We start from the raw sequence: 60948 nt of genomic DNA, 5'->3' as shown, positions 1-60948 counted from the left end.
ATGGCCTGCTGCTGCTGAAGGCATGGGGCAAATATAAGTCCTTTGTCTAATTTATAAAGTAAACCTTAGTATCTCACTAGCAGTGGTAACTGCAATCAGTTACAGCCGCCCTAAGTCTGTAGACAAGTCTAATAACACCAGTGTACACGTTGCTGTGTCAATACAGATATTTATTTGTCTTTACTAGTCATAGGCTACGCAGTGGAAACTCACCTCAAGAAGCGACAATTGCCAAGGGCGTTGCAACCCTCACTTGCCAATATTTAATCATAAATATAGCACGTTTGTTTATTTTAGCAAACCATGCTCCAAGTAAAATTGAATAGAAATGATAATGTATAATCTTTTTGAAAAACAGAGATCGCACATCAGTCCTGTGTACAGATCAGTTCGATAAAGTCATGCCTAAACAGCGACATTTTACACGATAAATACGGGTTTAAATAGCAGCGTTTGCCACGGAAGGCGAGTGGCAGCTACAGTAAACCTTCTCTTACTCTGGCATCTTGTGGCAACTCCCGTTGAGCAGCGGCAGATGCCTCGGCAAGTTGTGGCATCTGTGGCATATGCCGGAAGGACTTGCCACAGCTACCACAGAGTAGCGGCCTCTGTGGCATATGCCGGAAGTACTTGCCACTGCCTGATGCCACGAAATGCGCTTGCTGTCTTTCGTTGACTGTTGAGTTGCTCCGTTTTTTTAGATTGTCAATACTATTATTGTATAACTAATATCTCAGGTTAAGAGGCACCTTCAAATAAAGATTGGTCTTTAAATACATGTTGTCTTTTGAATTGTCAAGACCGCAGATTAGTCGATTTATACTGCCACAGAGCAGATTCGTCAAGTTGTAATGACTGATTTGAGAGGTTGTAATAAATAAAGTTGCAGTTGTAATGGAAAATATATTTAAAAAATATGTATTTTTCTGCAAGTGAACATTTCATCTCTAAGTTCATTTTTTTTTTCTACAAGCTACAAAACTTATTTTTTTCTTCTGTGACTTCAAATTTGGTTCACAGTTACGTGGATATTTTTTACAAGTGTAAATTTGATTCACAGTTACGTGGATATTTTATACAAGTGTAAATTTGATTCACAGTTACGTGGATATTTTATACAAGTGTACATTTGGTTCACAGTTACGTGGATATTTTATACAAGTGTAAATGTATGCACACAAGCTCAGATTTTTTTTCTGCAAGTGCTCACATCAGGTTTTCACACTCTCGCATTTTGCACCATATCTACCTTCATACCAGGTGTCCTTTTCTCTTTGGTTTGTCTTTGGTGCGATGACAGGGTTTGAGTGAAGGAAATCAATAAAGTATGCTCTCAAATTTAAATACCACGCTCTTGAATAAAGATAGGGAATAACCCCCATACACACCGAGTTGAAATCTGACACCGTGGTCGCTCTTTTTCTCTTGGACAGGTAATTATCTGTTTTGTATGGTTTACAATTCCCCTGAACTATATAGCCAACCTAAGTCATGTGCGAGTTCATGTGTGTTGGAGGAGGTGCTCTGTAAGGAAGTCTGAAGGAAGGGGCGGATTCTTTTCGGCTGTGTACTTTCAAATTTTAGTGCACTCGAGCCGGTTTCTGAAACTTACCTACCCCACCTTTAATACTCAGGCTATGAAGGATTACGATGAGTCCACTGCTTTTCTGGGTCAGTGGGGACGTTTCCAGCAGGTTGTCTTCTTCCTGCTCAGTGCCAGCATCGTGCCCAATGGATTGGGCGCTTTCTCTGTTGTCTTCCTGACAGACATTCCCAGACACCACTGCCTGATTCCTGAGGAAAACCTGACTCAAGATTGGCACGATGCAATCATCCCGATAGAGGTAATACAAATATGAAGAATGTAGCAGTTTTATTCCCTCATTATGAATTCTTACACTAGCCAAACCAGAAACAAAATGTTAATTTGTTTGTTTGTTTGTCTTTTGTTCAGATGTGCAGCATGTAAAAAGTTAAAGGAATCAAGTGATCAGTTAGTCTCTATACTTTGGACTGTGGTGGAAAAGGTCATGCAAGGACACGGTTGTCAATGCCATAATGTTGAATCCAGGGGTGGAAAAATAAATCGGATGATTTACTGAAGTAAACAAATACAAATACTCTGCAGGGCTGCATTCAGTGAAGCTACAGAAGAATTAGCATCAAAATATACTCTTAGTACCAAAAGTAAAAGTACTCCTCCATACAGAATGACACAAATAAGCACCATATAGTTTATATAATTGTATTATCATTATTCATGTTTTGATATGTTCATAACTTCAATGTTGGACTTGGTAAAGGTGGGGTTTATTTGAATTGTCTTATACACACACTGGCTAACTTAACCTATAATAACATATTAATTTAAAACTAAATCTGCAAAGTGACCAGTAACTAAGTCTGTAAAATAAATGTAGTGAGTAAAAAGTATAAATATGCTACTCTTTTATTACACGGTATGGCACCACACTTGACATGGGTAGGTTCGTTTTGATTACATGTTTGCTTATAACAGTAATAACGTTAATGTGACTGTTAGGTGGTGAATGGGAAACGGGAGCAGAGCAGATGCAGCAGGTACAGGCTGGATGTGGTCAGAAACCTCTCTGCTCAGGGCTTCATTCCTGGCAGGGACGTCAACCTCACCGACCTGGAGCAGGAGGGCTGTGTGGACGGGTGGAGCTACAGCAAAGACATCTACCAGTCTACTCTGGTCTCTGAGGTGTGTGTCCCTATAGTTTCAGCTGTAGAGAGCAGACTCTATTCTTAACATTTCTAGAATTTTAGATCTATGGACTAAATAGGTGACAAGTTACAAGGTGATCTCTGTACACATATGAAGGGCTAGTCATGTTCTCATAAGACTATATGCTAATTTAAAAAAAGATGGCCTGAACTCACCAAGGGAAGCTGGAAAGGCCATTCAAAATGTAAAATAATAACCTGTTTAAACTGATTAATGGGTGATAAGAAGAACATGTTCCCAGTTAATCCTGTTTAAAGGATGTTTGAGCTGTTGTTTTTCTTCATGTCCTATGCTATGATAGAGAATTCCTTTGATAAAAGGATACAATTCTACAAATACCATGTGTTGGGGAAATAACTGTTGGGGAAATATTTTCCAAAGCCCATAACTTTGACCCAGTTCATCAGTTCGAACTGTCCTGACTGAGCACACGCACCTGTAACCTTGGCTGCTGTGCTCTCAGGGTTCTGTCTCCCTGCTCCTGCCTGTTGGCGTCAGCTGATAGAGGTGTTATGATTCTATGTTGATTATTCTCTCTGAACTAGCTAAACACATGGGTCTGGGGTAGTTCTGGTGAGTTCTTCAGATTTGACGTGGCAACTCTACCGTGAAGTCAGAACCTCTGGCTCTTGGACTTGTTTTGTGAATTCTCCGGCCGAAGCTCCTAAATAAAGCCATCAGTGTTTGACGTCAAAGCTCCAGCTCTCCCCGTGTCTCCTTTTGAGTCGGTGACTCCTCCTGCATTGCTACACAGCAGTTTCCCCCACACCATGCACATTCACATACTACCATTTGCAGCTTTGACAAAATGGTTATACATTCAAACAGATAACCATTCTATCACGGAGCTGTTAAGTATAGCATCCTAGTCAGCTACTGAATATTGTACTTGTATTCATCAGGTTGTTTTTGACATGGATTCCTTTGGTCATTGTATTCATTGATACATTTTTCATGTATGGATATTCCAGTTTGACCTGGTGTGCAGTGATCAGTGGAAGCAACCGTTCACCTCCACAGCTTGCTTCCTGGGATTTCTTGTTGGATCCTTCATCTCAGGACAGCTGTCAGACAGGTACAGAAATCTACAAATCCAACAGGCGTTTTCCTCAGTATTACGTCACTTATTGTAAAGTTTTATGTTGGTACATAATGCATCCAGTTGATGAAACATTTCTTGTTTATATTTAGTATGTTATTTTGTATAATTTGTATTCTATCATCTGGATTTCTCCCTCTAGGTTTGGAAGAAAGCCTGTTTTCTTCACCACCATGGCAGTTCAGACAACTTTTTCCTTCTGTCAAGCTTTTTCACCTTCTTGGACGGTTTTCACCATCCTCATTTTCTTCAATGGTTTGGGACAGATATCCAACTATGTATCTGGTTTTGTTTTGGGTAAATGCTCTTGTAACAAAGAAAAGTACTATTTAAAGACATGTCTGATTCTGAATGATATGCATATATTTGCCGTGTACATCTTGCTTCCATCATACATTTCTCTTTGTCTACAGGCACTGAGATCTTGACTGGCGATGTTCGGGTCATATTCTCATCTATGGGTGTGTGTCTGGGCTATGCCATTGGCTACATGATTCTGCCTCTCGTAGCTTTTTTTTTAAGGGACTGGAAATCTCTCTTGTTAGCTATCTCTCTACCTGGCGTGCTCTACATCCCTTTCTGGTGGTAAGTTGTACTTATAACGGCAAAATGTCACAACAATTTGGTTATTTCCCCAAAATATTCTAACTTAATCTTCCTTTTTGTTTTATATGTTAAACCCACTGGTTAACTTTTTTTTCTGTCTTTAATGCTGAGGAAGGTTTATCCCGGAGTCTCCTCGCTGGCTGCTCTCTCAGGGAAGAGTGGAGGAGGCCGAGGCCATAGTGAGAAAGGCGGCTAAGACAAACAGAGTTGAGGCTCCAACGGTCATCTTTAAAGATTACAGTGCACATGTGAGTCTGACTTGAATAGGATTGTGAACAGGGTTCGAGATATAAACTGAGCTCTATGGGGGTCTTTAAAACTAACGCACGCAGTCACAGGCACAGATTGCGCAATAATGTATTGCGCACCTTGGGGGTGCAGACTCCAACTGAGGGTATATATTGCACACCCTTGCGAGTATACAATTAGTGTCTGATGTGTTAGGGCTTCAAAGATAATTAAAACTGCGGTCACAGACGTGCACGCAGTTGTGGGCGGGCCTTCGCGTCCGAGCGCCTGTAGGGGAGGGTCGCCGGTCGTCCCGGCGTCAAGCAGATGCGCGCGTGTCCTCTGAAATGAGCCGTTCATAATTTCGCGTCCCGGAGTCCCAGGTCTTCCGGCAGCGACCGGGAAACGTATGTGGGCTCGCCACCTCGAAGGAAAACACATTTCTGTAAAGGCTCGTCGACGATCGATTATCGCGGAGGCTGTCTGGAGGAGCCTTAACCTGTTAAACCCTGAGCCTGTTTTTCAGGTTTCAGGCTCGAAAATGACATTCCCAGAACAAATGACCATAACTTCACTTCTAAAAGGTTTATATGAATTTTATCAAATCAAGGTTACATCTGTGAGTTGGATGTGGAAGTGTCAGAATCAATATAGATTGTTCTGTGTCAGAGTAAATTCAGATGGAACATAGCAAAAAAATGTAAATTCCTGTCTCCGCCTAAAGAAAACCTTACTTATAGTGAAGACCAACCTTGAATGATGGGTTAGTAGCCTAAAAGCTTTAGGAATCCAAACTATAACATAATAAGTACCCTGTATCAAGATTTAGGCAAAACAAGTGACATTTGACCTTTTTAGAGAGGTTTATGAAAATAAAGTCCAGGCGGAATAAGCTTTGGGCACATTTGACCTTTTTCAGGTACCAGACTATAAAAATCATTGTATTACATTGAATCATCACTATAGGTATTCATTCCACCCAAAATAACAACAACAAATATTTAAAAAATATATATATATTTCCTTTTTTTTTTTAAATAATTTGTTTATATATATTTTTGTATGTGTGAGTGTGTGTACTAGGTGTCTGTAAGTGTAGGTGTGTGTATGTGTGTAGGTGTGTATGTGTAGGTGTAGCTGTGTGGGTATGTGTAGGTGTGTGTAGCTGTGTGGGGATGTGTGTGTATGTACCAACGCACTATACAATAAACTACACTGTAGGTCATTGTGTGTAAGTGTACTTGCACAATAAAAAATACGGAAACATAAGTGACATTTGACTCCAACTGGGGCAGATTTATTTCAAACATTTTACCAACACACTATAGGCATGTAAAAACAATTTCTTTTACCAATGTACTATACAATAAAATCACACTAGGTATATAAAAACAACAAGTAATTGTTTTTAAATAAACACTCGCAAAACGTTATACCTACCTGAACTTTATACCTACCTGAATGTTCCAGTATTTAGGTCGTGCCACTCCCTGAAACAGTTCTTGTTGACAGTGAAGCACAGAGGGACCTGGCACTTCCTGCAGTACACCGGTGTCTTCACCCTTTTGAGTCCAGCATCTAGGCACCTCCTGCAGTTCTTCCTGACCTTGGTGGCATCTTCCCATAATACTCGGGCATGCATGCGAGTGGTGGAGGAGGGGGTGGTGGAGGTGCAGGGCCTTCAGCAGGGCCTTCAGCAAACTCCAACAATCCTGCAGCAAGCTGCTCCCTGAAAGTCTTCTGGGTGTGAGGCTTTGTCCTGCTGGGGTCACACCCCATCTAACAAATGTGGAAAAACAAAGAGATTAGATTAATTCACTGGCTTATACTTATAGGATAATATTGGACTATAAATGAATAATATGACACCAAATAAATAAGTAAACACATGTATATATTCATTCACTGGCCATTCATTTAGAAAATGTAACTCCAAAAAGACAAGTAACACTATTTAGCATTTTGGCTAATCATTCCTGTTGGCTAAGCTAACACTAGGCGCATTCACACTGCGGTACTTTTCCCACAAAGGTTCATGCGAACTTAGTTCATGCGAACTCTTTAGTTCGCATGAACCAGAGATGGGGACTCGAGTCTGCGACTCGGACTCGAGTCGCACACACAGAGACTTCAGACTTGACTTGGACTCGTGACCAAAAGACTTCAGACTCGACTTGGACTTGTGTGTTGGGACTCGTGAACAATCATTGTGTTTTCTATTTTTGGCGTATTAAAGGTGGGGTAGGTACATTTGAGAGAAACCGGCTCGAGATCGCTAGAATTTGAAAATACACAACCGGAGATAATCTGCTAGAGGCTGCTACTTCCTTACAGAGCCCCTCCTCCAACACACTAGGGCTGCAACAAACGACTAATTTGATAGTCGATTAATCTATCGATTAATGAAACGATTAATCGACTATTCGGACTATTATGCCTTGCACAATTTCTCAAACGCTTTTATTTAGCCATCAACTTTTAGATTTAGCTTGAGGTTGTTTTAGGCATGTGGAAACTAACAATGAAGACAATAAAGATGAATACTTGATTAAAAAATACATATTATTAAATTAACTAAACAAATTGTTTACAAAATGAACATTGCTTTTCATTTAAATTAAATAAATAATATTTCACATCAAAAGAAACAACAGTGTTTTAGCAAATAATAAATAATGGGATAACAGAATTGTAAACAGAATAGCTGAAACTTTAACAAACTAACTAATTCAGTTACCTCAAATCATTACCCCATGTTTATATAATTGAGTTAACTCCGTGTGTTGCTGCTAGCATACATAACACCTGACGTGAAAACGTTACTCGTGGACGGGGCTACAGAGCTGCTAGAAAGACAGTCGAACCCGGTGCATTCCTCCGTCTGAATGTGGAGCACTTTTGCTAAATGTTTAGACAAATTGCTCGTGTTACCGCCCTTACATGATAAACACTTATTGCACTTTGCAACGAGCATCGAGATGGGTAAAGTTTAACCACACCTCGGAGCGGCGTTCTCTCCGCAGTGTGTTGCTGCATGTAGCAGCCGCGTGTCTGTAAACATGCCCCGCCCACACAGACCAGGGACAGAGATCTCGTCTGATCGAAAATACACCATAGACGCATTTGTTTGTCTTTTTACATATTAAAAACGAGCTGGCCACACTAAGACTGCGATATAATGTTTTTGTATCAATAATACATGACATATATTTTTTAAATGTCTCCAGTACCGATAACGTTGTAGCTTAACGGCGCGTAAAACGCACGTGATGACGTCACCAACGAATCGACGACTGAATTAGTTGGCAACTAATTTGGTAATCGATTTTAATCAATTAAGTCGATTAGTTGTTGCACCCCTACAACACACACGAACGCGCACATGACCAATGAGGGCACGAGATAAGTTTGTGCCCAGATGGAAGGCTGACAGGCAGGTAAGCCATCCAGTTATTTTAGCCGGGCTCATTACGCAGACGTGCGCGCCTCTGTTACTACCTCGTAGTAACACAATAGCGTCCGGCAGCACACCTGCGGCTGTACCGCTTGTAATTAGGTTCAACTAAGACAATAGAAGGCTTATTACAACCAGAAGAGACATGAGGCTTTTATTTTTTTTAGAGACTTGAGACTTGACTTGGACTCGTGACCAAAGACTTGAGACTTGATCAAGTCTCACCCCACAAAGACTTGAGACTTGGACTTGCAAAAAAATACTTGTGAACATCTCTGGCATGAACCAAGTAGAGATCGCGTTCACACCGGAAAAAGTCCTACTGAAGCCTTCCGAGTAAATCGCCAGAACGCCGACACCTCCTCATCTCCACCGCTCCCATGTTTTATTTTGTGTTGCCATAAGTTAGTCTCTCTGCGTTTCTGCGCTGGGCTAATGCTAATAATGCTAATGCTAATGCGAGGATAATAAAATGGCGGCTTCACAAAACTTTTTGGGAGTTTTACGGGGCGTGGTTTGCAATCCGCCCAGCCAATCAGACATATAGCTCTTTTCTCACAAAAGAGCCGCTCGAAAGTCCCTGCTCTCTAGCAGTCCCTGCTCTCTAGCAGGGACTTTCGAGGGGGTAAAAAGGTTCGCATTAACTAATTTTAGTACCGGCTCTTTTTGGTGTGAACGCGATCATGAACTAAGTTCGCATGAACCTTTGTGGGAAAAGTACCTCAGTGTGAATGTGCCTACTGTGATGCAGTTCCACCAAACACAAAAGTAATATATAAAAAGGATAATATTGGACTATAAATGAATAATATTACACCAAATAAATAAGTAAACGCATGTATATATTAATTCACTGGCCATTCATTTAGAAAATGTAACTCCAAAAAGACAAGTAAAACTATTTAGCATTTTGCCTAATAATTCCTGGAGCTTCTTGGCTAAGCTAGCACTGTGACGCAGTTCCACCAAACACATAAGTAATATATAAAAACAGAGAGATTACATACCTTTCCCGTGGTGGAAGTTCAACATCCGAGTCACTACTGTCCGGATCCAGGTCTGGCTGGAGGAGATCTTCATCATCCGACGAAGAGTCATCTGGTAGGATCATAGCCCCGCTATCGTCAGCTAGCATCTCTAGCACCTGCTCGCCTCGGTGGTGAAGCTCTCCCTTCTGGCTGCGTAATGGAGCCGGAGCAGGCGTAGTTTATACTACGCAGGATCATATCTTTGGAACCCATTGGTCGATTGACACCTTTTATGAACCGTTAGAGCCAATAGAATCGAGTGACAGTTAGTAAGCCCCACTAAACACTTACGTCAAGTAGAGAGAGGTTTGCGTAAACAGCATGTGAGACAGCATTAGCTCGGGACTGCGAAACTTTATACCTACTCTGCTGCCATGAAAGTAATGATAGATTATCAGGAACAATTCTAAAGTGACTAAGAGACATTGGATTAACCTTAAACAGCGTTTTTATTCCCTTGAACAAGAGCTTTGATCACAAAACAGCAACAGTAAGACATAATTATTGTTATGGTTTTGAAAACTGTTGTTTTTTTTCTTCTCTGTTCTGGCTGATAGCTCAGTGAGTTTGTGTCCTACAGTGATGATACTTATAAAAAAAATAATCTGTGGAGTATCAGCTTTCAGATATGTAGTTTGTGCAGAAAATATTAAGTTTTAAAGATCGTTTTTGCTAGTTAGCACCGGAAGTAGCATCTGCCCGTTTTAGCTAAGGGCTAATGCTAACGCTTCTTGTGACACTTTTGTTTTGTTTCGGTAAAAATGGTTCTTATCGTCAGTTAGCTGAGATTCTTCTCGTTAATCTGGTATAACACATTGATAGGTTTTTAAATATTAAGATGCCCTGAGACAGTGTCGAGAAAAAAAAACAGGGTCTCCGCCGGCGGGGACCTTCGGGCTTAACAGGTGAACCGTGGCGTGCGGTGTGCAGACGTTCTGCCCTTGACTGTTTGTTTACTCAATAAACGCATCTCCTCTGGATATTAGGCCATGTATGTTCCATACCAGTAGAGTTTGCTTTTTGTTGTTGTGTTTATTGATCAAAAAGCAAACCTTCAATACAGCTGTTATGTGGTCAAGGTAAGTAAAGTAATAATTGAAGCTGTGTATTGGTTATTATTAGCATATGACTTAAAATGAAAACACAACAGCATTTCACAAAACGCCACAGCATTTCACAATACGCTACAGCATTTCAGAAAACACCACAGCATTTCACATTGGACGGAAAGGGTATTCCTTTAGGGAGAACACTTCTTGTTTATGATTGGACAGAGCCAGCCAGACAGCACTTCTGTTGTTTTTGCTGCCAGTGAAGAAATGACACTTCGTGATTGGTCAACGTCTGACAGCGCAATATGTCCAAACCGGTCCCTCCCAACACATCAGCCGTTAGCACACACTCAGAGCTCACAGCTCCTCATATCTGTTCAGAAACTGGACAAAAGTTAAATATGTACAAACCACAGACTGTCTATGTCATGGCGAATACAGTCGCTGCTTTATGTATGTCTGTATGACGTTGTTGTGAGTGTGGACGGAGCAGCTACAGGTTAGTTTAGCCTGATGGATCCGATTCCATTCTGAAAACACGCATTTTAAAAGCTTTTCGCCTGCCGTCTTGTCTGCAGACTTGTCAAAGCATTAATTCATGGTTTTTACTAACCGTTATCAGTATGTAATTACTTCGGCATCACTTTGAAACGTGTATTACAATTAAATCACTGTCAAATATGTTCATTTTGTTGTAGTTGGTATCTCCTATAGGATTTACATGGAGATACTTCCCGCCCCCTCTCTAGCGCGTCTTGTTTGAATGACAGGAGCAAACACAGCTGACAGCCGCGGTGAAACTCAAGCGATTAGAGCGATGCGAATATTGGGTAGTCTACCATAGTATTTACATGGAGATAAGCCCCTTAAAAACCATGAATTAATAAAGCATTAATTCTGTGTTTACTCCTGTGATTCAAAAAAGACGCTGGAGAGGGGGCGGGCCGGATCTCGGATCGGATCGATCAGGCTAAACTAACCTGTAGCTGCTCTGTCCACACTCACAACAACATCATACAGACATAAATAAAGCAGCGACTGTATTCGCCATGACATAGACAGTCTGTGTTTTGCATATCTTACATTTTTGTCCAGTTTCTGAACAGATATGAGGAGCTGTGAGCTCTGAGTGTGTGCTAACAGCTAACGGCTGATGTGTTGGGCCAATCACAAAGTCATTTCTTGATTGGCAGCAAAAACAACCAATCACAGCAGTGCTTCTCTGGCTGGCTCTGTCCAATCACAAACAATAATGCGGCTTTCACACCAGCGCTTTTCCCTTTCTAGCTCCGAGCGGGAGCTTTTCTGGTTCAGCTCCGGTTTCCCCTTTCAGCTCCCGCTCTGTTCACACCGCCCACTGGCGCCCCAGAGCTGCCCCTGCTGCGTCATGGCGTCACCGTTTACATAGCTGATTTGCTCCCCAACGGAAACCATTACGGCGCTCACAACAACAACAACAACTGCGTCGGGTCGATGATCGTGTTGCTTTTAATCACATGAAGCCAGAATAAATTGAATAACGACTTCTCTAACCTTATACTTTGCTCCAGAGTGCCGTGGTTCATTGTTTATTAATGTGTTTCTGCAGCATTTACCGACCGCTGCAGTGCTGCTCTTCCACGGGAGTTTATACTCCCGTTAGCTCCCGGTTAGCTCACACTGCAGCGGCCGCTCTAAAGTATTCACTGTCCGACTCACACAAGCAGCTGATGCATATCCCCAGTTCCCCTTAGCCTAAGTGAATGTGTGTCAGTCTGAATTGACACTGTTTGGTATCACAACGCTGTTATGAAAGTTTCTCTGGTATAAAACGGGTGATGTTAGCATAGCAACCGAAGCTAAACTGACTACTTGCATCCGATAGCTGCAATGATACAAAACAACACGTCTGCCTCTCTCCACAATGATCGATAACAGTGAACGGATGGTCAAAGTAAGGTACAAATAAACAGAATCACACGAAGCCTGGTTAGTGTTGCCTGACTTTATAAAGTGTGTTTATAGGCACTACTGCTTGTAGGCAGGCATGACAGTCGACCCATGTTCAGGGGAGGTGGGTTTAGTTTCCTGCACGCCTCAACGTAAGAGAGACGTAAGCGACGTCGCCTCTTAGCTCCAAAGCTCTTGCCTCTGGACCGACCATTTTTTGGAGCTGGAAATGAAGCGGATTCCGGAGCTAAGAGCCGGTGTGTTCTATAGGCTCTGTGCACAAGATTGAGTTGAGTAGTGAGCCATTCGTTTTTTTTCATGGTGAGATGTCTGCTGAGAGGTCCTTGTATACCTCGCTGACTTTGAGGACATCTGGGTCTGGCATCTCCCCCCGCACGGCCTTGTAACGTGTACTCCTTTGAACACAGCTACAATTACTTAGGACAATATATATTACCTTACACCATCAGCAACTGTAAACTGCTTTGGCATAGTGGAAATGAACACCATGTCACTCACTCTGCCTGGTTTCACACACTATTAATTACACAAAAGAATTGTCAATTTAATTGAAAAGGTTGTTGATGCAATATACTAAATCAGCTCTTGGCACAAAGGAAATACTCATTAAATCATGGATTGGCTATGAACACATACTGTTCTATTGTATTGCATAGAAAGATGTGTTACTGTTCTGCACGACTGTTTGTAGTCGTAGATAGAAAAACAAAGATGGAAAACATTTCACCATACATTGTTTAGGAGTTTTATATGTATTGGGTGTTTATGGTTAATGTGGGAAATTAATAAGCAGAGCTGTTGCTGGTAAATGTGTGTGCCATCATAATAGTAATGTGTATACAGCGTTTCGTGAATATCTGGAAAAATATCAGAATATGGTACAGAAATGGGACATTCTCTGTTAGCCTACGTTCGCCCCGATTGAGCTAGCAACTATTTTATTCGCAATTTAACATCATATTGGATATGGGCTTAACTTGTCCTGGACTGGAATTTTTCCGATCTTTTCCCGAGGAGGTGTTTGCGAAAAAGCGCTTAAAATGCATGAATAACACCGATATTTCAAAATGGCCGACATTCTAGGGGGCGGGGCTAATGGAAGCTATTTTGAAATATGTCCTCAATTCCATCAGTAATGTCTGTGGCAAGATTGGGGTAGTTTGGAGAAACTATATGTGACTATCGCACAATAAGGGGCGCTACTGAGGTGGTGTACAAAAATGTACTTTTTTTTTGTAAAGTCTGGAAAAAGACGTGGGTTGTGACGTGTGTTCCAAGTTTTGCGTCCAAAAGTCATTTTAGCGATTTTGTGGCAGTCTGGAGAAGGTTGTAGGCCGTGACATGCGTTCCGAATTTAAAGGCCGTAACTCATTTTTTCCCCTACTTATGGCTCGGTACATTTTTTAACCCTTCGATTTCGAGAAAAAACTGAATAGGACACGCCCACATTTTTCATTGGTTGCAACCCTTTAAATCTAAGTTTATACTCACCCTGCCAGTATGTCTATGACAATATATATTTTTTTAGTCCATCGGTTCTTGAGATATAAATTAGTTGTGTTTTTGGCGCCCCCTATTGTTCGAAATGAACATTGTTTGTTGTGCCTATTCCCCAAGACACACTGAACCTATCCACTGAAATCTGTGATATTTGGATATATTTTACGTTTTGATTGATGTCGGCCACATTTTTCCACACCTCGTGCTCATTTTATACAGTAATGTGTCTGCCCCTCCATTGATGCTGTGCACTAAGTTTGGTTTGGAAAATCAAGAAATTGGAATTTAAGTTAATATTTCAATGTTTTTCACATTATGCTAATTTAAAACAAATCAAAGTAGGCGGAGCTTCGGGATATGAGAGGATAATATGTAGAGCTGCTCCACCCGGCTAAGTGTGCAACATTTCAGGTCCGTCAGACTTACGCTGTGACTTTGTAAATTTTTCGAAACACTGAATTTACACAGGTGGCGCTAGAGAGCAAGTTGAACAATGTTCACCCATCGAATCCAGAATGTTAACATTTTCACCGGTCCTGGCGGCGTTGCCAAATGTCGCTACATGAATAGTGTCGTAACCCCCTCAAAAACAGGTCGAAAGTGCAGAACCGGTAAAAGAAGAATAATAATACTGACGATTTCAATAGGTCTTTGCACTACGTGCTCAGGCCCTAATAATACTGACGATTTCAATAGGTCTTTGCACTACGTGCTCAGGCCCTAATTACAAAAACTCAGGAACTCTGTACTTGTGGAGCGTCACAAACAGCGCCTCCGTTTATTACGTTTTACTCTCTCCACAACTTCAGGACATACGGCGCATGCTCAAACATATGAACTCGTACACAATCAATAACAATGTAAGAGCTATACAAATTAAAGAACATACAAAAATTAGCTCTCGCAGATAAAACGAGAGAGAGAGACTGACTTCACTGCTAATTACGTGGTCCAACAAACACGCACACGCACACACACACACACACACACACACACACACACACACACACACACACACACACACACACACACACACACACACACACACACACAGACAGACAGACAGACAGACAGACACGCACATACCTTTGCGCAGAAAAAATAGCCCAAAGTGGTCTGTTTTCATCAGCAAAGACGGCATTCTCCGTAGCAGCAAGGTTAGTGCTAGCTGTCAGGCTAGCAGGTGCATTTTGGTTGTCAAAAGCTGTTTTTTGTTTCTTTGTGAGAAAACCAAAACTAGCTTGTAGACCCCGTCGGCTTTTTTTGGGCGGCATGGTAATCGTCTGATAGCCTACGGTACTCGTAGTATGTATGTGTGTATCTTGTCAATATATTTGAATGTCTGTTGATATAACGTATGGAGTCAGATTTGGGTCAATATTCTAGCGCGTAAAACAACACGCGCATAAAATGACTCTCGCGCGCAGATTAAACCCCCGCGAGCGGCTCTGCGCCCGCGAGCGAGAGAGACAGCCCTCTTGCTCACTCGCGGGAGTGTCAGCCTCGCGGAGTCTGTCTACGCGCGCGTGAAAAGTGTCTGGCACTTTGGGGCGGAGCCACTGGACTTTGATTGACAGCTGCAAGGAAACCCGGAGTTGCCAGGTTTGATAAATGCCTGAACTACCAAGAGCCGAGGAGTGACGGCAGCAAAATCAGTTGGACGAGATTGAATGGTAAAGTTGTCCATATGTGTATATATAATTGTTGCATTTAAGTGATATATTGGTTGTAAAAAAAATTTGCTTGAACATTTATTTTATATAAAACAATATATTTTTGAGTGGGCTGTATCTGTCGAAAATTGCATATATATATATACATTTATTTTATATAAAACAATATATTTTTGAGTGGGCTGTATCTGTCGAAAATTGCTAGCTACTGTCTGCTGTACACTCTTAGAAGGGATGTGTCAAATATGACACAACATGTGTTGAATTTCAACACACCTACAGAGTGTGCTCAGGGACAACACGTGTTGTGTTTATTTATGTGTAAATCATTTTTACACACAACATGTGTTGCATGCCCCTAACACACAATGTGCACATTTTACACATTGTGTGTCATAAATGTGTAACCAAGATGAACACACTCATTTGTTATTTCTGCACATTTTGTGTTATATTTAACCAGAATTAACATTTGATTGTGTTATATCTGCACATTGTGAGTCAATGACGATTACTGGAAGTACCAGGTGGTGGATATGGTTTTTATTCAAAAAATCGAATGCAAGAATAAATTCATTGGACATTTATTTACAAGGATTTCATTAGCACAATATGTCATTAAGAAAATAATTGTTAACATTTAAAAACATTAATATTTTTCTAATTCATCAAATGTTGACAGAATATATAATTCATAAAATCACACCTAAAAAACCTTATACCTTGGTTAAAACAAACTTAATCTTCAGCAAACTATGTAAATGACTTTCAGCTGAGGGAATATAGTGATGAGACTCTTCACAAGGACCACCTTTTCAGTGTTGGATGGATAATTAAGGATAAAAATGAATGACAAGTGAGCTATTTATTTTTTATTTTTCAAAAAGAATACAAAAAGTTCTAGCATACAAATATTACAAATGCGTGATAATAAAGCAATTGGTTATAAAGAATGTCCTTTTGTATCAAGCACATTTTTTTTACAACCAATATATCACTTAAATGCAACAATTATATATACACATATGGACAACTTTACCATTCAATCTCGTCCAACTGATTTTGCTGCCGTCACTCCTCGGCTCTTGGTAGTTCAGGCATTTATCAAACCTGGCAACTCCGGGTTTCCTTGCAGCTGTCAATCAAAGTCCAGTGGCTCCGCCCCAAAGTGCCAGAAACTTTTCACGCGCGGGTAGACAGACTCCGCGAGGCTGACACTCCCGCGAGCGAGCAAGAGGGCTGTCTCTCTCGCTCGCGGGCGCAGAGCCGCTCGCGGGGGTTTAATCTGCGCGCGAGGGTCATTTTATGCGCGTGTAAAAGCACATTTTCCGCTCGTGAGTAGCTTGTTTTACGCGCTAGAATATTGACCCAAATCTGACTCCATACTAACGGCCCGTCCACACAGCGGCGTGCGTTGACGCTTGCCGGCGGACATGTCTGAAACTCGACCAACAACCAATCACATTAATCTCCCGCCCCTGACACACAAGCAGCGGTTTGATTGGCTAGAGCTTGTACTGGCATATGGTTCGATTGGCTGACGCTTCTGCCGAGGCGTCAAAAGTTGAACATTGCTCAACTTTTGCAGCGAGCCACGCCAGCTACGCTCCGCGTCGCTTCCCACGATGCATTTCGGCTAAAAGTGACGTCACCCCATTCAAAGTGAATGGTGAAGCGTCAACGCACGCCGCTGTGTGGACGGGCCGTAGCGGTTCATTCTTCGGGCGCGCGCAGCACGTTCACAGCCTCACAGGCATGGATTGCGCAATATTTTATTGCGCACCTTAGAGGTGAAGTGCAGGTATATTGTCATTCAAGACAGAATACGATGCGTAGTTCTTTTGTTTGCCTATTTACCTCGTTAACGTAAATAATACTCATTACATTGAAAAATGCATTATTTGTGATCAAAATAATGGTTGTTAATGTATATTAGCGACCCCCACAGATGTTTGATTTCACTGGGTCCGTGGGAGCTCAGGCCCCTCCTTATGGGAGCTCAGCTCCCATTGGCTCCCACGTAACTCGAACCCTGATTGTAAAGACACAGGAGCCAATTGATATGCTTAAGGCCAACTTTAATAGTACTATTTATTCTGTAAAGAGCAGTCCTTTTTCAAATGTCATAGCTATTTTTCCTACAGTTCGACATTTTTACTTTTTCACCAAAGTGGTAGGTTACAGACTAGCTAAAACATAACTAGCTGCTGGTAAAACTGATGCTTTTATATGTTTGTATTATCTTGCAGGATGATGACCTTCAGGAACACCTCAATGTTATCAGCCTGGTGAAGACACAAAGCGTCAGAAGCACGACTGTCATTCTCTGCCTGGTGTGGTGAGTATGCACTCTGAACAGGGTTCATGTCCTTTTTGCTGAACTTGTAACTCCTAGTAGTTGGTCCCAAACCTCCAAGTGAAGCTCCTTGGTAAAGAGAAGCAGTTGGGGAAAGACAGCAGAATGTACTCAATAGGTAATGCATTAGCAGAAGAAGTTATCACATTACTGTGATGAGTAGTGTTCTTTATTACAACTCCCCAGCCATCATATTGAATTTTAGATCACACCGGCATACCTATTAAAGTAGTTTAGCAGATGATTCTTACAGATTGATGTCTGATTAAGAAAGATAATGAGATCTAAATTCATACCCACAGTTGGAATGCAGGTACAACTCCTCGGCTCCTCCAAAGCACTTGGCCCTTAAACGGTCCTGATGAGTAGGTTGGCATCTGGCATTTCAGCTCTTGCCATTAGTGTTTGTGTTTTATTGAGTGTGCACATGGAAGAATGATGCTATGTGGGCTTAAGTCCTTTTTAGTGGTTGGTAGACTAAAAAATCACAACATAAACTCGTAACATTAGCTGCAACATCTATATTTGTAGCAATGTCTACTGTCATGGCTACAACTTCCTACAATGGTGTTCTTTTTCCACAACCTGCTCCTTGGTTTTGATCATATTGAGCTTTAATGATTGAAGTTGCCCCATTTGACAAAGCTCTCTATAACCATATTGGATCATACATTTTGAATATATTCATAACCTAATAACAAACATCTCTTCGGTCTGTGTATGTCCAGGTTCTCTTTGAGTATTGGGTACTATGGCCTGTCCCTGAACACATCCCGGCTTCATGCTAACCCCTACATCAGCTGCTTCCTCTCAGCAGCTGCAGAGGTACCAGCCTACATGTCCTGCTGGCTGGCACTGAAATACTTCCCACGTCGACTCTCTGTCATCTTTATCTTACTCCTTGGTGGAGTGTCTCTGTTTCTCATTCAACTGGTGCCTGAAAGTAAGCAGTTCAATCAATCAATCAGAATGCTTTATTTATTCCGGGGGGAAGTTATGTTTTATTACATGTGCACCATATTGGACTAAAGTCAATAACTATTTATACAAACATAGGAGGTAAGAGTAACAATGTGCAATGAGAGTAGCCACTGGGACGCGGCGTCTTAAGCACAGGAACAAGGTAGAGCGTCCTCCACAGCACAGAGACCCTCTGATCACTCAGGCTCATGGTGAAGACGTGGTGAAGCTCGATGGAAATGTTGTCATTAGATATATCCTGGTACAGCCATGTTCTCATTATCAAAGTAAACTGCACTCCAAATATTCCATCTGACTCCAGGCTAACGCTGTTAGCTCGTCGATTTTACATTACATGATGAGAGGGGGAGACATACATCTGGACCCGGCTGGCCTTCTTTTTCCTCATTGAGAGATTTTCTTGGGATCAAACCAGAAATGATGCCGAATTAAGAAAGGGACTTAGGGGTCACTTCCCTCCCACTTACTTCTCGTGCCATCACTTAGAATTTAAAACCATAATTATTGATATTACGAGCACCAAATGTGCACATTTTGGTTTGGTGTTAATTTGATATATATATATATATATATATTAGTGCTGTCAAAATTATCGCGTTAACGGCGGTAATTAATTTTTTGAATTAATTGCGTTAAAATATTTAACGCATTTAACGCATGTGCAGAATGGCCCGCCCCATACGTGCCACCAGTGGCAGCGCCAGGGTATGACTGGGGTAGTGGGGTAGGCTACACCCATACCAAGAAATGGCTTAGCCCCACCATGAGAAATGATGTTAAAGTAAGCAAAATAAAGTCTGCCAACTCGCGCGGAGTAAATTGCACAGACAGCAGTTAGTCAGATTGATTTCAGTAGCCACGGTTTTGAAAACTTTTGTCACGTAGTGATCGTCTTCTCAATAGAACATCTTTGATAACGTCGTGGTGTTGTTGCAGGAAGTCCTGACGGAGAATACTCTTGCTGTAGTATAGGGCAGAGCCATATAATAGTAATAATATGGCTCTGGTACAGGGGTGCACATAACTGGTACGCAGGTTATGTGCGTCATCTGAAATGCGTACCGTCACTTGTGTCACAAAGCGCATTTGCGTACCGACGTACTTGTGAAGCTTTTCCAGAAGGCGGTTAGATCACCGGACGACAGAGTCGGTCTCCGTGTGCACAGACAGGGCTGCTGTTAACGTCGGTCTGTACAACGGAACTGTGCCAAAACTACGCCAACCGGCTGCGGAGGGAGATCCCCCCCTCACTGGAGAACTGCGCTAAAACAGCTGATCACAACATTCACACTCTGTGGTCACGAAGTACTCCACTAGCCCCCCCCCTCTGTCGACTTTCCTGAAGTACTCCCCCGTTGATAGAAATCAACACGTAATGAATTAAGACCCCACGGTTTGATGATTGATAGGTGTGTGGGTTGTCTTTCATTTTGACATGCAGAAAAATGTTATAATAAACATAGATACTGTATGTTAAATGGATATATCCGCCTGCTTTCATTTATCTTTCCATTCCCACAACAATATACATAAATAAATAGCATATTTTGGACATAGTTCGAATGGTGATTAATCATGATTAATGAGTTTTTAAGCTGTGATTAATCTGATTAAAATGTTTAATCGTTTGACAGCCCTAATATATATATATATAGTGAGAGAGAGAGAGAGTTCCTTTTTAAGAAGGCTTTGTAAGTGGAATAATTGCTAAGAGAAAGAGGAGGACTTGAATAAAGCTTTGGAGTCACGGCCCGTCTACACTACAGCGTCGAAAGCTCCAAGCAGCTCCAAGCTGCCCATTCATTTTCAATGGGGTGACGTCACGTAGCCGCGCTTTTTCGCCGAACTGAATTGTGGGTAGCCGAGCGAGGCGTCTCAGGCCCAGGCGACCAGAAGTTGAACATTGTTCAACTTCTGGTCGCCTGGACGCCGGAGTAGCCAGCGCCAGCCAATCAAATCCCGTTTCCCAAAATCTGACAGCTGAAGCACTAGCCAATCAAACCGCGTCTAAGCTGGGAGAGATATCCCGCCGTTCATTTCTATATTTCAAAAAAAGTCGGAGGAGAAACTAACTATCGCCGTAGCGAATCACCCGGTTTTGTATGACCAGACCCTCTTCACCTCCCGGGATACAAACCGGAGGAACCAGGCATGGAGGGAGGTGGCAGAGACAGTGGGGGAAACTGGTAGGTTTTCGCCTGTTTGGGGAGTTTATATATATATTGCTCGCATAAAATCCCCGGGGTTTTTTGCTTTGTATGTCGGGGGCGGGAGATTCATGTGATTGGTTGTTGGCCGTGTTGCTTGAATAAAATCCCCAAGCTCCAGACACGCCCAGCTCCAAGCTATTTTTGGAGCTGTAGTGTGGACGCTCCGTCACTCAAGCAAAGGAGAACATTTGATAAAAAAACACTGTTGTTAATCCATTTCTTGCGTTTCAGCTTTATCAGAGCTGGCTGTCGCTCTGGAGATGCTGGGTAAACTTGTTATCACCAGCGGTACATCCCTGATGTACGCCTACACTGCAGAGCTTTACCCAACAGTGCTCAGGAACACAGCGGAAGGCGTTTGCATTACTGTTTCCAGAATAGGAAACTGCCTTGCACCTTTTTTGTTACAGCTGAGTGAGTCAACTCGTCTTCATAGTAGATATTTGTGTGATCCTATCTTAACATATTGAATTTGTGAAGATAAGCTGGCATTTTAATATTTTTGGATGCTCTGATTTCACATCCTGTACATGTTTATAGTGCACATGTGTCGGACCCCGGATCTTCCTCTTCCTGATTTTGCCTTCTCCTTATTCAGGGGAATCTTTTGAGTACCTGCCTTATATCATACTGGGGACTCTGGCTGTTGTCTCTGCCTTTGCAGCTCTTTACCTGCCGGAAAGTTTTGGAAAACCTCTACCTCAAACTATTCAGCAAATGCAAAAGAGAGAAAGGTGGGTATCTAGCATTAACTATTTCTTCATCAACATTATAAAACACAGAAATTACACTGAGTATTAGATTAAAAGAAACGTGCAAAACACTCTCAATACTTAAACTGTCCTTGTTGACACATTCATACCAAGAAAGCAGTGTTTGAATATATGTATTCACTTATAGCAATGAATTAGAACAAAGAAAACTTCATCAAAAAATCTCATAGTACCTTTAATATAACCACCAAAACCCAGCGTCTCTCATTGTCATTATCCATGTCAATCTGAGAGGATGTTATGATGGTGTCATCAGTCTATTTCTATTTATTTGTTCCTTTTGAAAATCTAATTATTGTTTTATTTGTGTTGTCTTTCATCACTACAGCATGAAGTGCCCATGCATCACAAGAAAAGAATATTTGAAACCTGTGGTGCATTTGGAAAGTAGACTCTGATTGTCAAACATGAATGAGTTATTCATAAATATGATTCTGCTGTATACGGTTCTGATAACACTTGTTTACACGTACTGCATGTCTATATTTACATTACATGACATGCCACTTGTTAGACGCTTTTATCCAAAGCGACTCACACACTCAATACTGTGGGCAACAGATGAGGTTAAAATGTTAACATAGGTTCAGGAGCATGGCCACGCCTAAAACTCCGCCTCGAACCACGGCCACCCCTATTTATATCCGGCAAAACTTCCGGCCACTGCTCGTCTCCATCCTTTCAACCCACCCTCCCTCTCCCTTTCTACCCATACAGTTCCCCTTCCGACTCACACCGAGCGATACATCCACCCATCCCTTCTTCCCTCCCTCAACATCCCTACATCCCAACATCCCTCATCCCTACATCCCTACATCCCTCATCCCAACATCCCTACATCCCTCCCTCCCTCATCCCCTCATCCCTACATCCCTCCCTCCCAACATCCTCTGCCCGTCACCATCTATATTTAAACGGTGCACGTTTATATACTGCGTATACTAACACCTTAATCCCAGGTATCGTCTGGGGGGCCCGTAATCAGCCCACGCAGGTCATGCCGGGGACGGAACCCCCACTCTGAGTCTCCCACTGCACGGACCACAGCTCGTCCTCCCAGATCATCTCTTCACCCCCCTCATATCATTCACATGTTACTTCAATAAACGTACAAACATCACATTGTTGTGGCGTGGTTCCTGCTAGTGAAGAGCACTTTGGGATGAAGTGTCTCCCAACACCTACGGACAACCCACTACGCCACACGCCTCCCTATATGGATCTGTTATCAATATCTTTGTTTAACTTTTGGAATATATAACCTGTAAATGCAATAGAAAACTCAACAAATAATAACAATGTTGCTGGGAGAACTTCCTGACTTGATCGACATTGCGATCTTTTCATTACAAGTACTATAAGGGTATCTTGTTTATAGTTATGATTGTTTCCCTGACAGCTATGTCTAGGGTATTGAACATTGTTTGTTCCTCAGCAGGAAATATGTTGTTACAACAGCAAAGGGATGGTGCATGGAAGGCAAGAAAAGTGGGCAACATTAAATATAAGAGGCTAAAACACGTCAAATAAAAACCAATGACTCAACAACCAAATAAGTATCAGTAAAACAGATAAGTTAATGTTATGGAAATCTTAGACCTAGTCAATACTGTGGAGATACACAAGTCAGAAATATCAAACAATAAATGGTGAAACAGACAGAGTTGTCTTTCTGGTTATTTATTTGAAGCTTCAAAGACACAGATCTCACAGAACACAAGGTATTCTGAGAGAGTGCGCCCCGAGTGAAAGATGCATACACAGTCATGAAAACGGGTCAGGGGTGAAAAAGGTGACAAGGATATTATCCCTCTAGGGAGGTCCGGGGGCATGCTCCCCCGGAAGAACATTTTGAATATTCCATATTTTAAAGCATCAATCTGATGCATTTTGAGATGCATTTTTTTTCCAACCTGGGGAGAGCTGGAGAAACTTAACTTCAGCCATGAGTCAAAAATATTATGACCTCCTTACTAAGTATTATCAGGGATGCAAACTCATCAGGTATGGAAAAGGTGACAAGGACCCGAGCCCCCCGACCCCACGGAATAACGGCTTTAAAATGAGGAATAACAGAGGATTTTAGCAGTCAAAACAACTAAAGCAGCAGTGTTAATAATAACAGAAACGCTAAAGAGTCACATCTAATAGAAATATATAAAAGCATTTATTTTAATTGTGTAGCAGTCAGTTTATAATGCTGGCAGCACTGTTGAGCATTTTGAAAATCTATTGTCATGCCTCTGTGCAAGGCTGAGTCTTTCTATCTTTATGGCATCTGGTGTAAAGTAACTAAATTCATAAACTCAAGTACTATACTTGGGTACAATTTTGAGATACTTGTACTTTATTTAAGTATTTCAATGTTTTGCTACTTTGTTCTTCTTCTACAGTTCATAGGTAAATGGTGTACTTTTACTCCACTACATGTATTTAATACCTTTAGTTACTTCACAGATCTGGATGAATGATGTGAAATCTAATCAAGTGTTGAATCAGACTTTAGTTCCACCTGGAGTAAATCCACAAGCTACCCTGCAGTATACAAATTCATTCAAACTAGCTGCACCTTTACCAGCATTGAGAACACTTTCATGATCAATCATTATAAAACACATCATATATATTATTCTGAAATGGACCAATCTGCACAACGACTACTTTTACTGTCGCTACTTTCACTATATTTTGATGAGAATACTTTTCTACTTTTACTTGAGGAACATTTTGAATGCAGTACTTTTACTAACAGAGTATCCGTATTCCTACACTCTGGTACTTCTACTTTTACTCAAGTACAAGACCTGAGTACTTCTACTTTTACTCAAGTACAAGATCTGAGTATTTCTGCTTTTAATGAAGTACAAGATCTGAGTACTTCTACTTTTACTCTAGTACAATATCTGAGTGCTTCTACTTTTACTCAAGTACAAGATCTATACTTATACCACCTCCGTTTATCGCCTATGAAAAAAAAACTATTAGAAAACGAAGGCTAAAGCTAACGTTAGCATTAGTGACAATGTATGCTAGCTAGCTAGCTCAACGATAATATTGCGACAGAAAAACTTTTCAGTGCACATCACGCTCTGCGCTCCGACAGGGAGCTCTGCTCTGAACACCTGAACGGCCCGGTCTAATAGCTGTTCACCAGCGGTCCAGTCTGTGCCACAGTGACTCCGGACCGCACAGTTAATATTAACGAACGCACCCGTAGCTAATGTGGCTGCTGAAGCTGGAACATCATCGCGGAGCAGCAGAGCCGACAGGCAGGAAGACTCGAGCACACAGCTCGCGCTGCATTCTAATATATAAAAAAGAACACCATGCGTGTCATGATGGCATATAACAGCTCGCGGCCGCAGATTACTCCGGGTCCCAGACCCCCCCATACCCCAAACATATTTTTATTGCAGATCTACATGAATCACACAAACGACCTATTTTTTATTCAAAACGGCGAATTTCACCGAAAGGTGAGTGATTCTCATGCCTGCACATGTTATATAGGATCTTGCCAGTTCTACAACATTCCGTCACTTATCAGGAGGGGCCTTGGCAGGAGAGATAAGCTTTCCAAAGGAACTGAAACTGTCAATCACTAATAGATTGAACCAGGAACCCATTCAGCAAAAGGGGGAAGTGGGGAAACTTGTCAGCAACACATGGAGGCTAAGAAATGATTATACTTGATTATAAGACAGGGAAACTAACAGGAACTTGCCCATTGCCCTGTGCTTTGCACCCAGCCCCCTCCTGAAGTTCAGACCTTACTTACTTACTTACATACTTATGACCCCGGGAGGAAACCGGGAGAGGGCAATGAAATCGGGAGTCTCCCGCAAAAATCGGGAGGGTTGGCAAGTATGCCTTACCTATGTCTTCCCAGATTATATTCTGAGTGTTTTGGTAGGTTGAAGTGCCTGGAAAACCTCCAATTTACATGTCCTGCTGGCTGGCACTGAAATACTTCCCACGCCGACTCTGTCATCTTTATTTTACTCCTTGGAGTGTCACTGTATCTTATTCAACTGGTGCCTCAAAGTAAGCAGTGTCATGATGTGGTGCATCATGGTACTGCAATGCTTCCAATCAAATGCTTTCAGTCTTAGAGTACTCCACGGATTCAGCAATGCACTAATATAACATTGTCAGACTTGCGCTGGATACAGAGATGTAATAATTGTTATTCAATGCATTATTCTACCTTGTAAAAACCTGGACAATGCAGTTAATAATTCACAGTGTAGATCATTTAGGGGCAGGTATTGTTTTCATTCTATTCTGTTGTTAATCAATTTCTTGCGTTTCAGCTTTATCAGAGCTGGCTGTCGCTCTGGAGATGCTGGGTAAACTTGTTATCACCAACGGTACATCCAGTGGCGTAACTATCGCCGGTGCAGCCGGTGTATTGCACCGGGGGCCACAGCCATCCAGGGGCCCATGCAAAAAAAAATAAAAAAAATAAATAATAATTTATATATAGAATCTTTTTTTTATATATATTTTATTTTTGGGCCCCAATGGCATTGACTGGTTCACGCAGTCTTCAAAGTAACCTAGCAACCTAAATTAATTTTTAATTTGTCTGTCCAATGACCTTGCTCCCTTTCATGTCATGTGATACCTTGCGAACCGTTTAATCAACATCAAAAGTTATATGTACTACACAGCTATAGCAGCAGCAAGATCGGCAGAATTATAACAAATTGAATAGTTTGCATTTATAATGTACAGCAAACCAAAACACAAGAGCGGCGCTCAAAAGAGAAAGGACAAGAGAGAACAAGGAGATGTAAAGGCTAAACAGACAAAATTAGACCGTTTTTTTTGTCATACATCGTCCTCGAAATCGAACCCTAACTTTGGTAATGTTGACGTGCAGTGGCAGCCGGAGCCGGAGGCTAACGATAGCTCACCTGCCTCACCATCATCTAGCTCCACAAGTGAAGCTGTATCCGTGGCTGTGCGACCTTCTTCTCCAGCCATGAGCCAGGAGGAGAGGATGGATTTGGCTGTGCCCGGCGGTGGTCCTACAGTTCCTGCAAGGGCCCCGCCCCCAACCGATAGGGGACTCTATGACGCTATTGAGACCCCCAACGCCAAGATCAAAGGCTATATTATAGCAACCGGTCCATGTAGGCCTATCGGCCCATTCCGCAGAGACCCACATCAAGGAAACAGGTGTTTCTCCGAGATGTATTAAACCACCACTACCAGAGCAGGTATCAAACTGCCACGGACATGGCTGTGTTACTCCCCCACCCTGGACTGTGCCTATTGTGAGCCGTGCTGGCTGTTCGCAGACCGAGGTGCACCGTTCTACAGTGATGCGTGGACATGCGTTGTCTGCGAGGATTGACTCACATGCACAATCTCAGGTCCATGTCGTAGCGTGTGTCATATATGAACAGTGGAAGAAAAACGGGAGAATCGATGCAAACATGGAGAGGAATGCAAGGAATGCTGCTAATTACTGGAGACAGGTACTTGAGCGTATTGTCAACATTACAATCACTCTGGCTACTTGTAACTTGGCTTTTAGAGGACATAGGAAGATTCTTGGACAGCCCAACAGTGTAAACGTTCTCAATATGATAGAACTTTTAGCATGTTATGATCCGGTTCTGAAAGAACTTGTTGAGCGACCACAAGGTTCTGTGAAATACTTGAGTCCAGCTGTTCAAAATGAGATAATCTACATAATCGCAAAGCGGGTGCAGTGCGACATTCAAGTAGAAATAAATAATGCTCCGTTTTATGTTGTTTGCATAAGTAGGCTATATTTTTCGTTTAGTTTATTTAATTAGTTAATTTCAAGACAACTTTGGGAATTTAGTTTGTTATGAGTTTTAAATAGATTTTGAAAGTGGAGAGAGTGAGAGAGAGAGAGAGAGAAAAAAAGCAAGCAACGCTGAGTTGGGGGGGGGCCCAAAAAAATATTTGCACCGGGGCCAATCACAACCTTGTTACGCCACTGGGTACATCCCTGATGTACGCCTACACTGCAGAGCTTTACCCAACAGTGCTCAGGAACACAGCGGAAGGCGTTTGCATTACTGTTTCCAGAATAGGAAGCTGCCTTGCTCCTTTTTTGTTACAGCTGAGTGAGTCAACTCGTCTTCAATATCAGGTACTATCTAGTTTAACCTGAATTTGTGTAAGCACGTCGACACATTTCTGTGGATAATCAGCACCTATTTGTTGTTTGGGTGCTCTGTACACACTTTTATTTTCCCCTTCTCCTTGTACAGGTGAATATTTTTAGTACCTGCCTTACAGTATATCACACTGGGGACTCTGGCTGTTGTTTCTGCCTTTTCTGTTATTTTCCTGGCAGTGAGTTTTGGACAATCTCAAACTATTCAACAGATGCAAAAAAGAGAAAGGTGAGTAGCTTATGGGGTAACACATACCGTAGCTGAAAAAAACAACAAGGTATTGTACCCAAACAACCACAGAACTTCCTGATACTGGATGTTCAGACAAGATAATGGCAACAAAAACTGCAACAAAACATCTCATATAATTCTTTACACCAACCCCTCCTTATCATCATCATCTACTTGACTCTTGAGAGGATATGATGATGGTGGCATCACTTTTTAGAGTTTATAGAAGCCTCTGAAGCCCTCGCTCGTCCTGCAGGGTTGTCTGCTAGAGCCCACCGAGCAGAAAAGTGAAGAGAAGAACCCCCTCTCAGCAGAAAGGTGGAAAGAAGAACCCCCTCTCAGCAGAAAGGTGAAGAGAAGAACCCCCTCTCAGCAGAAAGGTGAAGAGAAGAACCCCCTCTCAGCAGAAAGGTGAAGAGAAGAACCCCCTCTCAGCAGAAAGGTGAAGAGAAGAACCCCCTCTTAGCAGAAAGGTGAAGAGAAGAACCCCCTCTCAGCAGAAAGGTGAAGAGAAGAACCCCCTCTCAGAAGAAAGGTGAAGAGAAGATCCCCCTCTTAGCAGAAAGGTGAAGAGAAGAACCCCCTCTCAGAAGAAAGGTGAAGAGAAGAACCCCCTCTCAGCAGAAAGGTGGAGAGAAGAACCCCCTCTCAGCAGAAAGGTGAAGAGAAGAACCCCCTCTCAGCAGAAAGGTGAAGAGTAGCATCCTCTCATCTCGAACGACCTCGTGCCTCCTTGCCCGTGGCTGGGGGTGCTCTCTGCAGCCGGAGAGTGTGAGCCTCTCTCTCTGACCCTTGGCCTTCAGAGCTGTCCTAGTTATTGGGTTAACACTTGATAGGGATGTTTTCCTGAGTGAAGACAACTCAAGGTAATGGATTAGCACATTATCATTCAATTACAAAAATAGGATAGGCCCCTCAGAATTATTTGGGAGCCTTCCTGACACATGCACATGCATAAATGTAAGGTTTGTGTTAGTCATTTAACATGCAAGAATCATATACTCATCAGTCCAAAGCAGAGACATGTTATTTAAAGGTGAGCTAGTCCCTGTGGATATAACCCCTTCTCAATGATTCTAAATGTTATATTAATTCACCATTTACCTTTTGATAAAATATTAGTTTATCAGAAATACATTTTCTCTTCCATAAAACAGGTTTGAGAAATAAATTACCCAATATAAAATCAATTACTCAATATAATTGACTCTTCCCTCCCTTTTCTTACATATGTCACATATGAAATAATAACTTAGGATTATATTTAAGCATGTTAAACATCTGGTCATTCAATTCAAAGTTCATCTTTGTACGAGAGCTGGAAGAACATGTCCGTCAGTCTCCTCCCTTTATGACACCGAGTGTCTGGTGTGTAAAGTAGGGATGTGCATCTCCATCACTGAGGCCGATGCGATGCGCATCTCGATACGTTGCCAACGATACGATACATTAACGATACCTTTGAAACACCAGGCGATGCGATACGATACGATTCACCCCTGTTGCGATACAGTTCGATACGATTTGATTCAACATTATGCGATACGGGGTGATACGATACGATTCAACACGATGCAAAATAATGATACTTCAATATGGTACGAAAGAGGATTTTGTTTTATTCCTCATATGCAGCAAATCATAAATTAACAAAAAAGTGCTTTACATATTTGGTTCTCTCTACTAGTACATCCCATCATGCTGTTGCTTTTTTACCTTAAACAAAACAAACACTTGGACCTTTCACAAACTGGCCTTTTCACAAGCGTAGTAGTGTTCTCTGTCTCCAGAGTACAGTACAATGTTATAACACCTCACAGTTAAACTATTTAAGGATGCATTGCTTATGATTAACAATGTGCTGATAACAACTACCATAGTGCCATGCCCATACAGCTGCTGCCTGATGTGCTTAACACTCATCCATAGGCTAACTCACCAGTGAGCAGAAAGCAGTGGTTTCTATAGGAACAATAAAGAATACAAATAACCTTTCACAAACAGCTCTTTCATAACTGCTTACAGTGAGGAAGACATTTAAACTATTATTGGCAGTCACAGGGTGCTGTAAACTAAACACCACTCTCTCTGACAGAACACCTCACTGAGTGATTTAACTCAAATGTCTAACTTTCAGGTTTCTCTTTTCAGCCGCAGACCCCATGTCGCCTCTTTATTTGCGTCGCTAAGTTCCTCGTACTACTTGTGTACTTTAAAGCGGCACGGCATCGTTTACAATCTGCGAGCGATTTTTCAAGTTGACCGTCTTTCTTGAAAAATCCGAAGTGTTGCCAAACATTTGATTTGTAGGTATTTTTCTGTGCGCTGTGTTTATCTTTCTCCTCGACTTCATGTGTGTTGATAACTGAGACTCTCGGCCTCCGTAGTGCGAAGCAAAGATCAAAGATCGTCTCTGCTGAGTGCTGACAGGATGAGAGGATATTATATGAATGTATCGTTATTTTACCGATGCAAAGACGCTACAGTCGATGCATCGCGAGTTCAACCTAAACTGTAGCCGATGTGCCAGATCAACCGGTGCACTCGCATCTTGAACGTTTATGCCGGTGCACCGATGCGAATCGGTGAATCTTAACATCCCTAGTGTAAAGGCATCCTGATACTGTAGATTAGCACTGAGGTGCTGATTAGCTCAAACTCGTCTTCATCAGAGCGCCATATTTCAACCCCCCCCAATTGCTCTGCTTTTGTGTGGCTCATTCAGTGAGCACTGTATGATCCCCCAGTGAAACGGAGGCTCATCTGCCTGCATTCCTTCTGCTATCTGCTTGAGAGCAGTGCAACTGCGTATTCCAAGTGGCGCATCCAGGTCTCCCCCCGTGATGGGAGAGGTTAGGAAGCAGGGGCGGACTGGGACTAAAATTCAGCCCTGGAAACTGACCCAGTCCGGCCACATGAAATGTCAAATGTTAGAAATCCGCTGTTTATTATTTAAAGTTTTACGTCCGATTCGCTCCTTTTTTCCTCTCTGTACACAGCTCCAGTTTGATCATTGGCCTGTCATCAGATTTCATTTGTAGTTGCTGCTGTAGCGGAAGTTTAGTAAAATTATTTTGATGAAATACTCCAAATCTCCACCCTCCATAATTGTACTTGCTTCAGTTGCTTGCTACTTTTTAAGGGCAGTGATGACAGCTACAGTACAAACTGAAGTTGATGCGATTTGATTGGATTGTGAGGCATGACGTGAGCCTTATCTGATTGGTCAATCCCTCAATTTTCTTTCACCAAGGGAAGCCAATTTCGGCTGGCCTCCTCTCGCAACAGAGTGCAATCTACTGTTTCACCATAACATCTAGAGGGGCGCTGTTTCACTCTTTGTAAAATACTCAATGAGAACGGGGGAGAGACTGGCCGGCAGAATAATTACCGAAACTAAACAAAGTGTTTTTATTTATTTATTAATATTATAACTACAATGCAAAAAACCGGGGAAGCCTGGCTTCCCTTGGCCTCCAGGAGAAAACGCCACAGAGTTCAGGGGATAATTCTCATCCACCTCTTGCCCTGCACTTGTATACGTGCCAGTTGAGCAGGTTCTTCCAGCAGCTCAACTCTGTCCCTCATCATGAACGCAGGAGGCTGGCTGTATATCTGAACTCGCGCCCACATCATTCTCTTCATCATCTTGCACTTGTTTTAAGCTGCTGATGATAGTGCTTGTAGCAGCGCTGCTGCCAAAAAGGTCTGTCAATTTGCGACATTTATATGCTTCACCTGCGAGTGACTTCACCTTTATTTCTCTTGCCTTCTCGGCCCACCTTTTTCTTTTCGTTTTCTTTGATTTTTAACCATGTTTTTTCATTCTCCCTGTCTGCCGTGGCGTCTAATCCCTTCTCTTCGTGTGGCCGGTCTTTTTTCTTCTTCGTGTGTGATTATTTGACATAAGAACCACACAACTGCATTAGCGGCCGCTGTCACCCTCTGTCGGCCGTCAGCGCAATTTAAATGATGACGTTAAACTTTTTTTTTTTAAAGTGCCGGCCGTCAACGGCCCTTGACGACCGGCCGTTCTGTGGTTCTCCAGATGGCCAGTCCGCCCCTGTTAGGAAGACATCTGCTCCTCCAACCTTGTATTATAGAAGCCTCTGAAGCCCTCGCTGATCCTGCAGGGTTGTTTGCTTGAGCCCACCGAGCAGAAAGGTGAAGAGGTGAACCCCCTCTCAGCAGAAAGGTGAAGAGAAGAACCCCCTCTCAGCAGAAAGGTGGAGAGAAGAACCCCCTCTCAGCAGAAAGGTGAAGAGAAGATCCCCCTATCAGCAGAAAGGTGAAGAGAAGAACCCCCTCTCGGCAGAAAGGTGAAGAGTAGCATCCTCTCATCTCGAACGACCTCGTGCCTCCTTGCCCGTGCCTGGGGGTGCTCTCTGCAGCCGGAGAGTGTGACCCTGTCTCTCTGACCCTTGGCCTTCAGAGCTGTCCTAGTTATTGGGTTAACACTTGATAGGGATGTTTTTTCTGAGGGAAGACAACTCAAGGTAATGGATTAGCACATTATCATTCAATTACAAAAATAGGATAGGCCCCTCAGAATTATTTGGGAGCCTTCCTGACACATGCACATGCATAAATGTAAGGTTTGTGTTAGTCATTTATCCTGTTAAGCCCGAGAGACCCCGGTTCCGGGGGCCTCCTGCAACATCTTGCAGGAAACAGTGTCTGAGGGCATGTTTATTTAATAAACTATGAATGTTTTATATCCATGTAACGGAAAGAAACTCATCTAACTGACCATTTTAATTTTTTTTTCAAAAACGATGCTGAAGTTAATCCAATGTGTCTGTGTCACTTTGAATGATTTCTGATAATCCATGAGCAATAAATCTGCTTTTCGGTTTTGAGATGTCAGACCTAGAGACAGCTTCACTCTGGAGCAAAACTGTGTGCACGAAGACGCCATCTTTTTTTTAACATGAGTGTGTGCGGGACGATTTCCCTTCGATTCTATTCGCTCTAACGGTCAGAAAGAGATGTCAATCAGCAAAATCGACAAAGGGGGGCCAGAGATATGTAAAATCCACCCAAATGACCCCAGAAGTGGGTTTCTTTTGCTAAATCTCTCTAAAAAGGTCAGATTTCACTTGTTCTGCATCAATCTTGATACTACTAACCCATCATCCAAGGTTAGTTTTCACCAGTGGTGTAGTGGGGATTTTTTTACTGGGGGGACGCTATTTTAATTAGGTAATCCCAAACAATGCCACACAAGAGCGCACACGCGCAGTGCACTCACAAAACGGGCAGACAGGTCCACAGAAACTACCGGTATGCTTAGTCCCACTTTAGTTACTATGCAAAAAGCAGATGGCGCTGCGCTCAACATACACACAGACTCAAAACCATGGACACACTGGCACATAAATTACATAAACAATTTATAGGCCTAAATTGCATCAACTACAGTATTGCAACTAAGCAGACCTTTCTCTTTCTCAATCTATTTAAAACTCATAACAAACAAACACAATTCCCAAAGTTGTCCTGAAATTAACTTATTAAATAAACGAAACGAAAAATATAGCCTACTTATGCAAATAACAATGAATCTGGATTTGAAATTAATCTGATTATGCCTAGCCATTGCAAATAAGCAGACAGAGCTGCTTTACACACACATACATCCGAAATGGATGAACAAACTTTGCAGCCCAGTTTCCCAGCTTTGCAGTCTATCCACGGGTATGCCTCTTGTTTCCTCCGCCACATCTCCTCTGTCCATACCTCTGGGAAAGGTGAGCTTGAGCTAGCCAGGGGAACGTTGCTAGCGCAGCTAACGTTAACGTTAGTGCTAGCATTATCCACGTCTTTAGGCGGCTCTTCTGATGATGTTGTACTAGTAGCAGCTTCACTTGTAGCTTCGGTGCTGCTAGCCTCTTTCTTCTTGTGAATTATATTGTTTTTAGAAAAGAAGTCAAGTAAAAAATATTTGCCTGCCATTATAGAGCTTTTTCTTTAGCGTTTTTGAGGGAAAGAGCTGCCGCAAAATCGGCAGGCGGCAAGCTGGCTCCCCCCAGTGGGTGTGTCACTGACACACCCCCAGCTCTCCGCAGGGTCACGAGCGTGATGACAAATCATAATTATTTAAGGAAATCGTTTTTATTTTGTATGTTTTTGTCATTATTACAAAAAATACACACTTGCAACTGATAACACTGGCAATGATTTTATATTTATTAGACTATTAAAAAAAAGATCATGCTCCAAATAAGTGGGGGTACGGCGTACCCCCGCGTCCAACGCCCACTACACCACTGGTTTTCACTATAAGTACAAAATATTCTTTGGACAGACACAATAATTTACAGTTTTTTACCATGTTCAATCTGAATTTTCTTTAAAATAAAAAACATCTATATTGATTCTGACTTTTCTACATCCAATTCACAGGTTTATCATTACTTTGAGAAAAAAGATTATTAATTTAACCCTTTTAGAAGTGTAGTGTAATTTGTTCTAGAAATGTCATTTTCAGCAGACCCATAAGACAGTATCAACGGCTGTAATGTTCAGTTTGAGGAGTGTCATTCTCTCTGGGAGCAGGAAATGGTGTCCAACAAAAGGGACACAAGGTCATCAATGTCTCTCTTTACCTTTGGCCTAATTGTAAAACAAATTAGTGGAACAAATGTGGAACACTAATCCATCATCAGGTGACATTTAGAGTTGATTTAAATAATTACTTATGGGTTGAAGTCAAATTAACATTAACATTAGAACTAAAGTCAGTCAAAATTGGACTTGCACCACATATCAGAATCTAATCAATTCACCATCTTCCCAGCTCCGTAATGAAAAGGACAACAAGATTAGGTACATTACGGGAGCGTTAAAACACCCAAACATGCACACGTATCTTATTCTAGTAGAGATTAGAGGACAAGGTCTAATGTTGTGAGCAAAATTATCAAGTCAAAGTTATTTTATTCATTTTATCTTATGTCCCGCATTTAATTTAAAAGATAATCTTAAATTACTAATAACTTTAAAGAAGGCAACAATTTACAATGTGGATAAGGTGAATACTTATCCAAAGTGTGTGTGTGTGTGCGTGTGTGTGTGTGTGTGCGTGTGTGTGCGTGTGCGTGCACGTGTGCGTGTGTGTGTGTGAACAGCTTGTCTGCCCAAGGTTAAAACATTTGGGACAGCAGTGTGAATGTGAGGCGCTTGTTATGAGAAACAATTTGTTGCTTAGACTGAACTCGAAGGAAGCTCGACTGGAGAATTTAAAATAAATCAAAACACTTGTACATGAATTAAATACATTTGACTTTCAGCTTGAGCTGGGTTCAATACTCTCTTTATGGTATTTAAATTGGGCTCAAGTAGAACCCCTACATGAATTTGGCTTGCAACACAAAGTGATACTGATCTCCAGGCCCGGCTCCAGGATGAAATGACTGAGGGGGCTGTTAAAAAAATCCGAGGGGGCGATTTTTTTTCTCTCACAACAACGAAAAATACTGGCAATGTAATGAATTGACGCACCAAGCTTTTTTCCTTCTCACTGCTCTACAATCTCTTTGCTTCTTTATTTGTATTCCGGATTTACCCCTCTCATTCTGTTCTTTTCCTCTGATCTTTAATAACAGATAGTACATTATTAGATGGCTGCACTTTGGTTAACAGACTAACATTGATTTCCTCCATTTATAAATTGGCTCTGTAATTATACCATAACCTTTTCTCCTCTATCCCTTAACTCATCTTCCTATACAGATGTTACTTACTATCTATCTAGAAAAATGTATCTGGTTGATTTTTTATTTCCAGGATTGAATGTTCAGACCAAGGCCTAAAAACTGGCATTTCATAAGAAAGTGACTAATATATAAACCAAATGTAATATTGGATCAAACACTACACCAAATGGACAGACACAGATTAAAAGTAAAGTCCCCTGGTTTGTCTCTAGAGTCAAACTGCCATGAGAAAAATCAGATCAATGTTCCACAATCCGCCACTAGATGTCGCTAATTGTACCAATATGGTTTATATAATACAGATTACCACAACAGAGCTGTGGAAATGAATTTCCCCCTGGGGACAATAAATCTAATCTAAACTAATGTAATATTCAATCCCATACTTAGCGATTGAGAACAGACATTAGTAATTTACCTCGTTTAAAGTACTGTTGTTGTAATACTATGGATTTAGTTGACACTACAAGCCGAGTTTCTTTTGTCCAATATCTAGCGGGCAGGTACATTGAAGAAGAAGAAGAAGAAGAAGAAGAAGAAGAAGAAGAAGAAGAAGAAGAAGAAGAAGAAGAAGAAGAAGAAGAAGAAGATTTTTGATTTTTAAAACAAATTTTATTTGCATTTGTTTTAAACATACACCAACCCTGCAAAAGTCGGAACAAAACTAATACATTACACAAACAAATAAATAAATAAACAGATTTTCATGACTACCAAATAAATATCATTTGAAAGCGTTTTACCCATTTAAAAACATCCTCTTTTACACACTTTAAAAACAAAAACTACACCTATCCTTTAACACTTCAATATTAGAGAGTCATTCTCCCCCAGCGAGCACAGAACCTGCCCAACAGCCCACACATCCAGAAACCCCTGCAGATGATTGATCAGCGTATAGTACGCATGCTCCACCCTCAGACAGAGCACTGCATCCGTCCATCCCACTCCAGCAAGTTGGTTCTTCCTACTTTTCCAGATTGCTAATTTTGCATTAGCAAACAAGAAATTCATCAATAGTAGGGTTTCCTTCTTTTTCAGGATGTATTTGGGGCCATGGACAAAAAGTGGTATCGAGAAAACCTCCCCGAACCCTTCCACCCACCCCTGTAACATTTTTTTAAGACCAGCCAATCTGGGACAGGACACGACTAAATGCTCCAATGTTTCTGCCATAAAACAGAACGGACAGCCTCCCCTTGTGCCTGGGTCAAAATGAGCTCTGTATTTGTTAGTGGCTATTGCACCGTGTATAATTCTCCATTGGATGTCAGCCATCCTTTTCTCAACCGGAGATTTATACAGGATCCGCCAGCTGCCCTGAGGGGAAGAGCCCAAGCCAAACACATCCGTCCACCTCGACTCTCTGACGCCTGCGAGCGAGCTGAGGTTTAACACCATTACACAGCTAAGATATAGCTTCTTCCCATTGCAGGAGCTGAACTTTGCAGGTGTTAGAGTCCCCAGTGATAGCAGGAGACCATCCTCCTCTCTCCATTCCCCCACCGCAGGACCCACACTCAAGGCAGGAAAAACATAATCATGTCCCTTTCTCCACTGGTCAGCCAGATCTGCATCCAGACCAAAAGTCAGGTGGAATGACGACAGCGACTGCCACACCTCATCTACCAAGTTCTCCAGAACTCGGGTTGATCGAATGCCCGTCACCTCAGCCAGTTTTTTCTGTGGAGACCCCCGTCAAATGGCCAAGTTTTACCACTCCCGCTTCAATGAAGGCATTTTTTAGGGTGGCTGTAGAGAAAAGGGTACCAGAAAGAAAACCAGTGTCAAACAGTGGCTCCTCAAACAGCCACATCCCAGGCCGGGGGTCGGTTGGTCTGGTAAAACTCAGAATCTTCCAGGCATTGATGACTGAGCAGTAAAAAGGTGTAAGTCCAGTTATCTTGTACGCAGGGGCCTTCAGCAGAAACAGGTGTTTATCAAAACCAAAGCCCCCCGCCCTCCAGAGCAACAGCCGGGCCATAGCCAGCCAGCAGGGAGAGGCACCATACAGCAGCCGCTGAGCTGCCTGCAGTCTAAAAGCAGCAGTCCTTGCAGTAATGTCCACGAGGCCCTGCCCCCCCTCCGCCACGGGCAGGTACAGGACCGATGCTGGCACCCAGTGATGACCCGACCAGAAGAAATCCACGAGGAGCCGCTGCAGTTGTTTCATGAGGCCCGGCGGTGGGGTTAACACCTGCAGTCTGTGCCACAGAGACGAGGCAACCAGATTGTTGGCGACAATAACTCTTACCCTGTAGGACAGCTGGGGGAGCAGCCATTTCCATTTGGCTAATTTTGCTTGCACCTTTCCCAGCAATCCCTCCCAGTTCTGTGCCACCATGTCCTCAGACCCCAACCAAACTCCCAGGACCTTTAAACCCTTGTTTCCCCAGCTAAGGTTACCAGGAAGACTGGGCCTATTTTCAAGACTCCACTGACCTACCAAAACTGCCTCACTCTTCTCCCAATTAACTTTGGCTGAAGCAGCCTTCCTGTACAAAGCTAAACTGTCCTGAAGCTCCTGGATATCTCGCTGACCCTGGACAAAAACACTGACATCATCAGCATAAGCTGATACAACCACCGGGGGGGGCCTGAGCTGACTCTGGCAGACACAGGCCCCTCAGCCGGTTTCTAAGTCTGCACAAAAGTGGCTCGATGGCAATACTATATAATAGGCCTGAGATAGGGCAGCCCTGCCTGATCCCCCTTTTAACTGGTACAGGTCTGCTCAGCCCTCCCCCCACCTTCACAACACAACATGCATCACTGTACAAACACTTCACCCAGGACAGAAAATGCTCCCCAACACCAAAAGCCTGCAATGTGGCAGCCAGAAACGTGTGATCCACACGATCAAACGCCTTCTCCTGGTCAATAGAAATAATACCAACATGTATATTATACAGTTTACAAACATCAAAAGTGTCTCTCATCAAAAACAAATTGTCCACAATTGATCTGCCAGGGATGCAATATGTCTGATCAGTACCGATAAGAAGTTCGATAAAAACCTTCAGTCTGTTAGCTAAGACCTTTGACAGTATCTTATAGTCCGTACATAGGAGAGCCACAGGTCTCCAATTCTTCAGCAGGGTTAGATCTCCTTTCTTAGGCAACAGTGAAATCACTGCATGCCTACAGGAAGCTGGAAGAGTCCCTTTCCCAAAGGACTCCATCAATACTTCTAGCAAGTCATGTCCCAGAATACTCCAGAAATGTTTAAAAAAGTCTGCAGGTAAACGTCTGTGCCGGGAGCCTTGCCGGAGGCCATCTGTGTCACCGCAGAGGTCAGTTCCTCCAGCGTAATGTCAGAGCCCAGGGTGTCACTTTCGGCTGGACTCAGCTGTGGAAGACCCTGAAGAAGTTCATCAGCAGCTTCCACGTCACAACCTTCGGCTTTGAACAGGTCCGTGTAGAAGGACACGGCATGCCTCCTCATCTCAGCAGGTTCAGAGGTTACCTGTCCATCGGGGAGACGCAGACATACCATCTGCTTCCTTTGGCCCACAGACCTCTCCAGGTTGAAGAAAAAGGTGGTTGGTGCATTAATGTCTCTCATGGAAGTGAAACGGGCTCTGATCAGGGCTCCCTTGGCCTTCTCCTGAAGAAAACAGTTAAGCTGTTGTTGTTTTAGGAGGGACTGTTCTATATTTCGAGCAGACACACTCTCTAACACTCTGATCTCCCTCTCTAACAGCTCTATAGCTCTCCTAATGTTTGCAGTGGAGTAGGCTGTATACTGTTGACAGAACACTCTAATCTGAGCCTTTCCTACCTCCCACCACTGACTCAGGGAGGGAAAAGACTCTTTCTTTGATTTCCAGTTGATCCAAAAGAATTTAAAATTCTCACAAAAAGTCAAATCTTGTAAAACGTTAACATTAAACTGCCAGAACGATCTCGGCTTCTCTGTGTTGGATAAAACCAAATCTAAAGAAACTAGCTGATGGTCTGTAAAACCAACCGGTTGGATGTGACAGTTCACTGCACGAGTAATAGAAGAAGCAGGCATGTAAAATCTGTCTAGCCTGGCTGCACTGACGCCCCCATCTAGCATTCTCATCCAGGTGTATTGTTTGACAGAGGGGTGTTTCATCCTCCACACATCCACTAAGTCAGCCTCTCTTATCACCTGTGACAGTAAAAGGGACGACTGAGGATGCGGCTCCCGTCCTATTCTGTCTAAAGTGACATTAGTGCAAGCGTTCCAGTCCCCCCCCAGTATAACACACTCCCCCTGTACACTAGTGTCTAACTCGTCTTTTAATAACAGAAACACAGATACACTTGCAGGGCCCTGATTGGGTGCATAAACATTAATAAAAGTGAAAAAGAACTCTAACAGTTCCACTTTCACCATCAAGGCTCTACCTGCCACTATCTCTGTGCTGGATACAATCTTAACATTTAGAGAGGGGGAGAAAAAAACAGCTACTCCAGCACTGAGGTTTGAGCCATGACTGAGTACATACTGACCCCCCCACCACATTCCCCAGTCCGTCTCATTCAGGCTATCACTGTGCGTTTCCTGCAGAAATATCACATCTAATTTGTTCTGATTAAAGACCTCCAGCACTAAAGCTCTTTTCTGTGCACTTCTACCCCCGTTAATGTTTAAAGAAGCAACCCTTAAAGCCTGCATTAGAGGAAGGAGATAGAGAAAAAGAACAGACGGGTACACACAGCAGAGAGGAGACACCCAGTGTTGCATGATCATGTTGATATTATTTAGACCTTTTCAATTTCCCCCCTTTTTTGCTTCCTTTCGGAACTTTTTTCATATTAGTTACATGCTTCCTGAGACGATAGCGTCTCTTTTCATCCAGCAGGTCTAACCCTACAACTTTCTGAAGAGTGCTCACTGTGTGAAGAAACTTGTTAGTGTCAGGGAAAAAGTCTCTCACTTCCACTGCCTTGCCAAAGGACTCATCTAAAAAGACATTAATCTCTTCCAAAGAATATATCTCTGCGTTCTGAGAGAGACTATCTGCAACTGAAACACAGTCAGAATCCCCCTCACCGTCTGTGTCCATCTCTGTCACCTCATTATTGTCTGCAGCCTGTTGAAGCTCTTGTTGCCTCCCAGAACCAGACGGCAGCTCCTGCTGTGTGCCAACAGCCTCCACCTGTCCCACAGCCCCGGTCCTCACCTGTCCCGCTACATCATCTCCCACCCGTTTACCTGTTTCCACATGTTCTCCTCTCACATTCACCACATTCTCTACAATCCCCGTTTCATCTCTCTCGATATTCATCTCTACTTTATCCGCAGCCCCTGGGGCATTTTTTTTTGTTGGCTACTGCTCAAAAAACCTGGCACATCACTGCTGTCAGACACACAATCATCCCAACTCTCATCCGCCTGTTCTTGCTCTCTTTCTTCCTTTCCCTCACTCACTACTTTACTGCTTTTTGCAACGGTTGGTACATCCTTTTTATTCCTCCTGCATTTAGTAGCAGTCTTTTTTTATTTATCATTTCTGTTGCGACCTCCTCTTCCTCCATATCAGCATCCTCCACCTCCTCACCCCATGTTTTCTTCTCCTCTCTTGTTTTGTCCAAATGTGTTTCCCTATCTATATCTTCCTCCTGTGCTTTACTGACTTCACCTGTCCCTACATTTTCTTTTGCCAAATCACCTTGTGGTTCATTGATTATTCCCGGGGTTTTTTTCACCATTTGTATTTGTTTTTTTATCTTTTTTTCTCCCATCCCCCTTTTCTTCTGCTTCACACAAAACCACCACCTCATTTTCTTGGACATAATCACCCACAGTGCCCACACCCTGTGTAACACCACCGCACCGCAAGCCGGGCACAGCAGCAGAACCGCGCTGTACAGCGCGCCCCCGTAGCGGCCGCGTTTATTTATTTATTTGTAACCCATATTGGGTTGACGGACACCCCCCCATGCAGTATAAGTACACACTAATGAGAAGAGCGCCATCTATGGTCCAAGGCATGCATACACACTCATATGCTGTTTGTGTACTCATCTAGACTGCCAAGTGACGGTAAAAAGCCAAGGCGATCCCATGGCCAAGTATGGTGTGTCCTCGAGGGTCAGAACCGACCATAGGGGCGAAAACAACTCTGTCTGCCTATTGATGAGCATCTTCAGAGGCTCTCACAGAGGCAGTGCTCTCCGTGGAAGAAGCACCCACAACCAGAGAATAGAACGAGGCGAGGTGTGAGCAATGTCTATTACGACCTCTTCAAGTTCCTGGAGAGTGAAGGCATAATAGACATAGACAATGAAAAGCACATGTGGGCCCTGCATTATGTCTATCTCCCACGCACAAACCATGACCTACGGGGTTTTTGGACCAGTGGAACAATCATGGGTTGAGGACCAAAAGACACCAGAGTCCCATACAACTTTTTGTCCAAGGTTGCCTGGAACGTGATAGAGATTTTTTGGGACAACTGGTCCGCATTCCAAATCTCCGCGCGTCCCTAACAAGCTGGTTATCATACAGGAAGGAATCCAGAACATACAAGTATCCGTTAAAAACAATAATCTATTTTAATGGTAATATAACAATGCAATACAATCAATACATTACCATACAAAGCCATATCATATCATATGCGTAATGTCAGGAGTATGCCTACTCCTGGCCCTTGTTCACGGGCTGCCACGACCTTCCGGTCCGGGCGGCGAGAGAAGAGAGAGGCAGAACAAAAAGCTGAATAGGCTTTCATACCAACAGAAACAGGAAGGGGTGGAGTTTACTCAGCCTCCACACACACACACACACCCCCCCCCCCACATTCCAGAGACCTCAGATGTATCTTAAAGGATATTTAAGATAACACAAATATTTCATCTGTCATATCTCCAACTTCTGGTTACACAGAATACAAAGTAATTAAACCCACACATATACTATTCAAGATATGTAGACTTCCCTGAAACATGACATGCTTGAGATCTTAAGCAGAATATACTCTTCCCCCCACCTAGCACCCTGTCCTGCATGCCTACACCTCCCCCACAGGGCAATAAAACCCTGTTTACTCTAAACAGCCCTTGTTTAGAGCCATTTTAGTCCTCACCTTTATGTAAGGATAAAACAGAGAAATCAATATAAAACACAAACACAAGTATTGTTTGAACAGTATTCACTTAACTGCTACTATTGATAATTACCAGAGAAACTCAAGGGACCTCTTTTAATATCTGGAAATTGCAACAAGACTTTCTGCCGTTTCAAATGTAACACACTTCTTAAATATCAGATGCTGCAATCCCCCTTTTGCAATCTTTTAAAAGAGTGCAACTTACACAAGGCACTTGAAACATATCTACTGTGTCTGTCTCCCAATATCGTATAAATCCATCAGAAACTGAGTTCCAAAGTACTTGAAATCGTGAAGGAACAGAACATCACTTCCCATGGCAGTGAAGGAACCATGAGGCGGCAGCTGAGTGCTAAGAAGCAGTCTCCTGGTGGTGAATCATCAGCCCGCCTGCCCGCCCCCCCCCGAAGGAATAGCCCACAACGACAGCTGATAGGGAGGGGGAGATGCGGCTTTCCCTTCACGGGTGGATCAGAGAGAAGTAGACTCCTCTGCTGCCTCGACAAGTCCCCCAGCCCACTGCCAGCCGCTTCCAAGTCGTCTGCTGCATGGATGTCCTCGAGGTCCTTCTCCTCCAGTCCGCTGATGACAGCATCCGTGTCGACCTCCATGATGAGACCCAGATCCGTCTTGATGTCGTCCCCTGGTCCTAGCAGGTGGTTTCCCCGCCGCACACTGGCTCCCGTGGTACGAGCTGTCCCCCTTTCCTCCTATGCGGACGGCCTGAGAGATCCGCTGGGTCACTCGGTCGGGGCCGGAGAGCCTGGGGTTGATCCACTTTGTCCTGATGACCTTCAGCCTCCTGCGTCTCGGGTCCCCCTTTTGGCGTCAACAACCTGTGTGGAGAAATCTGATACAAATCCCTCAAGCCTACGCCCCGGGCTCTGGGGCCCTCGGCTGTTTGACCCACCACTGCGTGACCACTTGGAGCCTGTTGGTGTGGTGTCTTAAAACAACAGATGTCTGTGAACAGGTTTTCTAAATTAATTGTGCAGCTTCAGAATCTTAATACTTGGACTGTGCCAACTAAATAAGAACCCCAACATCTTTAGGTAAACTAAATAACATATTTCAATAGCTCTGAATTTCTGACAAGCATCTTTGTTTATTTTTAAATGAAATCCTTGAGATCCCATTAAAAATCTAAATATGATTTGAACTGCTAATGTTTCTGTTAAAGAAACACACTAATGTTATGGATTCAAAAACAACCAAGATCACGATACTAACAAAGTGAATGGCTTCCTGGTGATACTGCTTCTACCCGTCAGTGCTTAGATATTATCCCGTTGAAAAAATGAATACAGAATTCCAACAAACTGTCATCAAATGTCTTTCTATTATAAATGTAGATCAAATGTATATCCCCATAATGACCTAAACAATAAAGTGTATGGCTCTTACTTCTTTACCAGACTAGTTACATGATGTTGTTTACATTTCATTGTGTCTCATTACATTACTATGTTTTAGCTTAACTGTAAATATGTTCTTTCTACATTTCAAACCTCAGTTACTTTAATACCTGTTGAAACATTAGTTGAAACATTACTCACAGGTCAGCTTCTTCAGTATTCCATTCTGGACTTACATCTCTCTGGTAGCCCCTTGACCACTGATTCTTTATCTGTGTTACCTGCTATAACTCAATCAATATTAGAGACATGTCAACATTCATCAAACAGCATCTTATCCCCAGATATGGAGCAGGTCAATTCTAAAACTGTCAATCAATGGTCAGATTGAACAATCGAGTTGGGGCAGCAGGTTCCTTTCAGTCCCTAAATGAAAAATGTACATTGTGAAGTTTACACTCCCCCTTTTTTTACACATTAACTCATGTGTAAACAAAATCCTGTATGGGAAGAAAACCTTCAGGTGATAATGGATTATAAGACAATAAAAAACATTTTTCCCAAATGTACATCCATTATTTCCATAGTAAACACTTCAGTGAAATGAAGTGTTTCTCTCCATCTTTCAGTCCTAAAAGAAACAGAATCTTCATGTTTTAGTTTGAGTTTCACATTCTGCAAACCGCCACAATGTTAGGAAACCTCTCATTCCACATAGAGTCCCAGAAATAATGTGTTAGTCCAAAAACATGCTTGATTAGTCATTGTTTTAAATCATGCAATTGCACTGATCAGATGCAGACATACACTCACTCACACTGTCAGGTTGTAAAGTCAAGTTTGGTCAGGTTCACCTCAGAGTCAGTCATTGACAGTGCCTTCCCAAGTTACCCTGTCGGTCAGGGTCAAAGGTCAGTTGGTCTCAGTCTTTTTGGCCATGTGTCGTGCTCTGCAGAGATGTTCCAGCACAGGCCAGCATCCTCCGTCTATACAAATCTGTATATATGGAGCGCCATCATTTATTAATTCACAATTACAACTATAATGTTCAAGATATCTCCAAAAAAATGTCACTTCCTTAGAGTACTACTACTACTACTACTGCAATTCATGTACACCTAATCTAAATTAAAATGTCTAATAGATCTATTTCAGAAACTTGTGTACATCACTATTATCTTGTGTCAAAACATTACTAGGATCTGTAAAGCTCTGCTATGTATTCCATAACTCATTCTATTAATTTATCTTCAATTCTGGTGCACTTAAAGAACAATGTTACCCTCTTTAACAGTGCGTGGAACCTTGGGTGTCCGAACATGCAACAATTACTCCCTACTTTATCAAGGATTTAAAAACAGAAGTCATTTCGTATGTCCATCCGAAAGCCCTCCTATGGTAATAACTATGCCACAATGGTGAAACCAGTACCTCAAATTGAAATACTATATTTAGTTTAGAAATAGCTTTCCCTTCAACATGACCTATATAAAGAAATATTTGTCTGATCTTATAGAGCTGTTACTAAAACTCTCCCTTTGAACTGATAAATACTGTAACAAATTAAAACACTACCAAATTCACACTTGAATAAAAACTCTAAAAGAATAATTTGTAAACATGATGAAAAGATTGAAGAATATGGTTCTACTCTGTACTCCTAACTCCAAAACACCCACTACTTAAAGTCTAGTGCATACTTCCATCATGCCCCCCCCCCCCTTTTCTATCAGTGTGTTTTAGAATGATTTTTCACTTCACTTTAATAGTTTTCCTCTTTACCGCTATTTTTAATTTACCAATTGATTAATTTATGGTTAATACATCTTCTTATCTTCACTTATTTATCAAGTCAATTCAAGTTCTTTACAATACATTAGTAGATACCTTGTGGAGTATTCACAATAACTAATCCCCTCTAGGATATGAAATCCATTCATCTTTAAGCAGATACTATTTCCTTATTTATCTTTTGTTCATGATAACAATGGTATAACAACCACACGTTTTACCCATAGCTAGTTTCTATAACAAGATTATTATGTGTGACATAATATTCAGATGTCTTGTTTGCTAACCAAGAATATTCAACTTTAATCTTTTCAGCATTCCAGACCATCATTTGAACCAAAAGCCTCCTATCTAAACACTAAGCATTAAGGTTTCTACACCACCCCCTGGGAAACTCTTGCACAATTATGCTGTAAAATCATTGCATCATTCCTCCAGAACAATCTGAGACAAGCATGTCTCAAGATATTGTCATAATGAGCACAGTCAGTGATGCAGCTGTAGTCAGTGGCAGGGTCCCCAAAAAAGCTAGGACCGGCCCTGGTCAGTGGGCTCCAAGGAAACTCTCCCTGGCTTTGAGATGAGGGAAGGAATCACTTGGCAGACACACGTTGTCCTCTGTACGGCAGAAATCCCCCAAAACCGCAGTACCTCTTCACACCACTGTTGCCTTGACAACGAGGCACAAGCATAATGTCAATATCTCCTCAGAGATGCGTTCTTTGCACACTTCTTCTGTTCGCAGTGAGCAACTCTTCACCAACACACTGATTCAGAGAACCCAAAAGGTGGTGCAGAACTATCCAATGCTGCTGTAATCACATTCAGCTACTGAGAAAAACTCAATTTAAATCTCTCTCCCAACGGGTTACAAAATAAAACGGCTGAGGTCAGGAATGCTGAAACATGTGAATGTTAAAACAAACTAATGATATTAGTCTGCCTATTCTTTATTACTTCAGTTCTAAGTTAATAGGCAAAACAAAGACACCCTCCTTAACCACTATACTAATCTTTTATCTACTTGGTTAATTCTATTCATTTTCAAATTGTTTATCTAAGTTGTGTTACAAGCATGGTGAGGTTACAGAATACACAAATAACTGTATTCAATCCCCGCCGTATTTGAAAACTGTAATGAATTAAAATCAATATTTAAGGACGTAATATAAGTTAAATATATTGTTAAGCTAATTACTGTTTTATTGTGAAGGCATCTATGGCGAACAGCGGTATTTGGCTTTTATTTTGAAAGGCCGTTCCGGAAATATACACCGTAATGTGAACAGTGAGTTCGACTTCTAGAAACACGGCAAGTTACGATAACAATCGTTCTAATGCATTAACTAAAGTCATGAAAGAGACAAAGAGGGGGAAAGGCGTGTGGAAGCAAGCAATGAACTGAAAATGCCACCAATCCTCTGTTTTAACGTGATGGCGGACATTGAAAACCCAAGCGGGCATAATCACCCCTGTCATATAAACATTAATAGATTATTTCTGACTGACAAGCGTTCAAAAACCCTTCTGCTTATCACTTAGGCTACTAGTTTTTGTTTTATTCATAACCTAAAAATACAAGTGTGCTGAATAGCTTGCTCTTTTTCTGATTGAAACAAAGACTCTTCTCCAGAATCAGAAAGTACAAATACTGGCTCCGGCTGGAGCTCTCAGCCTTTTCAAGAGAAGGGGGCTTCGTTCAACAACTAACAACAAACTATTGGTATACCAAAACATTTACCAACATAAAACAAGGTCTGTACAAATCAACAATGACAACCAACAGACAGAACAATCAAGAAACAGATCAATACAACTCCTAAATAACATTACAATATATATTTCTTACAGTGAGTTCGTTATCTAATGTTTAACAAATTCTCATCTTTCTATGTGTAATGTAGGTGGAATAATCCACTATTATATTCAATTTGAATCAAACTTTAACCTGCATGTACTACATATACTCAGCAAACTACTTTATACTTTCCCTCAACGTTACTGTATGCAATTAAGTTCCTCTGAAATATATTTGAGTAAAATGATCAGTTAATGACGAATAGTACGAAATTCTTATTTATTTAAATATACAAGCCTTTTCTTTAGCCCCCTGTTTGATTCCACTTAAAATCAATCTCTTAATCTGTTCCCATTGCTCCCGGTAACTCCATTCTGACGTTCCATATTCACTTTGCTTTTATTTATCTGACTTAATTAATATGTGTTCACTTGTATTAATATACTGGGCTATTGTCGTTGTTACTATTAACGTGCTTCCCCCCCTTTCAGCCACTAGATGGCAGCAGCAGAGCCCAAATGAACTTCACTCTTCTGAGTGCATTGTCTGAGTTCCACAGACAATCGCTCACACAGGTATTTTAGGTAAAAATCACACAGATGTATTCCCCGTACAGTTTGTCCAGCTTGATAATGTGATGTGTATTTCAACAGACAAGCAAGACCGCGATGCTTCGACACCCATAAAGAATGTGACCATTCCATGGGGCATAAAAACCCAGGTCTTAGCGAGCCCTTTATCACACGTTAGCTTTTCAAATTAAGTTTACAGACAAAGGGAAATGAGAGCCGGTCCCGTCACAATTTCGGTGAGGTTTGTTCTCTTTCCCCGATTCAACATATAACAGACTTTTAGGCTTTTAGCTTTCAGCTTTGGTCTGTTATTTAACCCCAGTTTTAAACGGCGACCCGATCTAAAATATCGAGTTTCCAGGTTTTGTCATGCAGGAATATAACCTCGCAACCCACAAACTGCACCGTTTCCACGCCACTCAGGAATAAGTATACCTGAGGTCCACGCCAAACTGCTCTATTTACGTTACGCAGGACTTTCTGTCTACCTTGCGATCAACGTTCACGTGTTGTATATAACTTTCCTAACATAGTAAAATATGCATTTTATATTCCATTTAAAACTTTAAAAACACTGTGAAACGCCTACAGACAATCCTAAATTGTTAGCATCGATACCTTATTTGTAGTTGCAGGGCCCTGCTGATTGTCTGAGATGTCTAAAAGCGTTTGTTCCCGACCCATTTCGGTCGTCCGGATTCTTCCACAGCTTTGTTTACCAGGCACGTCGGGTCACCATTTGATAGAGATTTTGTGGGACAACTGGTCCGCATTCCAAATCTCCGCGCGTCCCTAACAAGCTGGTTATCATACAGGAAGGAATCCAGAACATACAAGTATCCGTTAAAAACAATAATCTATTTTAATGGTAATATAACAATGCAATACAATCAATACATTACCATACAAAGCCATATCATATCATATGCGTAATGTCAGGAGTATGCCTACTCCTGGCCCTTGTTCACGGGCTGCCACGACCTTCCGGTCCGGGCGGCGAGAGAAGAAAGAGGCAGAACAAAAAGTTGAATAGGCTTTCATACCAACAGAAACAGGAAGGGGTGGAGTTTACTCAGCCTCCACACACACACACACACCCCCCCCCCCCCCCCCCCCCACATTCCAGAGACCTCAGATGTGTCTTAAAGGATATTTAAGATAACACAAATATTTCATCTGTCATATCTCCAACTTCTGGTTACACAGAATACAAAGTAATTAAACCCACACATATACTATTCAAGATATGTAGACTTCCCTGAAACATGACATGCTAGAGATCTTAAGCAGAATATACTCTTCCCCCCACCTAGCACCCTGTCCTGCATGCCTACACCTCCCCCACAGGGCAATACAACCCTGTTTACTCTAAACAGCCCTTGTTTAGAGCCATTTTAGTCCTCACCTTTATGTAAGGATAAAACAGAGAAATCAATATAAAACACAAACACAAGTATTGTTTGAACAGTATTCACTTAACTGCTACTATTGATAATTACCAGAGAAACTCAAGGGACCTCTTTTAATATCTGGAAATTGCAACAAGACTTTCTGCCGTTTCAAATGTAACACACTTCTTAAATATCAGATGCTGCAAACGGCAGGGCCAGACCACTTCTGCCATGCAGAGCCTCTTTGGTGGAGGACAAGGATATGCTCAGGAGGAGCCAGAGACAGAGAGGGTAGAGCTGATGCAGGAGAGGATGCTCAGGAGGAGCCAGACAGAGAGGGTAGAGCTGATGCAGGAGAGGATGCTCAGGAGGAGCCAGAGAGAGAGAGTAGAGCTGATGCTGGAGAGGATGCTCAGGAGGAGCCAGAGAGAGAGAGGATATAGAGCTGATGCAGGAGAGGATGCTCAGGAGGAGCCAGAGACAGAGAGGGTAGAGCTGATGCAGGAGAGGATGCTCAGGAGGAGCCAGAGAGAGAGGGTAGAGCTGATGCAGGAGAGGATGCTCAGGAGGAGCCAGAGAGAGAGAGAGTAGAGCTGATGCAGGAGAGGATGCTCAGGAGGAGCCAGAGAGAGAGAGTAGAGCTGATGCAGGAGAGGATGCTCAGGAGGAGCCAGAGAGAGAGAGTAGAGCTGATGCAGGAGAGGATGCTCAGGAGGAGCCAGAGAGAGAGAGAGAGTAGAGCTGATGCAGGAGAGGATGCTCAGGAGGACATGGAGCAGCTCACCGCAGGTTGATCCTCTTGCTGGTCGTAGAGGAGATCTTGGACGTCATCCAAAACATACTGTCATTCATGGCAACATTGAATGTTGTCTGATTTTGTCACGGACACATGTTTCACAGCGGCTCCCCGCAGGCTGTTCTTTGCCCTTTGAACTCACACTAATTGCCTTTTTTAAAACTACTACTTTGCACATGTGTCTAGTGTGCAGTGTATATATGTGTGTAGTTTTTATGTTAAATGTTCCTTAAATAAATTACTTTGTTTAAACAATGGTCTCTGTCATTGATGTTGTGCAGTTCCTAGCCCCGCTTGTGGCCTGCACGTTGCCACGGTGACTGGTCTTTATATAGGCATCCATTGGGATGTGTTTTCGACAAAATAACAGTCCAGACCTCATGGGGAAATTCAATAATAGCCACTAAATGTTTTTTTAAAGAAAACATAATGTGTTGACATTGATATATTACAAAACATATCCCTGAGTTTAACATTGTTCATTAGTGCCACGGTACATAAGCACATACTGTAGGAAAGCAACACAAAAAAAAATGCATGCACATATGCATTGCTGCCTGAGAACATGCACAGCTTGAAATGCTATTAATATCTGCATGAAGTTTAAAAAATGCTCTTGTTTCTTTTACTAATTACAATGCTTTTCAACATGTATCTATCCATTTTCATTCAGCTTTCATACGCGATGCTGTTTCTTGGTGAGCTTGACAGTAATTCTTGACTCCAATGAGGAGAAGAGGCTAACATTAAGTTTATAATGTAATCTCTGGATGTTCTCAGACATCCAGGATATGTTCTTGTGAGTACCTGGGCATAATTGGGAATTGATCACGTTTTCAGGTTCGTTTATTTATTTTTTAAAACTGATAAAGTTATACATTTGGTGTTCTAAGACCTGGGATGTATGTCATACACGTGTGCCATGGCATACACTGGGAACTACACTGTGTTGTGTGTCCACTTGCACTTCATCCCCTCGTCACCCTGTTTGTATATAGATCCTGGTTTTCTGTCCTGTTCTTGTCGGTTCCTTGTTTGTCTATGTCATGAAGTTCTGTTTTTTCCGTGTTGATTGTTGTTACTTGCGTTCCTGTTCTGCCTGTTAAATATACATTTTTGTTAAGTTTTCTGCTGTCTCCAGTCTCTGCATTTGGGTCCAACCACTCCTTGCTTCACATGACAATGATTGATTTGTACTATATGTAGCAGTGGCCGCAGAATAAATATATTAATTTAACAGTTTGGTTTAAACCGCTAAGTCCGACAACACCACCCTGGGAATTTCACCCAGGGAAATGTGACAAGTTTTAAGTCACTAGGACACACAGGTTCAGTTACTCATAGAACAAGAGACGTGGTTCAATTATCAAAAATAGAACACATTATTTATACAATAGTAAAAATACAATTTATAAAAACCGTCATACAGGGCTATATCCAAAAAGGGAGAGAACGAACAAGGGGGGCTGAGGCTTACCAGTGGGGGAGAGGGTCAACGAATGAGTAGAGCAGGGGTAGGCAAGTAAGTTTGGCCGTGGGCCAATTTTTTGCTGAGCCGCAAGATGGCGGGCCAGAACATAATCAAAGCCTAATTCAAGGAATTGATTTTGGTAAGAGGGCGCACTGTTCCCCGGTTCAGAAAAAACTCTGATATCGCTGATAACCCTCCCCATCAACACTCTGATGCTCAGTCAGATCCGCTGATTGGTTCACTGATGATATAGGCGCCCAAACCAGAGCCTGTGGCTAGACCCGCCCAAAGGGAGGCTCGTCCTCTCTAGCCCCATTTCAGTCCCAAAGCCAGGGCTATTATCTGTATGTTAACAGACTTATCTTTTAAATTGAGGTGTATTTATTGTTCTCTTCAAAGTAAATTTTTCTCTGAAATTGTAGGGAGGATGGTCCTCCCTTTCCTCAATGGACGAGCCTCCACTGAGTAAAGTAGAGTTATTAACTAGGTAGCAGTGTTATTTAACACTTTTATTCTGATAAGTATTGTCAAGTTCTCTGGGTTTTTGGAATCCTTTTTCCTTTTCTTTATTTCAACTTTTCAAGGACACATTAGGATTCTTTCAGGTTGAAATCCTTTAAAAAATATTAACGGACAAAATAAATCAATTACAGCATGTTTTGCTTTGCAATTTAATATATTAATCAGTAACCAAGTATTTTACTCAAACTCAATGTATTTAATAGTTAAATAAGTACTTTAATTGACCTGGTTCCCCACAACCACACATTTGTCATATGTGACCCGCTCTATCGAAATCAGTCGGAAATTTCAAAATAAACGTGGATTTGCGTAAAAAACTAGTTTTTCGGGTGTTTTGTTTGATTTTAAATAAACAAAGTCTTGGCTTTCAGAATATGGAACTTTTATTTCCAAAATCACACGATAAATACATGTTTGAAGCTTGTAAAGGGAAGATGACAGCTCTCCCTCGCGCTCTGCTCTTCCACAGCGCCGCTTCCCCTCCCTCCGCTGACATTATGAATGTATATGTCGGGACAGAATTTATTTTACCGGACAAATTCGAAACTTACCGGTCATATTTCAATAATAATAATAAGAATGGTGTAGCAAAGTTTCCGTTAGCAGGTAATCACCGGACTATGACAGGATATGCTGATGTTTAAAACTCAGTTAATGCAGGGTTGCCAACTTTGGGTACCTGGCTGGAGTGAGATTTTGATATCATGGGTTTAATTACATATGCACACGAAATGACTGCTATCGTGTCAGCAGCGGGACCTTAGCATATATATAGGATATATATACAATATTATAGAAATACACAATATTGGACACAGACTATAAAGGGCACAACGTTTCATTCACTAATGAAAGTCAAACACATGTTTGTTTCCACTGTTTTATTGTCTGCCTGTGGCGATAAGCAATTAATTGACTTATGGTTTGATAAATAAAAATGAACTCGATAAATTGCCATTTACATGAGGATGTGACTAGCAGTTTGAAAGGATGTACTTGAATTATTATTATATATTATCTTTATGTCAGTGGTCTAAAATGGTCATACAACGGTGCCGACAATATTATCGTTTATCGCAATAATTTCCAGGAAAATGTATCCAACAAAATTAATTATCATGAGAGGCCTATACGTGAAACACACAGACACAAACAAATCTACAGACTTACTCCAAACTGCCAAATATATTAATTAACACACTCACTCTCATATACTCTTTGACTCTATTTTGGCCTAGTAAGCAGCAGACTTTTACTTTTTTATGATTTCTACTGGATTTTAGATCTGCGCATGCGCAATACGGGTCGGCAGTTGCGGCTCCAGAGTATTTGTGTTACGGTAGGGCTAACCCATACAGTGGTGGGGCTCAAATCAGTATTTGCAATGTAATTACATACACGCTATATCGCCCCCCTTGACAGTGAAACGCCACGCGTGAGGTTTAGATTATTTCCGTCTCAATCCGAATTGAACTGTATGAAATAAAAAGGCACATTTGTCTTGAAGTAAATAAAAAGGGCGACCTGGAGCCAATCCTGCAATCTCCCCACAAGTGAAAGAGTTTTTTGAAATACTAACATAAAATACACATTCTGGTACTCTCTTGAGAAGAAAAATAAATAAATCTATTACTACACATTTAAAAAAAAAAAAAAATGAATGCCATTTTAGTTTTGTGTTACTTTGTTCTGAAAGCTGAACCTGCTGCTCCTCACAGAGAGAAGAGGGCTGTGAATTAAGTTACATTGTGGATAAGGGTGGATGTGGATAGCCCCCATTGTTCTGTGTGTCAAAATGAAAGACAGCCCACACACCTATCAATCATCAAACCGTGGGGTCTTATTTCATTACATGTTGATTTCTATCAACACGTAATGTTGTATCGATGTATAGAGATGTACTACAGCAAAAGTATTCTCCGTCGGGACTTCCTGCAACAACACCACGCCGTTATCTTGATTCTGATTGGCCAGAAGACATTATCAAAGATGTTCTATTGAGAAGACGATCACTACCTGACAAAAGTTTTCAAAACCGTTTCTAGTCTTCGGTATTTCCAAACAAGTGACTACTGAAATCAATCGTACTAACTGCTGTTTGTGATTGCTTGTTTTGGCGTGAGAATAGTTTGGGCAGAGTGAGAGCGTGAGATTGAGAGTGAAAGCGTGTGTCACACGCCAGATGCGTGAGAGTTGGCAACCCTGGTTAATGGGAGTAATTTTTATTTTGCTTCAGTTTATAATCGTTACAGATCGAAAACTTCAGATTCATTTTTCAATAAATGATTCCACAAACAACATAATTATTACATTCAAACAAACTACTTGTAGTAGATGAAGTACATTATTCAAACGTTTACATTGGATAATAACACGGGAGAAACGGATCCTCTCTTTTCCCCTCTCCCTCTCCTGACAGCCCGTCAGTTTCTCATGCAGCGCGCTCAACAGTCTTCAGGTGATTATGCAGCAGCTGATCTGATCTCTCTCGGTCCGGTTATACTTCACTTGCGTTTATGTCCATATCGATCAGATCCAGCTCTCCTGTTCTGCCTTTATAGAGAGCACCGATCAAACTATTAAAGGTGGAGTAGGTAACTTTGAGAAACCGGCTCGAGATCGCTAGAATTTGAAAATACACAACCGGAGAAAATCTGCCACTTCCTTATAGAGCCCCTCCTCCAACACACACGAACGCGCACATGACCAATGAGGGCACGAGATAAGTTTGTGCCCCGATGGAAGGCTGACAGGCAGGTAGGCCAGGTTGTACTTTTTACAGTATTACGGCTTCTACAGATGACATTTTTTTATGGATTTTTTGTCAAAGCACTTCAGATATTCATTGCTATCAGGATGTTAAGAGCATTCCATGGAATATAACAAAAAGTGTATCTCGAGCCGGTTTCTGAAACTTACCTACCCCACCTTTAAGAGTGAATATCGGCCGATAATGACCGGCGGCCGATCGATCGGAGCATCCCTAATTAGACATTTTGACCAACAGGTTTTGAATTTACCAGTTTTTAATGAATTTTACCAGATAAAAACCGGTAATTACCAGCTAACAGAAACCCTAATGTGCGACTCTCGGTCCTATGTTGTAAAAAATAAATAAATAAATAAATCTCAAAATAATATTTTATTTTTGATTCTCAAAATTACGGGCCAAATATTATTGCTGGCGGGCCAACAATGGCCCGCGGGCCGCCTGTTGCCGACCCATGGAGTAGAGGGATCCCACAAAAACAAACTTAAGTCACCCCGGTCACACGTGTTCCACACTCACACAATCACACGGAGAAAAGATCCAAAAACTCGGGGGAAGCACAGCACACGGAAAGGGGGAAGCCACCACCTCGGACACCAATACCACCACCTTCAGCTCTCAGTAACTAAAACAGGAAAACAAGGGAAAACAGGAATAAGTGGGGGACAAAAACACAGAATGACTCAAAATGAAATAAACCAAAATTAGCCGCAGCCATACGGGCAATCCTGCGGCATAAACAAAACTATGCAAAAATAGCAAATAAAGAAAACCTAAACCAAAATCATATAAACAAACAATGAATTGAGCAAAGATATATCGACACTAATTAAGTATAAAATAAACCAAAAGAAAACAAAGAAAAATAGGAATAAACAAAAATAAACTATTAATGAAAAGGAACAAAAGTAAACAAAATAGTTTGAATTGGTGAAGTAAAGAATAACTAAACAGAAGGAGTTAGCCCAGCAGTCCAGTCACTAAAATCCCACTAAGGGGAGCGGACCTATAGTGCAGAGTAGGCCACGCTAAACCGGCCTAAACACAGTAGCCAAACGTGAACAATCTAAGTAGTGTCCAGTAGCACAGGATCAGTAGGGCAGGTGATGATACTGCCGTAGGCAATGCCAAGCCGGACCAGACACGATAGCCAGACGCAGACAATCTACTAGCACTTAGCAGCACACAGGATCAGCAGTACGGGTGATGACCCTGCGTCAGAAACCCGTCTCTTTTCGGTGCAGCAAAACAGCAAAACAGCAGCGGTTCTTTAAAGCCTTAGCTTGGCCCTAAGTAGTATTAATGATGTTCCTTTCGTCAAAAAAGTGACAGTCACACCTCTCCCTACTTATGCAAATGAGCTAAGTCCGTCTCCCATTGGCCAATGAGCTAAGTCCCGCCTCCCATGTCCCGCCTCCCATTCTTTGATGTCAGATTGGCGTGAAAGACCCCCCGGCGTGATTCTTTTGTTGTATCAATTAAGATAGTTAAAGTATTTGACCCCTGACCCCGAGAGTGGAGTAATTGCCCCGCAATTAGATTAGCACCAGGCACCCCCTTTGCCCCCTTTGTGTATAGGTCTTTTATTGTATCAATTAAGATAGTTAAGGTATTTGACCCCTGACCCCGAGAGTGGAGTAATTGCCCCGCAATTAGATTAGCCCCAGGCACCCCCTTTGTGTATAGGTCTTTTGTTGTATTGATTAAGGTATCTGACCCCTGCCCCCGGGAGTGGAGTAATTGCCCCGCAATTAGATTAGCCCCAGGCACCCCCTCTGTTGTATAGGTCTTTTGTTGTATTGATTAAGGTATCTGACCCCTGACCCCGAGAGTGGAGTAATTGCCCCGCAATTAGATTAGCCCCAGGCACCCCCTCTGTTGTATAGGTCTTTTGATGTATTGAATAAGATAGTCTCTTTGACCCCTGCCCCTCAGAGCCCTTTGTTGTCTAATCTAATTAGCCTTTGATGCCTGCCCTTTGATGTGTAATTTCACACTGATGAAAACCTCTGTATAAATGACTAGGCTACGACCATATAGAGATATGCTCAAAACTAAATTTAAAAAAGACAGACAATTCAGCTTACCAAGTCAACCGTCTGAAGCGCCAGTCAAGAAACGAATGCGGCATCGGGGGGTGGGTTCAGAGTACAGCCTCTTTCTGGTCATGTGTGTTGGAGGAGGGGCTCTGTAAGGAAGTCTGAAGGAAGGGGGATATATTCCCCCCCCCCCCGTTTGTGTACTTTCAAATTATAGCTCACTCGAGATGGTTTCTCCAAAATGCCAGGTTTTGCATACATAAAAAGTGTATCTTTGTGAGTGAATTACACACAAATCTGCAGTGTCACTAATATATATATATATATATATATATATATTCTTTATTTAACAGGTAAAAAAACTCATTGAGATTAAAATCTCTTTTCCACGAGTGACCTGTCCAAGAAGGGCAGCATGTACAAAGTTACAACATATAAAACACAGACATGAAAGGCAGACAAATACAGCTGTAAAACACAAATAAAATGGCACATTAGCCAGTCAATATGCGAAGTAAAACAAACTATTAAAATCATTCAAAAACTGGCAACATTTAAAACGATTCCAGGATATACGAGCACTCACATCGACCAAAACTAAAAAAGTGTTACGCAGTGACTGACATTCTGTACGGGAGTTCACACCCGAGCTGCTGTAGGGAGTTGAGTATGTTATGGCTCTCGGGGGATGGTGGGTTAAGAGACAGATTCTTAGTTTTTGGACTGCCTCAGGGGGTTAACGAAATCTACTAAAACAAAGGACTTCATTATCTACTTTTTTCAGCTTTTATACACAAAAGTGCAGAGAAGGTAGGCAGATTTAGAACACGGGGATAATACCCATAAAGAATGTGTGTTTCTGCTCCATTTCACTCCATGAAGCCTCCAGCTTGTACAAGGGCTCCGCCTCCACTCAACATAACATGTCCCGCCCTCCTCACCAGATCATTTAAAAGTAAGGGGATGGAAATAGACGAAAATAAATACGCTCAAACTAAATAACAGGCCAGTCATTTCCAATCACCAAGGCACTTTTCCAAAAAGAAAAATGGCAAAGAGAAGCATAGATATGGGTTTAATCAGCGAGACGCCTGTGACAATGTACAGCCATCAATCCGGAGCGCCAATCAAGAAACGAATGCAATATCTGTGCCAGGTTCAGACGCCTCCAGCCGAAGAACTTCATGAAGAATGGACTCTGAAAAATGGCGATGTTTGGGGTTATGTATTCAACTATATGGCGAATGAACTGCATTTCTACAATCTGAAGAATGGAGAAACGTACGGACCCCGCAGTGTTAAAGCGACACTGACCTCAACAGATTGGGCTGTGTTAACTCTGGTGTCTTCCAGAGATCTCCACGCAACCACGGTACCGGAAGAAGTAATGCATCAAGAAACCATAGTGGAACCAGCGGTGTACAAGATATTTGCAAAGAAAAGCAAAGAAACACAGACAGCATGCGAGATCAAAGAAGAGATTTCACCGCCGCCCCTCAATGTGGAGGAAGAAAGAGTTATTTCCCCGCTGCCAGAAGTGAGAAGAGTCCTGACAAGCACCGTCTGGGAAACTAAAAGCGGACCATCGGGGCGATGGTATTACTGTGCAAGCCATTTGGAGACGCTGGGGAAGGACCCCACTGATGATTTTGTTTTGGAGATTTTTAATTCTACATGTGGAGTATTTCAGACAGCAGTGCGGGTGCCATTGACTGCTTGGCTGAAAATGATTGATGGAAAAGCTACAAAGCTTAAAGAACTTTTTAAACAGAGTCAGACATCGATGGACATTATACTGGTGAAAAAGAATCTCACCTTTACAGAGGACTCTGCCTCCCACTCAACATAACAAGTCACACCCTCCTCACCAGATCATTTTAAACTAAGGACCCCTCAAAGAAAGACATTGTGTATTCTACCTATGTAAAAAGAATGTCGGGGTTGTCTCTGTATCAAGAAGATGTGTTTAAAATTGAATTTTGTGAAAAATACCAACTGTGTGAGAGACGTCATAAAGACACTCATTTTAACCACAGTGTTTGTTCTCTACAAATGTTTTAAGATTGTTACAAAATGTAAAAAATAAAAATAAAAGGTATGGAGACTAAATTAATTCAGGTGACTCTGGCTTTATTAGGAAAACAAACATATAATACAAATGGGTTAGGGGTTAAATGTAACCATCGTGGACTTAATAGTCTAACAACATACTTTTATCTGAATACATTTGTTCTTTTTAAGAGCACTTTTTGAAACTATTTATTTATTATTTCAGTGGAACAATCCAGTTTTTGTTAACATTAACGCTTTCTTCTCTTTTTCTTGTGTTGCTAAGATACTTTTAGACACACTTTGGCGTATGCAACACTTGTTCAGATAAACAAGGTTTTTTCTTTTCTGATAAACTTACATATTTTAGTTATTTTATGTTACCAAGATACTTTGAGATACACCCTGATGTACGCAACTATACTTTTTTGACTTTTTTCTGTAGAATCTTGACAAAACTATTACTTGTTCTTAAATGAGATGAAAAAGCTACAACGCTTAAAGAACTTTTTTCTAAAAACTCTCAATTCTATAATTGACTTCCCCATTCAACGCAATAAGCCCCACCCTCCACTCAGCAAATCATCTAAAACGAAGGACCTCGCTAAGACAACCGTTGTAAACTAGCCATGGAGCAGAGAAAAGCCAAGACTCCCCCCGCGAGTTGCAGCCAGGAACAGACTCCGGGGCCACCATCAACACCACCATGGGGGAAACCAGAATCTTGCAATACTACTGCTGCTGATTTTGCTCCTTGGGCCAAAACATCTCTGTTTATGGACACAGTGAAAGTGGTGTTGGTTGATATTGTGGAGAGGGTGCTGTATCGGTACAGAGAAGAAATATGCAAAGGATGCCGAGTCAGTAACCCCGACCAGAGGCAACACGATTGTCGGAATGACATGCCCGATTTCTTCTTCAGAAACAATTACAAAGCGTTAATGAAAAGACTATGGCTCACCGACTTCATTACTGAGATCGACCAGACTCTTAATGATAAAGACATTTTCACGGATGATTGGAGGATACAAGGCGCTTCGGAGGTTTTTCTTCACAATCTCAAAAATTGCAGACGCCTCAAGGAGAGACTTGAAAAGATCCATGCCGAGTTGGATGGAGAAGAAGAAGACTAACAACCAGCAGTTGACTGAAGCCAGGGACTTGTTCGATACATTGACTTTTTTTCTTTAAGTAAAATAAAAATGGGAAACTACTATGCAAAACGCTCTGTATATATTGATCATAATGTAGTCATTACCCGTTTAATAAGTGTGGTGATGGGGACGATTGAAAACAGAACGAGCAAGGCAGGGAGCACAGCCAGGCAGAAGGGGGGAGGGGTCGTCACACCCACTCCCTTAAAATGGAGGACCCACTAGGATCCTCCAACCTGAGGCACAAAAACACAACCACCAAACACAATAGACACAACCAAAGTTAACCTTGAAATGTTCATACAACCTGCAAGCATATCTGTAGCCTCTTGCTCAACCCCTCAGCAACTTTGGTACCTAAGAAGCATTTTAAGAGAGGGCAA

General features: G+C 42.0%; 1 protein-coding gene across 2 annotated transcripts; it reads left to right on the top strand.

Annotated features, from left to right (window-relative positions):
- Positions 1-1571: 1571 nt before the first annotated feature.
- On the top strand, positions 1572-22779 carry LOC117458137 (organic cation/carnitine transporter 2-like). Of its 2 annotated transcripts, XM_034098407.2 has the most exons (11): positions 1572-1844; positions 2543-2725; positions 3721-3824; positions 3991-4145; positions 4262-4433; positions 4570-4702; positions 17589-17677; positions 18424-18638; positions 21118-21300; positions 21485-21620; positions 21988-22779. In XM_034098407.2, the coding sequence occupies exons 1-11, from the start codon at positions 1638-1640 to the stop codon at positions 22055-22057; spliced, it is 1647 nt and encodes a 548-aa protein (XP_033954298.1). In that variant the 5' UTR covers positions 1572-1637; the 3' UTR covers positions 22058-22779. The 2 variants fall into 2 exon arrangements, with proteins under 2 accessions (XP_033954298.1, XP_033954299.1); XM_034098408.2 differs by lacking the exon at positions 21118-21300 and having other exon boundaries at positions 1573-1844.
- Positions 22780-60948: the final 38169 nt, after the last annotated feature.

The sequence above is a fragment of the Pseudochaenichthys georgianus genome, chromosome 14, assembly GCF_902827115.2.
Source record: "Pseudochaenichthys georgianus chromosome 14, fPseGeo1.2, whole genome shotgun sequence".
Taxonomy (NCBI): Eukaryota; Metazoa; Chordata; class Actinopteri; order Perciformes; family Channichthyidae; genus Pseudochaenichthys; species Pseudochaenichthys georgianus.
The sequence above is the reverse complement of the archived record's forward strand: the minus strand, read 5'-3'. Positions and strand labels throughout refer to the sequence as shown.

What these genes read in the sequence shown, in the direction of transcription:
- LOC117458137 (XM_034098407.2), top strand. Translation starts at nt 1,638, where the DNA reads ATGAAGGATTACGATGAGTCCACTGCTTTTCTGGGTCAGTGGGGACGT. An exon ending in TTAAAGATTACAGTGCACAT is followed by an intron (nt 4,703 to 17,588) that starts GTGAGTCTGACT and finishes ATTATCTTGCAG; the next exon opens with GATGATGACCTTCAGGAACA. An exon ending in ACCTTTTTTGTTACAGCTGA is followed by an intron (nt 21,301 to 21,484) that starts GTGAGTCAACTC and finishes CTCCTTATTCAG; the next exon opens with GGGAATCTTTTGAGTACCTG.